This window comes from Lupinus angustifolius, chromosome LG17 (assembly GCF_001865875.1).
Source record: "Lupinus angustifolius cultivar Tanjil chromosome LG17, LupAngTanjil_v1.0, whole genome shotgun sequence".
NCBI lineage: Eukaryota > Viridiplantae > Streptophyta > Magnoliopsida > Fabales > Fabaceae > Lupinus > Lupinus angustifolius.
This window is the reverse complement of record NC_032025.1, coordinates 15,178,276-15,229,130: the sequence shown is the minus strand read 5'-3', so window position 1 is coordinate 15,229,130 and position 50,855 is coordinate 15,178,276. Positions and strand designations below refer to the sequence as shown.

The 50,855-nt window shown below is 34.5% G+C and overlaps 4 protein-coding genes and 1 long non-coding RNA gene across 5 annotated transcripts; 2 read left to right on the top strand and 3 right to left on the bottom strand.

Moving 5' to 3' along the window:
• On the bottom strand, positions 24,534-25,695 carry LOC109331078 (probable dolichyl-diphosphooligosaccharide--protein glycosyltransferase subunit 3B). The gene is made up of 2 exons (XM_019565353.1): positions 25,360-25,695; positions 24,534-24,980 (listed from the first exon to the last, which is right to left on the bottom strand). Exons 1-2 carry the CDS (start codon positions 25,388-25,390, stop codon positions 24,739-24,741), a joined length of 273 nt encoding a protein of 90 aa, XP_019420898.1. The 5' UTR covers positions 25,391-25,695; the 3' UTR covers positions 24,534-24,738.
• On the top strand, positions 27,804-30,032 carry LOC109331568 (29 kDa ribonucleoprotein A, chloroplastic-like). Its single transcript, XM_019566153.1, has 4 exons — positions 27,804-28,291; positions 28,607-28,708; positions 28,950-29,306; positions 29,555-30,032. Exons 1-4 carry the CDS (start codon positions 27,905-27,907, stop codon positions 29,618-29,620), a joined length of 912 nt encoding a protein of 303 aa, XP_019421698.1. The 5' UTR covers positions 27,804-27,904; the 3' UTR covers positions 29,621-30,032.
• On the bottom strand, positions 29,794-30,237 carry LOC109331569. Its single transcript, XR_002105811.1, has 2 exons — positions 30,202-30,237; positions 29,794-30,123 (listed from the first exon to the last, which is right to left on the bottom strand). It is a non-coding gene; the product is annotated as an uncharacterized LOC109331569 (long non-coding RNA).
• Positions 39,691-43,225, top strand: LOC109330720 (protein CNGC15a-like). The gene is made up of 7 exons (XM_019565001.1): positions 39,691-39,880; positions 40,073-40,136; positions 40,560-41,094; positions 41,511-41,723; positions 41,872-42,164; positions 42,530-42,641; positions 42,886-43,225. Exons 2-7 carry the CDS (start codon positions 40,108-40,110, stop codon positions 43,186-43,188), a joined length of 1,485 nt encoding a protein of 494 aa, XP_019420546.1. The 5' UTR covers positions 39,691-39,880; positions 40,073-40,107; the 3' UTR covers positions 43,189-43,225.
• Positions 45,110-48,738, bottom strand: LOC109331812 (ATP-dependent helicase BRM-like). The gene is made up of 8 exons (XM_019566544.1): positions 48,527-48,738; positions 47,027-48,361; positions 46,713-46,825; positions 46,369-46,456; positions 46,189-46,275; positions 45,912-46,004; positions 45,745-45,828; positions 45,110-45,652 (listed from the first exon to the last, which is right to left on the bottom strand). Exons 1-8 carry the CDS (start codon positions 48,710-48,712, stop codon positions 45,191-45,193), a joined length of 2,448 nt encoding a protein of 815 aa, XP_019422089.1. The 5' UTR covers positions 48,713-48,738; the 3' UTR covers positions 45,110-45,190.

The window sequence follows — 50,855 nt, the reverse complement described above, 5'->3', positions numbered from 1 at the left end:
TATAGATTCTCATGACATTAGCCTTAGCCGTATTTCTCGAAACAGGAATAGAATCTGGATTCAAGTAGTTAATTAAGCATCTAATCTTCTTAAACTCAGCAAATTTAAAAGGTAAATCATGTTCAATAATTGTAGAAGATAACATATCACATACCACCATTTGATCAATCTTTCAAGACATCAATTTTCCTTCCTTATCCATAACTATTTGACCAATATCATCATGTCTTATTTTGGTACATCTTCCTTTATGACGACATAAATATGATGTACCATAGTCTTTACCATCACTAATCCCACATCTATATATGGTTTTGCAACCATTGCATTTAGCCCCCTCAATCCCGTCATCTCCAACTCCTATCTTAGTGAAAGATTTCCATACATCGGAAGTTAGAGATTTAGACAATTTGTTACTCTTACTCAATTCAACCAGTTGAGATTCTTGAATATCATCTTCAACGTCTGCCATCTCATCATCAATATTAATAGGATTTGAATTATGACCTTCCATATTAATTGTTGTCCAAAATAACTACAAAACATACAAAATAAAGTTAGCATTATGTGAATATTAATAGGCTACAAAACATACAATTTAGATTCATAATTCATATATATTTTGATTCACACAATGGAGAGTGATATTAAATATAATATTGTTTGTTCTTTTTTTGACACTTGACACTATGATTTTTGTGTAGTAGTATGATGAAAGCAACATGATGGTAACTGTTGTTAAGTGAATTATGTGTTGCAGGTTGAGATTAAATTTATGGGACAAACAGTGGTACCAACACTAAGACTACATAATTTGGCAGAGTTATGGGTTGATACAATTTCCACATCACACAGAATTCCAGCAATCATTGGGTCCTCGGCAAAGGATATTGTAATGGTCTTGGCCTATGCTAGGAAGCTCCCTCGCCCTTCAAATTCACAATTTTAATGCACCTTCAAAATCTCCATATGTCACTATATATGTTGCAAAAAATATATGTGTAAAAAACTCCTCTCTCTCACATTAGTATCATTATACTAACCGATCATTACATCCTCTCTAAAACCAAACTCATTCTCACATATGCTCTTAGGAATTTTAACAAACAGTTAGTGTGCAAGTTTTAGTAAAACAAAAGTATATTATATAAAGAAGTAGATGTCAAACAAAATAGCTTTAACACAGAAACATCGTGAGATAATGGAATTAGGGTGTTAATGGAATAAGAAATGGAGATCAAACAAAACAATTTTAACATAAAATAGAACCTGAGCAGTGGGTAGTGAGCTGAAAAATGGATGCTAAGAGAGCCTGAGATCAGTATGCTAAGAGAGCTGGAAAGTGGAAAATGGATTTGTAGTTTACTGGTTTATGGCTTTTTGCACAATGCAAATGTGAAGTGTGAAGTGGTTTGTGGTTTATGCTAAGAGAGAATTAGTTTAATGGTTTGTGGTTTATGCTAAGAGAGTCTGCCAGTTGCCACGCCCCACGCACAGCACAGTGTCACACACTTTAGTTTTTTTATTTTTTAACAATGGCCCGCCGGGCCAGCCCGATCCGGCCCTCCTTGGCCCGTTTGAAAAACGAGCTACTAAAACGAGCTGAATATGGGTTTTTGGGCTAAAATTCTCAGCTCGGCCTGCTAAAAATAGCTACCCAAACGGGCTGGCCCGTCGAGCCAAGCCCATATTGCCACCCTAGTTTTTATGGGATACCAGCCAAAAATAAGTGAAATAAAAAATAGATAAGTAAATGAGTGCAAATAATAAAATAAAAAGAATTTAAATAAAATAAAAATATAAAAAAAAAGATGAAAATGGTTTGAATTAAAAGAGAGGGGTAACATAAAGTTACCCCCATTTTCACATATATAAGAAAATAGGAAAGACAATCCCTAAATCACCTCTCCTCCATCTTCTTCTTTGGTAGCAATGATTCAAGCATGTGGCCGTCCGTGACGAGCAAGGGTCATCCATGGCCGCAACCAAGCTGGATAAGGAGCATCGACGCGATGTATTCTCTTTCTTCGGCGACGGGATTGATTTAGGTGGGGAGGTTGTCCGTCTCGTCTTCACAGTGCCTCTTGGTGGTGATTTGCGGTTCTGGCTCCAATCCGCAAGGTCAACCCATGGCGGTGAGACCCTATCTTCTCCATGAACCACATAAGGGATAGAAATCTCTATAAACCTTGTTCACCTCTTCTCTCCGAGGATGGTGGCAGCGATCTGAATTCATGGAGGAAGATAGTGGCGAATGGATGAGGTCTTCGATCGAAGACAACCTTGGGGTTGTGATCTAACATTGGCAGAGACAATGAGGTTTGGAAAGGAATCATATCTCTTCTCTGTTTTACTTATCCTTTACTGTTTAAGTTAATTGGTGATATGCATATGAACATGGATTTGGTTACCGATTCATTTGGAAACAAATAAGAATTTTTTTAAGATTGCCAAGATGCATCATTTGCTTTCCTAAATGTATTCAGATTAAATATGATGCATATAGAGCATGAATATGGACTTAGAACTGATGATTAACAATTGAATGAGGAAGCATAAGTTGTTACTGAGGAGAACTTTGTATATAACCTTCCTGTTATGGTCTTCACCTGCTACCGATCCCCTTTTCTCTAGCTTTTGATATCTTGGTCGTTTCTTACTCTTTAATCTTTTTAATTCAGTGCTTATGATATGCATACGTGATGTTGTAGATGTATGTGTAATATGCAGTATGTGTTCTGATTTTTGTATTTGTGTTATGTCACCCTCTATTCTAATATGTGTGTGTTTATGAGTATGAGTATTGAAGAGGGAATAGAAGATAATTCAGGATGAGTGTTGGAAATGTGAAAATATGAAGTTGAGTTTTTTGAAATGATTGGCAATGATATTAATGTTAATCTCTTGTTTCTAGCTTCACGCTTCACTGTTTTTATTATTATTATTTTCTCTTTTTTCTCTGTGTGTACTCCCTTTTTTCTCTGTGATTGCCTGATAGGGTGCGGGAGAGACCACCCATCACTAAGTTGTATTGGAGGAGGCCACGTGGCAAACACTAGTCCATGTGGCAGTGCACGTGGTAGCAGAGCAGAATCTCGGACAACAGAGAATAAACCAGGGCAGTGTAACTGCCATAGGAGTTTAGGAGGAAATCTATAAATGGGAGTGAGGGGGTTAGGGTGAGTAGTTTTGAAGTATTGTGTAGGAGGGGATTTGATTTAGGGAATCAATCTTGTAATGTGTAATTGATTCAGGGAATCAATTAGGATTCTTCATTGTCTTCTTCTAATCTTGTAATCAATAAAGATGTATTAGTATCCAGAATTCAATTGATTTTGAATCGATTTTGTTCAGAACTTCTTCTTTTGTGCATTCTTTTACCGGTGTTATCACTAGTATCAGAGCACCGATTCCGGTACCCTGAAAACTACTGCTGATTCATGTTAATTCATGAAGACTCGAAGCATCTCACGGTCCGGAGAAGATTGAGAACATGAACGTGAAGAGACGCGAATGAGATTAGACTTCGCAAAATCTTTGGTGAAGAAGCACGAGGAGCAAATGGCGGAGATGACAGCGAAGATGGAGCATTACTGCTTCACCGCTGAGGCTGACCATGGCAGCGACACCGCCAGTTCTGTTCATAGCGGAATTTGCCGTGACCGAGGCGAGTTTCGAAACCGAGAACGCCGAGGCCGAGACGATCACAACGGAGAGGATTTCTACGGGAACGACGGTCCGTTTTAGCAAGAGAGGGCTAGTAATAGGAAGTGGAGTTTTGTGAAGAGGATGGCGAATTTCGGCGGAAAAATGGAGAAAATTGGAAATTCCAATTGTTTCCAGCGACGAAGCATTTGGATGGTCTCACCGGTTGGAGAGATACTTCCAACTCAAGGAGCTTACGGAAGGCGAGAAAATGCAAGCCACGGTTATGGCACTTGAAGGGAAGGCTTTGAGTTGGTATCATTGGTGGGAAAAGTGCAACATGCGGCCGAAGTGGTACTTCAAGATCGATGTGGTTTGAAGATTCCAGCCGTTTATGATTCAGAATCCATTTGAGCAGTTATTGACCCTCAAGCAAACCAGTTCTGTGGAAGAGTTCGTGGAGGAGTTTGAGAAGTATGTTGGAGCTTTGAGAACCATTGATCAAGAGTTTGCAAGAGGCATATTCATGAATGGATTGAAAGAGGAGCTTAGAGCCGAGGTAAAATTGTATGAATTACATTCTTTATCCGAAATTATACAAAAGGTGTTATTGATTTAGCAAAAGAATGTGATATTGAGTAAGAGGGGCTCGTATGGTTATGCAAGCCGAAGTGGAGGAAGCAGAGAAGCAATCCTTACTCTAGAACTGTGACCGTGGAATCAAAAACAGCTAGGGAGGGAAGGCAAGACAGTTTCAAGGGAAGTAACACGATTGGGAATTTTGGGCCGAAATCAGGAAGTGAGGGTGTTCGGCCAAGAGGAGGAGAATTCAAACATTTAACCAGTGCTGAGGTTAAAGATCAGTGTGACAAAGGGCTATGTTTTAGATGTGATGAGCCTTACACTAGAGACCACTGATGCAAAAATAGGCAATTCTGAATGCTTATTATGGAGGCAGAGGATGAGGAAGAAGGTGTAGGGGAAGAAGTCGTGGACTTGGTCCAAGATTTGCGGTTATCCCTGTGTTCCATGTCGGGCTTTACCACGACAAGGTCTTGGAAGGTAGAAGGGGTATTGAGGGGAAGAGATATTGTTGTGCTCATTGACTATGGGGCTTCTCATAACTTCATAGCCAATGAGGTGGTGAGAGAGTTAAATCTGGTGGTTCAGGATATTCCTTCTTATACGATGGAGGTAGAAGACGGACATAAGGTGAAGTGTAGGGGGAAATGTGCCCAATTGTCTTTCGAGATACAGAATTTGGAGGTGGTCCAAGATTTTTATCTCTTCACTCTCAAAGGGGTTGATCTATTGTTGGGATTAGATTGGTTATCTGGATTGGGTGAGTGATTAACAATATATTACACACTATTCATAACCTTAATTTAGTATGATTGATGATTCTTGGTGCCTAATTGACTTTGTTTCACATGGTTTACTGTTTTAGACTTTATTGGACTAATATTCCTAAAATGAGTTTATTTGGGATTATTTGGCCTGATTAAATATATTATCATTTTCAGATCACATTTAGCACCAATGGCATTTTGGGCATTATGGAAGTCGAGGATATGTGTTGAAGTGAAGATTGTATTTTTAATTTAGGAGTTTTTTTTATTGTAATTTGGCTTTGGGCCCATTATTTAGGCCCAATTCGGTTTATGTGTGTTGGAGGGGTTAAATTCGGATTCCCCACTCCACACACACACACTTTTACTTTGTCTCACTTTGAAAAACACACATTTCGGTTTTCCCTCTTTTTGCCCTGCTAGGGTTTCACTCTTCTTCATTTTCTCATTTTCGGTTTGCTTTTCCATTGACATGGAAGGCTAAATTTCTGGACTAAGTTCCTTTGGTAATGTATCACAACTCTTGAGGTTCTGTTATTAATGCATTTTTTATTTCTTTATTGTTGATTTCTTCTATCTTTTCTGAATATGGTTTGCTTAATGTCATTGCTTAGAAACTGGTTGGTTGAGTTTATCTTCACTTAGTTGATTTACTCTCCCTAGTGCATGAATGCTTAGTTCGTGTGAATTTGTTAATCGTTTCATACTTTTACTGATTTCACTTAGTTTGATGTTTAAGTTCTGGAACTTCGAATTGATTATCACTTAGTTAATTGATTCTCAACAAATTCGGAAGTTAATGGTTGGAATCTGAAAAATAATCTTATGAAACCGAGGATTGAGTTGTGAACAAACGAACCAAAGGGACTTAGCCATTTTATTACATTGTTTAACTACTATTTCTGAATTTGATTTATGTTCATACTATCCAACAACAAAACCCCCATTGTGTGTGTGTGTGAGTATAAGGTGTTTGAAGCTTTGCTTGAAAGATAATCCTTGGGAAACGACCTAGGAGTCACTTCCTAGTACTGAAGTTTTAATTGTTATATTATTTGTATCGGGTACGGCCTCGATCAGTGAGGTCCAAGCTAATTTTGGTAAACTGGAGCTCACGGTCAGACAAGGGCAGAATTTGATCCGCATCACCGGTAATATAGCCTTGGCTAAAACTTAACTTTCATATGGAGCATTGTTACAGGTACTGCGGGCCGAAGGTGAGGGGTTAATCATTTAGTGTGAATCATCAGGTCAAAAGGGGGAGGGGTTTGAGAGCACTCCGGTCCGAATGTTGCAATTGCTCGAAGACTTTGATGAGTTATTCACGGATCCTACCGGCTTGCCACCAGTCCGAATGCAAGATCATGCCATACATCTGATTGAGGGGGTAGCCATCCCCAATGTTAGACCGTACATATATCCACACTATCAGAAAACAGAAATCGAAGGCATGACTAGGGAAATGTTAGAGTCTGGGGTTATTCAGCATAACGTCAGTCCTTATTCCAGTCTTTTCATTTTGGTGAAGAAAAAGGATGGGGGATGGAGGTTCTGTGTGGATTATAGAGCCTTAAACAAGGTGACCATACCGAACAAATTCCCTATTCCAATTATTGATGAGTTGTTGGATGAGACTGGAGGAGCCACCGTCTTCACCAAATTGGACTTGAAATCGGAGTATCATCTGATTCGGATGCGAAGTGAAGATGTGGAGAAGACTGCTTTCCGAACCCATGAAGGTCATTATGAGTTTGTTGTGATGCATTTTGGTCTCACTAATGCACCTTCGACCATCCAGGCCCTCATGAATGAGGTGTTACGGCCCTACTTGTGACGATTTGCATTGGTCTTCTTCGATGATATTTTGGTTTACAGTCCGGATCAGGAGTCTCATGAGAAACAGTTGAGGGAGGTTTTGACCACTTTGCAAGTCAATTCGCCGAAGGTCAACAAGAGAAAATGCAATTTTCCTAAGCCCAGTTTAGAATATTGGGGCCACATTATCTCTCTTTCTGGAGTGGTGGCGGATGAGTCTAAAGTGGCCACTATGAGTTCTTGGCCTATACCCCGTGATTTAAAGAGTTTAAGGGAATTTCTGGGCCTAATAGGTTATTACCGTAGGTTTGTGCAAGGATATGGGAGAAATGTCAAGCCTCTCACGGATTTAGTGAAAAAGGATAACTTCGTGTGGACCGAAGATGCCACTAAGGCCTTTCAGACCCTCAAGGCAGCCATCATCAGTTTACCGATGTTGGCAGTGCCAAACTTCACGAAGACCTTTGTATTGGAAACTGATGCTTTCAGTAAGGGGATTGGGGCGATGTTGATGCAAGAAGGTCGCCCTTTAGCTTTTTGGAGTAAAGGATTGTCAGCGAGATCCCAGTTGAAGTTAGTTTATGAGCGAGAATTGATGGCGTTGGTTCAGGTCGTGCAGAAGTGGAAGCATTACTTTATGGGCCACCATTTTGTCATTAGAACATACCAAAGGAGCTTGAAATTTCTTACAGATTAGAGGCTCTTTAGTGAGGAATAGTTTAAATGGACAGTAAAGGTCATTGGTTTGGATTTCGAGATTCAGTTCAAACCAGGAAAGGAGAATTCTGTGGTCGATGCATTATCAAAGAAGGCCTATTACTCGGCACTCTCCATGATTAATGTTTGGGATGCCGAAGGTTGGTTCCAAGAGGTTCATCAAGAACCTTAGTGGAGGAGGGTAATCCAGGATTTGTCAGAAAATCCAGATTCTCATCCAGAGTTCTAGTTTCAGGTCGGGCGTTTGTTGTATAAGGGGAGATTAGCGTTGCCCAAGACGTCTGACAAGTTGCCTCTGATTTTAGCTGAGTGTCGTGATAGTGTAGCTGGTGGTCACTCTGGGTTCTTCCACACTTACAAACAAGTTTCTAGTTTCTTTTATTGGGACGGCATGTGTGGTTATGGGAAGCAGTATGTTGAGGCGTGTGATGTGTGTCAATGCCAAAAGTATTCCACTTTAACACATGGAAGGGTTTTGCAGCCACTACCTATTCCTACTCAGGTATGACAGGACATCTCGATGGATTTCATATCCGGATTGTCGCGGTCTAATGGCAAGGATACCATTTTGGTAGTGGTGGACCAACTCACAAAGAATGACCACTTTTATACTCTTGGTCATCCCTATTCGGCTAAGGATGTAGCTTTCGTGTTTGTTAGAGAAGTGGTGAAGCTACATGCGTTTCCATCATCAATATTTTTTTATCGTGATCAGGTCGTTTTGAGCCATTTCTGGAAGAAGTTGTTCCGATTGGCAGGTACTCGTTTGAAGTACAGCACAACTTACCATCCTCAAATGGATGGGCAAACAGAGGTGGTGAATCGCAGTTTGGAAACATATCTCCGATGCTTTGTGGGGCCTAAGCCGAAGAAATGGGTAGAATGGCTTTCGTGGGCCGAGTTTTGGTTTAACACTACTTACAATGTTTCTGCAGGTATGACTCCTTTTAAAGCTTTATATGGGAGAGATCCTCCGATTTTGATTAAGGGGTGTACATTCACGTCTAAGGTAGAGGAAGTAAATCAACTCTTGATGGCCTGTGATGAGGTTATTCAAGAGTTGACGCAGAATTTGTTACGTGCCCAAGATTTGATGAAATTTCGGGCAGATAAACATAAACGGAAGGTGGAATTTGAGGTTGGAGATTGGGTGTTCTTGAAACTGCAACCGTACAGGTTGAAGACTCTAGCTTTAAGACCTTCGGCCAAGTTGTCGGCTAAGTTCTATGGCCCTTATCAGGTTTTGGAGCGCATTGGACCAATAGCTTACAGATTGGCATTACCTGATCATACACGGGTCCACCCCGTGTTCCATGTTTCTTTGTTGAAAAAGGCTTTAAAATCGGCTCAACATTCTCAACCTTTCCTGATGATGTTATCCGAGGAGTGGGAGTTGAAGGTGCAACCGGAGGACATCTTACAACGCCGTGTAGATCAAAATGGAAATGTTGAGGTGTTGGTACAGTGGGAGGGTTTGCCCGAATGTGAGAATTCATGGGAGTTGGCGGCGGAAATGCAAGAAGTTTTTCCTCAATTTGCCCTTGAGGACAAGTTGAGTCTTTTGGGAGGGGGTATTGATAGGATGCGGGAGAGACCACCCATCACTAAGGTCTATCGGAGGAGGCGACATGGCAACCACTAGTCCATGTGGTAGCAAAGCAGAATCTCGGGCAGTAGAGAATAAACCAGGGCAGTGTAACTGCCGTAGGAGTTTAGGGGGAAATCTATAAATGGGAGTGAGGGGGTTAGGGTGAGTAGTTTTGAAGTATTGTATAAGAGGGAATTTAATTCAGGGAATCAATCTTGTAATGTGTAATTGATTCATGGAATCAATTAGGGTTCTTCATTGTCTTCTTCTAATCTTGCAATCAATAAAGAGGTATTAGTATCTGGAATTCAATTGATTCTGGATTGATTTTGTTCAGAACTTCTTCTTTTGTGCATTCTTTTACCGGTGTTATCATTGCCTCCTTTTATAGTTGATTATGGTTTCTCGTTGATAACATGATATCAGAGCATAATTATTCTTTTGATAGCTTCCGCTTATGGTTTCATCATTCCAAGCTTCTTTGTTGCCTCAATGCCATTTATGGTAGGCATATCCTTGTCCATGAGAATCATGTCAAAAATTTGAACAGAGCAGTGAATGTCTAGTGCTTCTTTGCCATTTTTCCGCTGCATGATTTTTTACTCCAACTTTATTCAGCAACCTTTCATGTAGCATTTTGCGTGGAGACAAGGAGATGTTGTTGGTATCCTTTCCTTCAATGGCTTCATATGCTTGTAAAGTTTTGGAATGATATTGTAACTACATTTGTGATAGCGTATGATCATATCATTGCATTTTCAAGATTCTAGCTCTCTCTTTTGCAAGATTTTCTAAAGCATTCTGCTGCTCAAGACAACATTGGTTCCATTTTCTTCCTTGCATGGTTGTTTCATACAAGGCATTGCTTCTCAAGATTTTGGCTTCAAATTTTCATGTCAAATTTCATACCAAACCTCAAGCTCTTCAAAATAGAATTACTATACATATTTTTTTTTCTTATTTTTCATCAATTACCTCCAATTATTTTTTCTTTAATATTCTATTTTCTTTACCCCTCTCTCATTAAACACACAACATTGTTAAAGTGAGTAATTTTTTCTCATTGAAGCAACATATAAGGATCAATGATTTTAATACTGGGAGATGAAGATTCGCTCACCAACAAGAGAATGTTTTAGAGTATATATGGTGTTCATCACAATCATTTCAAGCTTGGAATGCTTGATATATTACAGCTTGCAAGGAATGCTAGAATAGGTGAGATGTTGTAAGAGTTAGTTGATTAACACGTTAGTTAATTGATTAATTATATAAGAGTTAATCGAGTAACACCATAATTAATCAATTAACTGGGTAATTGTTTCAGTTTGTTAGTTATAATATAGTATTTGTTAATCGTTTAACAATATAGTTAGTCGATTAGTTGGTTAGTTGTTAGTTAGGAAATGTCATATATAAAGTGTTATTCCCCTTTTCCTTGTAATTTAATTTAATGAGAAATATTATTCAATCAAATTTTGATTATCATTTTTTCTTCTTTCACCTTCTTTCTTATTTATGCTTTTATTTCTCATTCATGCATGACTCCTACTATTTTAACATAAGAATATATATCTTACTTATGCATTTGCACGGGCTGATTTTGACACATGTTTAAAAATATATGAATATCAATCTTATTATACATAGGTATATACTAATAATATTGTATAATGAGTTGATAAAATAAAATGAAATATAAATACAATTATTGATAAATTGTGTACAGTATAATTAATGAGATAATGTGAAGAACTTAATGGAAATTAATAATCATGCAAATTAATATACAATTTAATGCAAATATTTAGTGTAGGACATAGGTTCTTTATTCTGCGTTAATAAATAATGGGAAAATATAAAAACAATTAATGCAAATATTTAATGTTATTATGAACATAAAGATAACGTCATACTTAGGCTTTATGAGTTTATAGTTGTACGCAAATATTTAGTGCAAATGAAGTTTTTTATTGAAAGTATTAAACCTTATAGAAAATGAAAGGAATCTAAAAGGTGATATTATAGCATCCACAGTGGTGTAACATATTTTTCGTTCTTACTTGAGTCTTACTGATTATTTTACATTTGTTTACATTTCTAAACTTAAGTAACTCAAGTTAAAATCACCTCTAATGGTATTACTCTATTTTTATTTTTAAATGACCTCACAAACATATCTCACATTTATCTTTCTTTTTCTTGTAACAATTTTTTTTCCATTTTTTATTGTTGAATCACAAATTTAAAAACGATATTTATTTAAGTTACTCTTATAAAATAAGAACAATAACAACTTCTCTCTAATCACCATTTAGATGAAGAACGTATTTGTTTCAATCAAAAGATTTTTTGTTGTTGTCATGGGTGCTCTTACACATCTTAACCCAACTTCAAAACAAAGGTTTATTTTATCAAATTCAATTAATGTAGGGAAAAAATAAAGGCTAGAAAAATTGAAATATAATGACTGCAAGTGTATCTAAAAAAGTAATAACGACAACATCGTTTATAAAATTATTATTATTCTCTTGAAAGAAACCACCTCTTCTTCTACCAAAAAATGCATCATCGTGAACCTTCTACTTTGGGTGGGAAATTGATTGATGATTTGTTGACGCGTGCACACATTATTAATGAGCATCACAAATCTACAATCACGTACGAGTACTTGTCAGAGCACACATACCTAGCCGATAGTCCAATTTAATAACATAGTTTTCTCAAGTCTCGCAAGGGCTTTGATATAGCATAGAGATATACAAATTTATCATATATTTCTTTGTCACGCTTCTCATTCTATAAAAGTTATTGAGAAGCCTATGAAAGGCAATATAATACAAACAGTAGTGATGGAACCGTAAAGTAAAGAGTAAATTATACCGAAATTTCCTGAGTTTTAGTGAAATTATATCAATAACTTCTCATTTTCTATACCTACACAAGCCCACTAGATTTTATACCTTCATTACACTGATCACCCCTGCATGAGAAATAAGTGTAATCTTTTAAATAAAAATATGAAAAATACAATTAAGTTAAACAAAACATGATATATTGTGTAGAAAAATACAAATAATATACAAATTAATGTATCTTTATTATTTTTTGTTACAAAATACATCAACAGTTCTAAAGAGATATTTTTTAAATCGCTCTTATATTATATTCTAACGAACCAAAAATAATTAAGAAATATTATCTCATATATTATTTGGACTTCTCTCCACAATATACCATATTTTGTTTAACTTAATTGCATTTATCATAATTTTTGTATAAAATATTACACTTATTTCTAGTGCAAGGGTTGTTAGTGTAATGAATGTATAAAAATAGTGGGTCTGTGTAGGTGTAAAAAATGAATGGTTTATGTAATTTCCCTAAAACTCACTTATACCAATATAATTTACTCAAAAGTAAATAGCATAAATGTTGTTAAAAAGAATATAGACATGCAACAGAGAAAGAAAAAAATGAAGAGAAAAAAATGGAGCAATCATAATGCAAGATCTATCATGAGCTAAACTAAATGATATATCTTGTTTTTTTCCCAGTTTTGGTTAGCATTAGTAGATTATGAAATGTGTGAAAGGATTATTCTCCACCAGGAATATGAGAGAAGACGGTTTTTTAAAATAAAAATAAAAATTCGAACTGTTAAAATTTTAATTTTGCCATATAACACGATCTTAATTATGCATTGTCCTCTCCACTAATCGAGAGGAGTCTGACTCGAAATATATGAATCAAAACTGGGATAAGTAAAGCAATAGTGAAAAATGCAAAAATCAAAATAAAAATCAATGAAGTCATACATGCCAGAGTTAAAAATAGTGATGAAAAATATTTTCAGATGTGTTAACAATAAAGCCTAGATTGAAAGAAGAAGGGCCCACTGTTGAGCCCAATGAAGATAAACAAACACCTTTCCTTTTATAGTAGTTTTTTAATTTTCTATTAATTCAGTTGTTACTAGTTTCCTTTTTAGGCAATTTCTATTTTAGTAGTTAAGTGCTTCTTATAGTATAAATTCAACTCTCCTTCTCTGGGAGAATCACCATTTCTTCTTTACTTTCTTCATTCTTTTCATTAATAAATGTTTCTTATTCAACTTATCATTATGCTTATAGATGGCAATATGGGCCGCCCAACCCGTTTACCCGTGCTCATAAATGCCCGCAAAAATTTAAGCGGGTGCGGACATGCCTATATTGGTTAATGGACAAAATTCAATGCTCTACCCATTTTAAAATGGCCTAACGGGCTTGTGGGCGGCTCGTGGGCATTGTTGAATATTTAAAAAATAAAAAATTCATATAATAAATGAAATGAAATTAATTAAAGTAGTTAAAGATAAAAAATTAACAAAATTTTTGTTATTTTATATGAAGTTTAACAAATCATATTAGATTACAATTTTATTTAGGGATTAAAAATCAGAATACATCATAACTTATTTAAAAATTTCTTATTTTTTTCCTTAAGTTATGTTCATGGGCCGCCCGCATGCCCAATGGAAATGTTCGCGAACTTGGCGGGCAAAACCGGCCGGACGAAATGGGCAAATGGGCAAAATTTGTATGCCCTACCCGCAAAAAAAATGTGGGCTATGCGGGCGCGCCTGCAGGCATTGCCCGTTTTGCCATCTCTAATTATGCTCATACTTTTGGTTTGTCAAATCGTGTTTCTCAAGTTTCAATCCTTGCTTCCATGGAGTTTCAAATTTCACATGATATTAGAGAACCCTTTTGAAGGGTGTGTCTGCTACCGTTGCACCACCGTCCTATCTCCACCTTTATATCAGTGAGTAATTCCCTCATTATATTTTTTTCATCCTTGACAATCCTTCTATTCTTTTTTAGATATGGCAAACCAATTGATAAAGCCCATCATTGATTTGACTGGCCCCTATTATATGAATCTCAATGAAAATTTGGGAACAACTTTGGTTTCCACACTTCTCAATGGTAAAAACTATCACACATGGTCCCGTGCCATATCCATGGCACTTGAAACCAAAAACAAAATGCACTTCATTGATGGAACACTCCTGAGACCATCCCCTCAAGATCAAGCATTCAATGCCTGGAAGAATGCAACAATCTCGTTGTATCTTGGCTAACCCAATCTATTGACCCATACATTGTCCAAAGTGTTCTATGGATGCAAGATGCACAAGAGATTTGGGAGGATCTTCGTGAAAGATACCATTAGGGTGATTTCTTTCGCATTTCTGAGTTGATTGGTGAAATTTACTCAATCAAACAAGGGAATTTAACCACCAGCAAGTTCTTCACAAAGATGAAAGGGTTATGGCAACAACTAGATGATTATATGCCCATCCCCTCATGCCATTGTGAAGTCAGATGCATTTTAATACCAATTATCAAGAATTATAGAGAGAATGATTGTGATTTGCTTCCTAAGGGGCTTGAATGAACAATTTTCTATAGTAAGATCCCAAATCATGGTAATGGACCCTCTTCCTCCAATAAACAAGGTGATTTTAATTCTAATCCATCAAGAAAGACAAGTGATGTTTGAGGATCCAATGATTTTAGCAAACATCTCCAGCACCAACAACTTCAATAACAACAATAACTATGAGCCTAGACAAAGAGGAAGAGGAAGAGGATATAGAGGCACCAACACAAATAGATATGTCTCACTAGGTAGATTTGGTCCTTCTGGCAGAGGAAGAAGTTAGAAATCTTGCAATTTTTGCCAAAGATTTGGAGATACAATAGATACTTGCTACAAAAAGCATGGCTTCCCACTAGGTGACCAAAACAGTTTGAGAAACATCAACAACTATGTTGGACAAAGTAATGAAGTCAGTTCACATCAAGATGAAGACACTATGCATTATGCTCTAAAGGAAGAAAAACCATAAATGGATTTACCCTTCACACCAGCTCAACACACTGCTTTGAGGAACCTAATACAACAATCTATCAATCAAGGTAATCCTGGTGCAAACCAAGTCATTTGCTCCATCTCTGCTTCAACAAACTTACACCAAGAAAGGAACAACTCGGGTAATTTGTATCTCAAAGCTTCCCATAAATCAAAATCCAATTCATGGATTCTTGATACAGGAGCAACATATCATGTTTGTTGCTCCTTGCCTACATACCAAATCTTTAAAAGAATCAAACGTTTTTCCATTACTTTACCAAATGGAAATCAGGTTACTACATGCTATGCAAGAACTGTTATTTTTTCTAATTTTTTGTACCTTACAAATGTACTATATGTGCCTAGCTTTAATTTTAATCTCATATATATTTCAAGACTTACCACCTCCTTGGGCTGCACATTAACCTTTTTCACTAATCATTGCCAAATTCAGGACCCACACTCCTTGAAGATGATTGGTGCAGTTGAGCTAATGGGAGGATTATATGTTTTAAAAGATTCCAGCAAAAACTATCCTAGGTCTCACATTGTAAATTTCTGCATCAGATATAATAATTGTGATCTATGGCATTCTAGACTAGGACATCTGTCCAAAGATAAGATGATTGCTATGAAAACTCAGTTCCCTTTCTTGAAGTACAATAAAGATTTAGGCTTATGTGAAGTTTGCCAATTAGCTAAACAGAAAAGATTACCATACTATGTTAGCAGCACAACATTTATGAATGCTTTTGATTTAATTCATGTAGAAATTTGGGGGCCTATTTATATACCTCAACCTTTAGTTATAGATATTTTTTAACCATTTTTTATGATAAAACAAGATTTACATGGGCATTTTTTATGAAAAACAAATATGAAACAAATCTTCTTTTGAAACATTTTGTCACATACATAGAAACTCAGTTTCACTTAACTATAAAGGCCATTAGAAGTGACAATGGAAAATAACTCCTTATGCCAATTTTTTATCGGTCAAAGGGGATTGGCCATCAAACTTCTTGTGTGGAGACACCACAACAAAATGGTGTAATTGAAAGAAAATACCAACATATACTTGTTATGGCTAGAGCCTTGATTTTTGAATCAAACATACCAAAATGTTTTTGGAACTATGCTATCTCTCATGCTATACATCTAATCAATAGACAACCTAGTATCTTCTTGCATAACAAATCTCCTTTTGAAGAACTTTTCAGAACCCTGCCTAATCTAACTGATTTAAGGGTACTTGGAAGTCTATGCTTTGCATCTACTTTAGTTTCTAATAGAATAAATTTAGATCCTAGGTCTAAGAAATGTGTCGTTTTGGGTTTCAAGCATGGAACAAAAGGGTATATCCTACTTGATTTGAGCACTAATGAAATCTCTGTCTAGAAATGTTTGTTTCTTTGAGCATGTTTTCCTTTTCCACCACAATGATTCAAGCAGAGATGAAGATACTCAAGGAAGCATTCCTATTCTACCCATCAACCATACAAATGTGTTTGATTATTCACCACCTGACTCAAGCACAAACCAACCTGTCTTAGGCATGTATTCACCCATCCACCATGCTTAAGCAGTCACATATAAACCTTGTGACTTTATACTCAGAAGACAATCTCATAGGACCAGAAACCCCCCCCCCCCACCTATTTGAAAGACTATTCTTGGAACCTACCGACCAAAACTAACTCACTTCACCCTTATACAAAATACCCTATCGGCAACATGTTTGGCTATGACATGTTATCAAATAACTTCAAACATTTTTCCCTAGCCATATCCACAACTCATACACCTAGAAATTACTTTGAAGCTATAGCTCATCCTTGCTGGAAAAAATGCCATTCAAACAGAACTCACTCCCCTTGCCAAAAACAACACATGGATCTTGACAAATTTGCCAACAAACAAGAAAACAATTGGCTGCAAATGGGTATTCAAGCTCAAACATAAACCTCGTGGATCCATAGAAAGGTATAAAGCAAGGCTGGTTGCTAAAGGATACAACCAAAAAGAGGATGTAGATTACATGGACACCTTTAGTCCAGTTATGAAGATGGCCACAATTAGAGTCATGTTGTACCTTGCTGCCATGAACAATTGGCATTTGTATCAACTTGACATCAACACTACATTCCTCCATGAAGATCTAAAGGAAGAAATCTACATGAAGATACCACAAGGCCTTGAAATCAACAATCCTAACCTTGTCTGCAAACTTGAAAAATCCATTTATGGATTAAAACAAGCAAGTAGACAATGACATGATAAGCTTACTCACACCCTGAACAAAATTGGTTTTTTAAAATCTTACTCAGATTACTCTCTTTTTGTTAAATCCACTAACAATGGTTTCATTGCTATTTTGGTTTATGTAGATGACTTGGTGCTTGCAGAGAATGACCTTGATGAGATAAGACACACCAAACCTGTCCTTCGCAACAAATTTAGCATCAAAGGTCTTGGAAACTTAAAGTTTTTCTTACGCATGGAAGTTTCCTGGGCAAATCATGGAATAACCTTGCATAAAAGGAAATATGCTCTAGATCTCTTACAAGAATCTGGCCTCCTTGGCTCAAAACCAGCATCTACACTTATGGAACTCCTCTCACTGATTCAACTAGTTACAGGAGATTGATGGGGAAACTCTTGTACCTCACTCACACCAGACCAGACATATGCTTTGTTGTGGTTTGTTTAAGTTAATTCCTTTCTTCACCAACTACGACACACTATCAAGCTGCCATCCGAATTCTTAGGTATCAAAAAGGTTCACTTGGACAAGGCATATTCTTTCCTAGCAGTAATTCAACCACCATAAGGGGATATTCTGACTCTGACTGGGCAGCCAACTTGGATACAAGAAAATCAGTGACAAGGTGGTGTTTCTTTCTTGGAACATTTCTTATTTCATGGAAGAGCAAGAAGCAGGACATTGTTTTGAGGTCTTCATCCGAGGCTTATGCATCTAAAATCCAATCCAGTTACTTTGTTATGCGATAATAAATTAGCCTTGCACATAGCAGCCAACCTATTACTTCACGAAAGAACTAAGCACATCGAGATCGATTTCCATGTTATTAGAGAAAGAGTGCAAAACAGATTTGTTCATCTTCTTCCTATCCATACCTCTTTGTAATTAGCAGACATTTTCACAAAATCTCTTCAACCTTCACCTTTTCAAAAATTTCTTTCCAAGCTTGGCATAATCAATATCCATATGCCAACTTCTTTCAATATGGGATGATGTTAACAATAAAGCCCATATTGAAAGAAGAAGGATCCACTGTTGAGCCCAATGAAGAAAAACAATCACCTTTCCTTTTATAGTAGTTTTTTAATTTTCTGTTAATTCTATTGTTACTAGTTTCCTTAGCACTTTCTATTTTAGTAGTTAAGTGCTTCTTGTAGTATAAATTCAACTCTCCTTCTCAAGGAGAATCACGATTTCTTCTTTAATTTCTTCATTTTTTTCATTAATAAAGGTTTCTTATTCAGTTTATCATTGTGATCATACTTTTGGTTTGCCAAATCGTGTTCCTCAAGTTTCAATCCTTGCTTCCATGGAGTTTCAAATTTCACAAGATGCCTAGTCTAAATCATTCATCTACTTTTAGTTTATGGTTTTGATTGCCTTTATCATAAGACCATTTTCTTATCTACCTAGTCACAATAGCGATTTCAGTATAAACAATATAATGTTTCAGTGGCTTTCCAATCACAAAAGTGGAATGATTATTTTCAAAATACGCACGCCTTAGTGCAAGTGTGAGATACACGAAGATGGCTTCTATAGGCCTAATGATATATACCCAAATGATGTTAGGAGAATATGAGATATAAATCTACTAACATGTATGAGAACCATGAGAAATTTGAAAGCATGGTGTTGACACATAATGCATAGAAAAAATCATGATTAATAAGAAATTAAGGAAACTAAACTTTTTAGAGAACATAAGTTCTTCGGGCAATAAAATTTTTAAAAGGCAAGTGATAAACTAAAGGTAAGAGTAACTAAAATACCAACAAAAATTGAATATTGAGAAATGGACTTTACACATTGTACATGTATTTAATCATTTAAGGGTATGAGAAAAATATTAAATGATATTTTAAGTGACTTATCAATATTGATTGATAATAAATGTATTACTTCGAGAACTTCTTAAAGGATCTTGTTAAATCTCTATGGTGAAAATTAAATATTAAAAGTCATGGAAAGTAACATTAAATGAAAAAATGTCATAGCCATATACACATGCAGAAAAGAAAATGAAAAAAATTGCATTACCTATGCAACAATTAATAAAACATTTAATAAGACATGAAAAATAAAAAAAAATTGAGTGAGAATTAAAACAATAAACTAAATCTTTAAATTGGAATAATAGTAATTAAATCAATAATAGTTTTAATTCAAAAATGGTAATTAAAACAAGTGTTATAAAACTAGGCTCAAACTGGTTGGTCCGACCGGTTCAACCATGAATCGAATATCTAACCGGTCTGAGTTTCTCATCTAACCGATTTTGCAACAAATTGGATTGACTCGGTTAGTTTAAGCCAAAAACTTGTGACTCGGGTGGTCGAACCAGTTGGATCGGCCGAGTCAATTAAAAAAATATTTCTTTAAAAACAATCAAATTGATATTGTTTTTCAATGAAAAATAAGTACTTTTAATTTATTTGTAGTTATGTTTGTCATTTGTTAGTTTACATTATAACAAAATCTTCGTTGTTTAATTAAATTTTAAACTTATTGTATGTTTTTGTTGTAGTTAAAACATAGTTCATATGTTGTTTGATGATGTTATCAACTTACTTGTATCATTTTATGGTAATAAAATGTTTTTTTCTGTTGTTCAATTAGACATGATAATATTTTTAAATTTTGAGTATACGATTATTGAATATTGTTACATAATATTATGATTGTTTTAGAATTTTTAATGCAAACCGAGTTAACCAGTCTAACTATTGACCTATTGGTTGAACCAGTGACTCATTGACCCAGTACCATGACAGATCATTAACCGGTTCGAGTTTAATAACACCTATTAAAACAATAAATGTTTTAATTTATTACTGTCGGAAACATATACATTAGTAAACAAGAATGTTTTAGATGTGAAAATAATGAATTAAGATGTGAAAATTATTTGTTAACAAAATGTCAATCACTCTATTGTTTGGTTGACTAATATATAGAATAAGGATATATGTTGTCCTATCTTAATGTAGGTGTATACTTAAAGAACTTGTTTATTTAGGGATATTAATTTTTGTTAATTCTTAATGTATCTGGTTTATTATTTTTAGGATATTATTTCTTATTAGTTGTTAAGATAATTGATTTATTATTTCTTTTAAAAAAAACAATATATGTAAGCGGACATTGTAATTAATTACTTAGATTTTTTCAAAATAAATGAGACCTTAATTATTTAGAATTACAACTTCGAAAAATAGGAATGTTGTAGTTAAATATTTAGATTTTTTTTTTCAAAATAATGATGCTTTAAATATTTAGGATTATAACTACTAAAATAATATTTTAATAGATAACAATGAAAATGTATGAACAATAATAATAAATGGAAATGTCAATGTTATACAATTCTTATATTTTTTTCTTCAAAATAAAATAGATCTTAATAATTTATGATTACAACTTTGAAAACAATTTATTATTAAATGTTCATGGGCATGAAAATGAGAATAGTGTGATTAATTATTTATAATTTTTAAAAATAAATCATAATTTAATTATTTTCAAAATAAAAAAGGCAGAAAACATGGTGTTTGGCGAAAAAATAATTAATATTTCTATGAAAACCGTGATAATTAATAAATGATGGTACTTGCCAACTTCACAAACAATTTATTAATAAATGAAATCGTAATTACATATCCACTACTAATTAATAAAGAAAAACAAAAGGGAAACATATATTATTATACAACTTAACAAATCTCCAATGAGAGGTCGAGTAAATTTTCATTTTCAATAATGAAAAGTATAGAAAATGTTGAGCAGAAAAATGGATGAGGTTGCGTCGTTTTGAAAATGCAAACAATACTATTCACTTGCTTAAACGTGAAGTATGATTTTGGGCGGGATATTTTATTATTTTAGGTGACAAATAGCAATAGCAGATGTTATGAGCGGAAAAACTTTGATTGTGAATACCACATGTGACAAATGTTGAGATAATTGTTACTGGACATAATTGTTACTGGACCCTCTCCCAATGCTGTGCAGGAGCTTATTAATTCCTTGGCAATCAGATTTTCGTTAAAAGATCTAGGGCCACTGTCATACTTTCTTGGGGTTGAAGTTATCAAACATCCTCATGGGCTGTTTCTTAATCAAAAGAAATACATCAGTGACCTTCTCTCTCGATCCAATATGATTCATGCAAAATCAGTTTCAACTCCAATGATAGTTCATCCTCCACTCACTCTTACTGCTGGTAATACTTTGTCCAATCAATCTGAATATCGAGCCTTGGTGGGAAGCTTGCAATATCTGTCTCTCACTCGTATGGATGTAGCATTTGCTGTCAATAAATTGTCACAATTTATGCACAAGCCAACTAACTTACACTGGGCTGCTCTTAAGAGGTTACTGCGCTATCTCAATGGCACTATTGATCATGGTCTGGTTATTCATCGAAACTCCCCATCTTGTCTTCATGCTTATACTGATGCAGATTGGGCTAGTGATCATGATACATATCTCTCAACCTCTGGTTATATTGTTTATCTTGGTCGTAATCCCTTGTCTTGGAGTTCTAAGAAGCAACAAGGAGTTGCTAGATCATCCACTGAAGCTGAATTTCGTGCGGTTGCCTCCACCACAGCTGAGCTACTTTGGCTACAATCACTGCTCAGTGAACTACGATTCACTTTACCTTCCTTACCAACAATCTATTGTGACAATCTGAGTGCTACTCAATACTCCAGGAACCCGGTCTTTCATTCAAGAATGAAACACTTAGCTCTAGCTTTTCATTTTGTCCGTGAACAAGTTCAACTTGGGAAGCTTCGAATTCAACACATTCCTGGAGATGATCAGTTAGCCGATGCTCTCACAAAGCCCCTTGCCTTATCCAGATTCTCAACGTTACTGTCCAAGATTGGCCTAGTCTCACGACCGTCCATCTTGAGGGGGAATATTAATAGATAAATCCAAACTTCAGTTTTTGTTTTTCTGTTTTAGAATATTATTAGTTTATTCTTAGTTTAAATAGTTGTTAGCATCTCTTGCTCTTATCCTTATAATTGCTTAATCTTAGCTGGTTGTTTGTTAAGTTGTTACAGCAACCTCATTTCCTTCTATAAAAGGAAATCATTCATAATTCAATAAATAAGTTAAATGTTTTATCTTATAATAAGAACAAACCAAAGACCAAAACAACAAAATAAGGTTCTCTACCCTAGGTGTGAAAGGCCTAACCCCTTAAGACAATAATTATGTACTAAAAAAATGTGTGGGAGTTTTTGCTCATGACCTTAACCTAAATTTATTTGCCTGAAACCCCTATAGGATGGGTATTACTTGCCGAGTATAAGTGTTGACTGAAATTTCGTAGAAAAATATAGGAATGGATTGAATTGTGTTTGATTATATATGATCGAAAAGTGCCTTTTTCAGAAATAACTTTTATTACAAGCAATGCAAAACTCTAATTTCTAAAAAACATATTGTTTAAGTGTCAATGTGCAATATTCAAACACTACAACAAATTTTGTATTTAGTGAAAAGTTTTTTTATGCGATTAATAGAGGTTTTTAACCTTCACAATATAACTAGCAGGAGGTTTCAAAAACCTTTAGCAGATGTTTTAGAAAACCTCTGGTATCTATACATTTGTAGCGGTTTATTTGTTAAGGTTTTTAACCTCCACTATTTGTGGAGGTTTTTAACCTCACTATTTGAGGAGATCTTTGTAATGTTTATCATGGAGGCTTTAAACCTCCACTATTTAAGAATGTTAATTGTAGAGATTTTCAACCTCCACAATTCAAAATATGATATAGAGACCGCTCAAAGAGATAACTATTATATGTTTATAGAGGATTTCAACCTCAATTTAATTTTGTAATTTTCACAACTTTAACCTCATTAATTTATAATTATTTAAATATACAATACTAGATACAAATGTTCTTAACAATAATAAAATTTCATTGCAAATAACCAAGGTAGCGTAGCATAATCGAAAGAGTTTAATCCATCCTTCATTATAAATCCAAATATACCATAAAATCTCAAAAAACTAAAAGTAGTCTCATATAACACTTTAAAAACAAAATACATAACAAAAATCCTAAATGTTGTTGGCTCTAGATGATCCTCTTGCATCCAAAAGTGTATCAGACATATTTGCATTATCATTTGGCTGAAATAATAAAATGAAAACATTTAGTTAGAACAATAAAAAATATTAATAATTACCTGGATCATTATATACACTTCATATAACAATTAAAAGATGTATTAATACCTCATCAATTACCTTGAACATATGTGTTCTTTCAAACTTATCTATAGCTAAATTCTTGCAAGAAAAAAAATTCTGATTTTGGCTCCATTACAAGAGAACTAAAAGTAATGTGTAACTTGAATGAGTATGTGATGATGTTCTAGATTTTAGGATGTCCCGAATATTGAAACATGATCTTCACTAGCTAACCTGAGTTTGCGGATAACAATTCCTAGAGTTAGTAAACTATGATTTATGTGGCAACCCTCTTTCAACCTTGTACCGGCTGAATTGGTTTGGGATAGACGCTCACTTCCTGCAAGATCAACAAAATTCTGTACCAAAAAAATCATCAATTGATTTCCCGTAGTTGTCCTTTAACTTAATATATTGTTACACGGAACATTTTCCTATGAAATGATCAAATTAGTCATACCACTGAAGCATCAAGAGAGCTAGACTTGTCATTTCCATGGAATTCAAGTGCCGAACTTTCAATTGTCTGAAGAAACACATTGTTTAGGATATGTAATGGAAAATTTACATTCTCTTCACAGTGTTCATAGTCCTCTAACAAAAATAGTAACATATAATACCAGTATGAGAATCTAATGGGATCTGGAGCTTGTGTCATTCAGTTGTCTCCCCTATCAGTCTTTGAGATGCGAAAATACAATTAATTGACATAAAAATGTGTAGTTGTTTGACAATATTTATACAGAGAGACCAATTTCTGCATTAGTTTTCTCACTCACGGATACACTCTACACATCAAACGATCCAAATCATATGGACAGACGATCTTGGTTCATATTCATCACACACCTGCACAACAATAGAACTCTCTCTCTCTCTCTCTCTCTCTCTATATATATATATATATATATATATACATGTATTGTAACAAAAGACGCATTATAACAATCAATTCAACAACACATTTATATGAATATGCAATGCAACAATATCCAATTGCTACATAACCATAACTAGTCTAAAAGAAATGGACACTCCTGAATAATCAAAAGGCTTGCATTCGATTTTATAACATATATGAACTGTCTAATCCTCAAATTCCAGGTAAAAAGTGCACCACAAAATAGGGGCAATGACAAGTTGTATATAATTCTAGTCAAACTTGTAACATAATGCCTCGTTCCTAAGGTTTAGAATTCTCCATTCAAAGATAGAAACAAAGAAAATAGTAAAATGATGGCAAATCTTAATTCCAACCAGAAGGCCAAAATCCAGGAATCCTATAATCGGTCTTCCAATTATCCAAAATCACAATCTGCTTCACAATCAACAAAGAAACAGCCAACACGATAAGCATAACCAGCGCCTGCACAATAACATTGCTAACTTTCACGAGCCCTTGAGTCAAGAAATCCAACAACACCTCAATTGGTGATACCTTTATCGAATGATTGACGATTCCCAAGACGATATGCATCAAACAGAACCCTGATAAAATAACAAAACCAATAAATAAAATAGTTTAACTTAAAGGAGCGTCTTTTCTCAGATCAAAGGTGAGATTGGATTGAAAGTTTGTTACGTTGATGAGGATCCACCGATAACTGACACTGTCGGTGAAGAGAAAGCAGAGACGGTGCCTAATTAATAGGAGAAGCCACCGGAGAATGCCGGTGATGGAGAGAATAAATAAGAGGAAAAGAATGAAGAAGACGAGAGACCTAAAGAGAAGAATACGAAACCGAAGGAGGAGGCTCCGCCGGAGACTATGGTGGCTGTGGTGGATGCTCTGGTTCCTCCACCGATTGCACATGCTGAGAAGTAGAAACAAAAGGAAAAACATGGCAAAATTCAAAAACGTGCTAACCTGAATGTAAACGATCATGAGCTTCGATCATTGAGCAACAATCATCGAAACCATAGCGCTTACGATCTTATTTATCGAATGCCATTCCTCTACATTCGAGTGGTGAAGGCGAAGCGAGCAAAACCAGAACTGAACTCAATGGTTTACGCGAAGTTTTCGTGTTTGATAAAGGTCTCAATTCAACGTCGTTAGAAGTTCACAACCTCAACTCGATCCTTTCTTTCTCAGATCCACCCTCTCAAAACACCACTCTCTCTTTCTCAAATGATGAAGAAGATTTAGAGTGAAGATTAGTTAGTGGAGGAGGAAGAAGAGGAGAAGAAGAAATGATAATATTTAAACCCTAATCCTATTGGAAAGAATGAATGATTTAGGATTTACGTTTTGTAAGGAAAATGATAATGGAGGTTTTTGAAAACCACTACTGATTAAATAAAGAGAATAATATATTTCCTTGTATAAGGAGATAACTTATCTCCTCTAACAAATAAAAAATGTGACGTGTGTTATTTTGTTTATTTTTTAAAATATTTTTATAGAAAATAGTAAAACATGACACATGTGGCAGGAGGAGATAACTTATCTCCTTATATAAGGAGATACTCCATTCCCTTAAATAAAACCACCACTATCTATTTAATTATTTGCTTGTCTTTAATTTATTTACGGAGATTTCAATAATTTCTACACAAATTTTTTTACAAAATATAAAATTTGGTATAGTAAAATTTTAAAATTAGTAGCAAATCAAATAGTTAATGATTTTAAGAGATAGAAAAATGAACATCAATATTTATATTGGTTCATTCAATCTGAGATACATCTGGTACTTCCAATACCAATTGAGATACGTCTAATGAAACTAAAGTTTAGTTGTTGTGTATTATTTTCCTTTCAACTATATTGTTTTCTATAAGCTTATTTGATTTTTATATAATTTATATATACTTTTCTCCTTTGAGACTCCTTTATGATGTCTGGTTTAAAAAAATGCACCAAACTTTTATATACTCATACACAAGAATTGATTAAAAACACACTTTAGATATGGTTAATATTTATGAGTAATTTATTTACATGATTTGTCACACTTCTCTTAATTAGATTTTAAATTATTTATTTACTTACGTGATTTGTCACACTTCTCTAAAAAGGTTAATATTTTCTATCTTGATTTTTTTAATTAATGAACTAATAACTAAGCATCTTTAACAGTTAGGTGTTGCTTTGTAAATATAAGATTTTTAAGGGTTTTTTTAAAAAAATAATGACTTTTTAAAGGGTTTTTTTTACCACTTTTACTGGTTTGGCTAGTTCGAAAGACAACTTAAAGGTTAAAGGGATTGATACCATAATTAATTCATTTGTTCACTAGTCTAATTGAACAATATGATTTTCTTAATCATAGTATTTCATGGTCGAATGCAATCATAGTAGTTCATTGCTTTATAGGAATCTCAATGGCCTTGTAGATACTTGCACACAATTTTCTATTTATAGATTTACATACGCGATAACTACTCAATTAATATCAATTCTTATATAAAAATTGTGAGAACAATAAATCTGAACTTTATAATCAATCATGAATGATTATAATTAAAAGTTAGTATTGATCACATGATAATCATGTGCATGTATCTTTTAATCTTAATCGTTCAATAAGATCCAATAGTATATATTAAGTGTTATCTTTTAATCTTTTAACGCATTATTCTCATGTGAGCATCTCCCTCCACACCCACCTTTATACTATTAGATATAAAATTATCTATTTTTTAACCATCTCATATTCATCACTCTTTGAACTAAATATGATGTCTCTAGTTCAACTCCTAAATATTATACTATGATTTTCTTAATCATAGTATAATACAAGAGTCTAGCTTTCCCAACCATTAGACCAACTATTGGTTAATGTATTACTGTCATCTAAAGCTACCTCATTCACTTCTTGAAGGAAAAAAGGCTTGTGAAATATATTTCTTGCCGTTTTCAAAAAGAAGAAAAAAGGGAATAAAAACAAATAATTTCAGTAATTCTGAATATGGAAGAGCCAAAAAATCATTTCGCCCACTTGTTGCATACCAAAATTAAGAAATCCAGTCTGACATCTCATCCAATGAAGAAATGAACAAAAATATTTAACACAAATGCCCACATTTTTGGACCATACTACTCCTAAAGCCTTTGGGCCATAACAATATTCCATCATTTCATTGTCCATTTGGTAAAAATATCTCCGCAAGCATTACCCTAAACCCATACATCTACACTTTGCCACGTCACCTACACATTTTGACAAAAAATATCTACACATAAAAAAACACAAAATATCTCCCAAACAGGGACAATTTAGTAAAATCATAAACCCCTATCTTACCTTATCTACATTTCTCACCTTTCCTTTCCACCCCATAAATATCACAACACTAACCCTTGCCTCTCTTCATAAAACCCTCATTGCTTCAATTCCTTTGCACTCTTCTTCTCATCAAAAACCTTATCTCTTAAACCTTATCTTTTAAACCTTAAATCCTTAACCATGTCTACCTCTGCAACTTCTCTAGCACTTCCTTCTCTTTCACTTCGAACCTTAAAACTCCAACAACCTCAATACTTCACTCCACTTTCACTTCTCAACCCTAACTCAAACCCCATTTCAATTTCTTCAACCTTTCTTCGTTCCAATGCTGCGCCGGTTTCGACATTGTTGTCGTCTCGCTTCGTTTCCAACGTTGCTCTCTCCGAGTTCCACCAGGAAGAGGATGTTTTCAGTGAAGGAGACGATGAGCCTCGTTACAACAACAACAACAGCAACAACAGAAGCAGCGATGAATTCAAGGTCTTTGTTGGTAACCTTCCCTTCGGTGTTGACAGTGCCCAACTTGCTGAGATTTTCGAAGGCGCTGGGGAAGTTGAACGTGTTGAGGTATATATGTTTGTTTTGTTGACAAGTTTTTATTTTGGTGTGTTTTTCTGATACCCTTTAAGGAACATTTTATATACGTTTATTTTGTTGACAAGTTTTTATTTTGATGTGTTTTTCTGATACCCTTTAAGGAGCATTATATTGAAATGGTTGAGGTTTATATGTTTGTTTTGTAAAAAAAAATCATTTTGAAGTGTTTTAATTGTATCCTTTACTGGAATTTGGTTGAAATAATGGTTTGAGAAATGGAAGTATAGTGTAAATTGTATATAATCTTGGTTTTTTGTTCTGAATGAAGTTACTGGCTTTTGATAGGTGATTTATGACAAAATGACTGGAAGAAGCAGGGGATTTGGTTTTGTGACTCTGTCTTCAGCTGAGGAAGTTAAAGCAGCTGTTCAGCAATTCAATGGATATGTAAGTCTGTTATAAGTAACTCTCATGTTTCAGTTTTTTCTTACTTTATTTGTTTTAAATATGATATATTAGCCATTGTCTAAGGTAGGTAGAGCAGCATTTAACAATGTTGGACTGTTACTGTTAGCTGTTTGTGATTGAGTTTTATTGTTGTGAAGTTTGAATATATTGTTATTATTGGTTATGTAATGCATGCCTTTGTTTTATGACATCTAACCGAAATTTCGTTGGTAATTGTTAGGAAGTAGATGGAAGGGAGCTGAGAGTGAATTCTGGACCACCTCCTCCTAAGGATGATAACAGATTTGGGAATTCCCGATTTGATGGAAATTCCCGATTTGATGGTGGTTCCCGTTTTGGGAGGAGTCCTCCTAGAGGAGGTGGTTCTGCTGCAGATAATGGAAATCGAGTTCATGTAAGTAATCTTGCATGGGGTGTTGACCAGTCAGCACTTGAGGAATTGTTCGGGGAACAGGGTAAGGTTTTGGAAGCGAAAGTAATATATGATAGGGAAAGTGGAAGATCAAGAGGATTTGGGTTTGTGACCTACAGTTCCACCGAGGAGGTCAACAAAGCTATTCGGTCCTTAGATGGCGCGGTAAGAACACTAATCCTTCTCTTTAGCCAAGTCGAAGTATTTTCTTTGTAATTACCTTATTCTGTCATGTTTTAGAATGTTATGGAATTAATGAAAATGATGTAATACTTTTATATGTTTTCAAAATAATCATTTCACCTAGAATTTGAGATCATACAGGAGTTTAGTTGTTCACAGTTATTTTAGTTCCCCAAGTCTTTGGTTATGTATTTAATTGCCACAATTTGATTATTTGATATCGGTTGCAGGACTTAGATGGCAGATCTATCCGTGTCGCAGTAGCAGATGCTAGGCCCCCGAGACGTGAATTTTAAGGATTTTATCTGTCAATCTATAGGTGATCAAGAGAGGACTAGAATATTATTCTGCACCTACATTATATGGTTTTCGTACTATATAATTCTTTATAAATCTATGCATTGTGCTGAACGTTTCAACTTCGATGCCGTAATTGAGAGCTAAATTGCTGCAACTCATTGACATTTTCCAAAAGTTTGTGAAGAAAAAGCACTTCATGCATTGTTGCTGCATCTACAAAGTAGCAGTTGCAATATATGACACACCTCTTTCTAGAGCACAACTGATAAGTTTGAATGTATGCCTCAAATGTGATGCTTTATGTTGGAACTGATTTTTAGTCTTTTCTCCCATTTTGTTGTAGAAGTAGATGACTTATATTTGTTGGTTGCCCAGACATCACTGTTTTGAAAGATTTTGTTATTGCAAGTGTGTATGGAAAATTATTAACCACAATTGTTTTCTTTGTTTACTATTTCGTTGGGAAGAAGTTGTGTGATGTTTTTGAAGCTGTGATAAACTATTTAGGTTTGTTTTGTGAGTTAGTTTTTGGAGGGATAGATAAAGAAAGGTAAAGAGGTTTGTGAACCTTTGAAACATACTTGAGAGAGGTTGAAGAGCCTTGTGTTCCTTTTTTGGTCATTAATTATTAGTAAATTCAATGTTTTGAATTAATGAGTAGATATAAACCAATAGATTTAGAAAAAAAAATGATGATTAAGATGTGAAATAATTTTTTTGAACTTATAAGTGAAAACTCTTCCCTTAAAAATTATAACATTAAATATGACAATGTTATAGTTTTGATTATTTAATGAGATAATTTTTCTTATGTTAAGGTTGACCGATTATTTCCTTAAAAAACATTGAGCCAATGTTGGTTTGCTTTTATTAAACTGGAAAATATTCCAACTTCAACTCGGTTTCTATTTAGGTCATGTAGGACGCCGTTTGGGCTCATGTAGGGTTCATATACAATAATTTTGGATTTATTGTATTTAGGTCAAACTTTGTTATGATATTGTCACATTATATTTCCATTTCATTTGAGTGGTTATGACACAAAGTCCAACTTTGTCTTTTAATGCTACATCCTTTGCTATTTGCACCAACCGTTAATCCATTTATATATCCACCATTAATTTCATCTCACATTTGGCCTCACTCACGGTTATTATGCCCTAGCCATACATTCATGTCTTCTCAACGCGGGCATCTTATGTGGTTGGCTTCTGAGTTACATATGTAGTTAATAATATCATATGAGCATTGGGATGAAAAGTCAAGGCAGATGTAACCTTGTTCAGTTTAGAATTTACAAAACATTAATTATTATGTTCCAAATTTAGGTTTATTTTATGTTCAACGTAAATGATATATTAAGAAAAAACACAATAAATTTAATGCAATTCAATATAATTATTACTTTTAATAGACATGTTTTTTAATGGGAGATATAAACAGGAAAGTACATTTAGTATATGTTTTTTAAAAGAAATTGTGAAAAAGGAAACAAAATGTAGTGGCAAGGACTGAAAATGAGCCGCAGCCACTCAAACGTGAGCTTAGGTTGATAAGAATTGGCTTTACTAAGAAAATCATCTTGAGTTTAATGAGTTTTATTTAGCTCCAATAGATTTTATTTAAGTTTGGAAATTATACAGTTTGACTTATCGGCTCAAATTTGTTTAGTTCATTAGGAGTTTATGAACTAATTAGGAGTTTACATCCTGTATTTCGTTAGAAGTTTGCAAACTTATTAGTTTATTAGGAGTTCGTGAACTGTTTAATTCAATTCATTTGCTCATTTGATTCGGTTCGTTAACTTGAAAATTGATCACTTATTTAGCATGCATAAAATTTTAAGATTATTTTTATGTGTATATATAATCAAGTTGTCTTATGAATCTAACTAATCAAATAGTACATGACTCAAGTTTAATTCGTTTAATTAACAAGTTCAATTTTTAGTTCAAGTTCAACTTATTTAATTTTATTAATGATCTACATAGCAAGTCAATTTTTGAATGAATGTTGAATTAATTTGAATGATTGTCAAACCTAACATCGACCACTCATCACTCCATAACTAAATTTAAATTGAGTAATTGAGGGGCTTTTGCAAAATATATGGTTTATATTATGTCTTTGGGTGGGGCAATTTTCACAAACAATAAAAATGAAAGTTAAATAATATGACTCCTTGATCAATTAACCCTATTCTTTAAGTTCGAAATCACCATTAAGCGTTATACAATACAAGCCTACAAGGTTTCTACTATGTCTTGGGGAGTTGGGGTTGGGGCAATTTTCACAAACAATCAAAAATTAAATTAAATAACATCACTCCTTGATCAATTAACCCTATTCTTTAAGTTCGAAATTACCATTAATCTTTAGAATTCCCATGATATTTTGTAATAATATTATAAAGAAAGTGCACTCATTACCTGAGATTTGTCTTATCACATCTTTTAATTTTAAAAATTATACCAACCTCTCATATTTTACATTTTGTACTAGATTCATGCTTATTTTGTTTTTTTAGTTTGCAAAAAAGTAACGAAAATTTTATAATATTTATGTGGGTTAAATACGTTTTTGGTTCTCATAAAAAATATGTAGTAATTTATACACATTAATAATATACAAAATAAAAATCATTTCATCCTCTTAGATATTTGAAAGTGATATTTGTTAGAAAGGTACTCTAAAAATGACATAAAAACTAAATTCTATAGTTAATTATGAATGATTTGTGGAGGTTGTATGTGCATGTTTCCAAGTAAGTAAGTTTTGAGTTCGAATTTTGCTTATGAAAAATTCTCGCTTGTAGAGCGACATTATACTATAAATGTTCTCGATTTAGACATAATTAACTGACATGAAGGACACATGTGATTTGATAAAAATATTATAGGCTAAAAATTATTTTTAGAATTGAATTGGATTCCTAAAATACATCAATTTAATATTTTTAATAATGGTTTTTTAATTTCATCCTTCTATTATAATAATTTTTAGGTTTTTATGAGAATACAGCGAATTCTCACCAAAATTCCTTTTCAGCCATCACAAGACTGAGTTTTACAATTGAAAATGATTATTTTGAGTAACTCTTCTCTTTTTCTCTATCTCTATGTTTGCCCCCTCTTATCTTCATATTCAATGCTTCCCAATCCTTATCATCCTCATCACTGTAATACTTTAAATTATAATAAAAACAATGATTAGGGTGACTACAAAGTAATCAACATTAGTTTCGTATACTCTATGAAAGGGTAAAATAGTCTATTAAAAGGATAGAAGATTATATTGACAATTTTTATTGGAGGGAAAAATTAAAACCTAAAAAGGATAAATGATCAAAATACTAATAACAAATTATTATTTATATTTAACAAAGGGAAAATTTTTAGTTAGAAACTTTTCAATTTTCACTACATAATTTCACTTTTGTTTATTCCTTACCAAAAAATTTAAATAAAGAAATGATAATTGTACTAAGATAATTTAAAAATAAAATAAAGTATGCCTTCATATCATGAGATAATTTTTTTCCTTAAATGTATTTGGTGTTTATCATGTGTCATATTTCCATTTCTTTAGGAAGTTTTTATTTTAAAATATATTAAAAAACAATTAAGACAAATGTCAAACACTTAACGAATTTAAGGAAATAAATTATCTCTTTGTACGAGGAGATACTTTATTCTCATTTTTAAATATTCAAATTCTACCACAACTATTTCTCATATATCATATATCGCAAAATTCATATAATATTATATTTATTCTCTAACTTACATCCTTTTATTTCTATAAAATTAAATTTATCATTATCATTCATCAAATATATTAGCCATCTTCTTTTTCTTTCTAATTTTAGCCTATATCACTTTTATTTATGAAAATTTAATTTACAATATTATATTTATTAAAAAATGGAGGGTTGACATATATGGTAATACCTCCCAAAGTGCTATAAATATTAATAGTTAGCTAGCGTACATTTATCATGACTATTTTACCCTTTTAGAATTTGTATTTTCTACTTACATATGACTTAGAAATAGAATATGAGTTTAACTAGTTTGATCTTCTTACATTAATATAATTTTTATAGTAACTACAAAACCTCAATTATATTAGCTATCATTGTTATTTCATAAACTATGTTTATATTTCGGGATGATAAAAAAACTTGATTTGTGTGAAATATTTGTAACGAGTATTAGCAGTAATAACTTATAGGTAAGAACAAGTTTTATGATACCTGCCCCTGCGTACCCGTAAATTTATAGGTTTAGTTTTTAATTAATTTTTTTATATATTTATATTTGGCTTTGATCTTAAATTTATCATATAAATATCATATTATTCATGTAATAATTATTTTTACATATTGATTATTACAAAGTATGTAAATATATAATTAAAATTAAAAACACACTAGGTACCCTCAAATACCCGATACATGCACGAGTACCCGCAAATATTACGGGTTTGGGACGAGAAAATACTACCCGCGCCCATTGTCATCCTTACTCATATTCGTTAATAAGAAGTCGATTCTCTTTTCTTAATTGTTTCAAGTATGTTTTTTTTGACACATCACTTCTTCTAAATTTTAATATAACCTTCACTTGATGAATATTAATTTATAAAATTGATTTTATCAAATTAAAAAGTAAATACCTATTTTGGTTTCTTAGACTTTTTACCTGTACTAATTGATTCCTCGAAAACTGAAAATCCTAAAATGACCCAAAATAACAAAAGTGTGTCAAATATTTATTTTTTTAGGACCAGTTCATACTATGTATTATAAAATATGTTAAAAAGATTAACTTGACCCTTATTTAATATTTTTAGGACCATTTTAAGTTTTTTTAAATTTTTGTGCAAATATTTTGTAGAGCAAAATGTATAGTTACTCTAAATTAAAAATGATTAATGAGAAACACTTCTATTAGATTTTAAATGCTCAACGAGTAGTAGATATATAACATAAATAAAATTTCAAAATTTAAACTATAATTAGTAAAATAATTTAAAACTTATCAAACTTCTAATTTTTCTTGTATTTTCAGTAAGTACAGGAGTATGATTGAGGATTCTCTCCATAGAATCAAAAGCAAAATAAAAAATAGCATGTTAATACACTTTTACCTTTTAATTACAAAAAATACATGTTTAGTATAGGTGAGAATCCTTATGTTAGGGGCATAATTGTAATAGCACTATTATTGTAAGAGTAGAATTGTAATTCAGTTTAGATAGTTAGAAGAGAATTTGGAGGGAAAGTTTGTTTTGTTTGTTAAACTTATATAAGTAACTTGTGAAGCAAGTTACTGAATATTCATTAACATTTGTACTAAAACAATTACTATGTTGTGCACCAGTATTAACATTGCCTGATTTCTCACCAGAATTCATTGTGGAAGTGGATGCCTCAGGTCATGATATAGGTGTTGTGTTAATGCAGGCCCATGATTCCATTGCCTTCATCAGTAGGTTATTGAATCAATAACAACAAACCCTCTCCACTTATGAAAAAGAGCTCATAACAGTAATGTTTGCAGTGCAGAAGTGGAATCAATACTTACTAAATAGACATTTCTTCACTAAGACTGATCATAGGAGTTTGAAGTACATGTTGGATCAAAGGCTTACAACTACTTTCCAACAAAATGGTTGATTAAGTTAATGGAGTTTGATTTTTCCGTCGAATTCAAATAAGGTAAATAAAATGTGGCTAATGATGCACTATCCAGAAGGGAGGAAGTGGAATGCTTGACTTTGGTGGTTCATGATATTCACTCTGATGTATTGGCTAGGATCAAATCAACCTGGACATCTGACCCAAGCCTTGCAAAAATCATATCTCATATGCAATTGGACTCAGCTTCACACAAAAGTTATACTTGGGATGGTGCTGAATTAAGAAGGAAAGGAAAACTAGTGGTTGGATAGGATCTGGCACTAAGACAAGAATTGTTAGAATGGTTCCACAATACTGCTGCAGGGGATCATTCGGGTAGAAATGCTACCACTAAAAGAGTCAAGTCTGTTCTACATTGGAAGGGATTGAACAAGGATATCAAACAATTCATTCAGCAATGCTAGGTATGCCAACAATGCAAGTATGATACATATGTCGCACCTAGTTTGCTGCAACCCTTACCTATTCCTAGTCATGTTTGGTAACACATTACTATGGATTTCATACAAGGCATTCTTAATTCGTAGGGTAAACAAGTTATCTTTGTAGTGGTGGATAGGCTTAGTAAGGCAGCTCATTTCATATCTTTATAACATCCCTATACTGCTGGAATTGTGGCTCAATCCTTTATAGACAATGTTTTCAAACTACATGGTTTTCCTAACTCAATAACAAGTGAAAGGGACACCATTTTTATTAGCCAGTTTTGGCAAGATTTGATGGCATTTCAAGAAGTTCAACTCGATCTATCTATGGCCTACCTTCCTCAAACATATGGACAAACCAATATGATGAATAGATGTCTTGAAACCTACCTAAGGTGAATGTGTACAGATTCTCCACAACAATGGTCAAAATGGTTACCCTTGGCTGAATGATGGTATAATACTACCTTCCATACTTCACTTCAAGCAACTCTTTATGAGGCAGTTTATGGACAACCTCCACTTGCTTACCTTCCTTACTTCTCAGGGGAGTCTAAGGTGCAACTGGTGGACAAAAGTTTAGTTAAAAGAGAGGAGATGCTCAAGGTTTCAAATTCCATCTCATGAGGGCACAACATAGAATGAAGCAGAGGGCTGATAAGCATAGGAGTGAAAAGAAATTTTAGGTGAGAGACATAGTCTATGTTAAACTTCAATCCTACAAGCAGATATCAGTGGCTGCAAGGAGGAATAAAAAACTGTCTCTTAAGTAGTTTAGACCCTTTGTAGTATTAAGCAAAGTAGGAGCTGTAGCCTACAAGTTGCAACTACTAGATCATTTGAGAGTGCACATTGTGTTTCATGTCTCCCTATTAAAGAAGCATGTTGGTCAAGCAGTTGCTTCAGCATCAATTCCTGCAAGCATAATAGAGGGCACCGCTGATAGAGATCCTGAGGCCATTCTGGACAGAATTACAGTGAAGAGAAGGGGTATGGCTATCACAAAGGTCTTAGTTTAATGGAAGCATCAATTACCTGAAGATGCTACATCAGAATTTTATCTTCATATATGTAGACAATTTCCTCACTTCCATTCTTGAGGACAAGAATGCATCTAAGAAGGGGGCAACGTTAGGGGCATTATTGTAAGGGCACTATTATTGTAATGGTAGAATTGTAATTTAGTTTAGATAGTTATGAGATAATTTGGAGGGAAAGTTAGTTTCATTTGTTGAACTTGTATACAAGTTACTGAATATTCATTAACGTTTCTACTAAAAATACATTCTTCTTCTTGTAAATCTTGTAATTCTTGATTCACTCAATAAGATAGTTCAAGTTCTTCTTCATCTTCTTCACAAGAATTTCTACTTCTTATTCTTGGAATTGTCAAATTCTTGATTGGATTCCTCATTTCACTTACAACCATATCACCTTAATCCTAAAAAAATATGTGCCAGAGATGTTTGAAATATGTTATTATATGAAGTCACATATTATTGCCTAGTATTAGAATAGAGTAGAATATCAATGTTATATATTGGACTCAAGTTTCTTGTTGTAATATGCACAAGATGTAAGTACCAAATAGAAATACCCATTGACACTTGGGCCCATGGGTACGCTAGAATTTGTAATCCTTATTCTTTAATAATAACTTGGTAGTCGCTTAGCGCTCCCCAGGGGGTGTGGGCGCAATTGGCCGAACCCCCTTAATAAATTCTATTATATTTATTCTATGCAATTATTTGATTGCTTGTGGCCAGCGCTGCGCAACGATCGCTTCCGCTGCACTAACAATTGGTATCAGAGCCAATTGGTATATGGCTCTTAACCTAAACGTCAGATAATGGCTAAAAATGGTGAAAGCGTGATGGCTAAACAAAGCGCGTTAAAAGTACTAGCAAAGATAGAGTAGATGAGTTGAAGGAGAAGAAAACATGGCAGAACTACGGTGGAAGCGATATATGTTGATCCAGAACCCCTAAAGTTCATGTAGTGGGTTAGGATCAAGGTGGAGATAGAGACTCATGTGTTGAGTTTGACCTAAAGACAGGTGCTGACAATATCTCTGTAGATGATGAGAGAATGTTCTCATTTGAGATGAGAAGTGACATATCTTAATGGCGTGTCTAGGATGTCATAGTGAAAGATGTTAATTAGTTAGCATATCCACAAAAACACATGAACGATGGCTGACTTTGATGTAGTGTGTAACAGGGGCCTTAGCTTTTATGCAAAGTGTAACACATACATTGGTAGAGATGCATTGTGTGACATTGGCATTGGCTTGGATGCAAGGATGTGACACATGCATTGGTTAGCATTAACGGAAGGTGTGTGTTGTGGTATACTCCTTATGGTGGAGTTTGATAGTTCTTTTGAACTAGGATTGTCAGATTAGACAATGGTGGTAGCGGTTGAGGATTTACAAGGAAGCTCTAAGGTTCAGTTTGACTAAATTGTTGGCGAACTTTTGTGTAGAGGTTCCAATATATCGAAAGACTTCCTAGCAATAGGCGGCTAGGCGGCGTGTTCCATTAGATTATAAGTTTGGAGAGCTAGGCTCTTGGTAACATCGTCAAAGATACTCAAAATGTCTATACTGTAGGGAACAATTAAAGATAATTAGATATTGAGCAAGGTGGAGTCATATATTCGCTGAGATGGAGATTCTTTTGTAGATTTCATAAGGAGTGAAATATTCGTCTATTTTAATCGAAGGTGAAGATTGTTGGGGATGTTTGAAATATGTTATTATATGAAGCCTCTCATTGCCTAATAGTAAAATAGAATAGAGTATCAATGTTATATATGGGACTTAAGTTCCTTGTTGTAATGTGCACCAGATATAAGCACCAAATAGAAACATCCATGAGCATTTGAGCCCATGAGTGTGGTAGAGTTTGTAATCATTATTTTCTAATAATATTTTGATAGCTGCTCAATGTTTCCGTTAACAAATTCTCTTGTTTCTTCTCTTCTATTTATTATATGAATATTATTTGTTTGCTTGTGACCAACACTGTACAACAATTACTTCTGCTGCACCAACAATTTTGACACATCTTGTCTAAATTTGTGACCCAAAACCTTAAGATGTTAGGTCTATGAGTTTATCCAATTATATACTATTTAACTCATTTATTTTTGCAAAATATGAAACTTCTTTATTATGTTTGGAATACCCAACAATGTGAACTGGTTGTATTAAAAGAGTAGTTATAATAGTTTACACTTTTTATACTACAAATTGGTTGCAGTTGGGAAGAGAATGGACCTGTAGCAATGTAATCATTTGTGAGGAATAAAAGATCAAAGTTTGCTGCAATGTTAGTTAAGGTTCTCAACGTCCTCAAAATCTCTCCAAAATGTGAAACATTGTTAAAAAAAACAACTTTAAAAACTATTGTTAAGTTGTGGCTGGGAGAATGGAATGGGAAGGAATAGAGTGAGAGTGGATAGATTGAAAAATGGTACAAAATTTTCATAGAGTGTTTGGATATTTAATGGTAGAAATCATAACAGATTTCATGGTAAATGTCAAATACTCAAGGTTGTGTATTGGTGGAAAATTGACTGCAGTTTTTTTCTGGTTAAAGTTCTTCCCTTTATCTTTATCTCTCTCTTATGTGTTATCTTAGTGTTTTAAACAACATGTGCAATCACAACAAGGTGTTCGTCCACAAATATCAAAAGTTCAAGAGTTTGATTCCGGTAAGCAACATTTATTGGGAGGGACAACAATATATCGGGAAAAAACAATTTCCGCAATCGCAATTGTGACATCACGACTACAATTACGGCCGCCTTTCATCTCTATTTGAGGCAATTTAAAACACTCGGTTATTTGATTATTTATTTTCATCTCTCTTTTTTATTGCTGGTCTTCCTCCTTGTACTTCTCTTCTATTTGTTTTTCTTCTCTGCATATTTTTCAGTGATATGTTTAGCCACATGGCCACAGTGCACGTTAAAGTTTTGCATGGCTATATAAAAACTGAAAGATTACATAAAGGCAATTTTGGTGGCTGTGCATGAACAACTTGTATGCTTCACTCATATATGACGTCCAAGGAGCATTGACTTTGAGTCCAACCTAAGCTTTTAGCAGTGCCATATCACAGGTTTTACCTTTATTATTGTACAATGACCACTAATACTTCTCCTACTTTTATGTCACATGATTTCTGGGAAATATGGTATGAATCATTATTTCATTTTTTGTGTGTGGTTGGGATCCTAAATTAGACTCTTTTCTTAGTAGTTAATACTTTATATATACATATGATGTTGTGCTGTCTTATGTCTCCATGCAGGGTGAAACTCACAAGCTGAGCAACAAAACATAACTATGTCTTCTGGTAGATCAAGATCTGTAAGGTATGTCCAATGTTTTAAATTGCGGTTGTGGTTATTATGGTTGTGGTCTTTGTAGCCATTGTAAGGCAAATTGCAGCTACTGTAGTGTGAATTATTTTATGATTAAAAAAATAATTTTTAATTCGACGCAGTCTGATGCGGCCCAAATGCGATCCGGATCGATTTAGTTTCGGCTTGATGCGGCTGCATCATTGTGATTCCAGGTCACACCGCAACTGCAATATTTTGACTGCATCACGTGATGCGGTCCGCAATTGGAATCGCTGGGTATGCCCTCCCATTTCACATTATAGCATCGCGCTTAGAAACTTGGTGTAACTTGAACATATATCAGCCCATGTAATAGGATATAGCTATCATCAATTCATCCTTAACTTTTGATTTTCTTTTGGTACTAAAGTTCATAGCTGCATGTGCATACAGATTTCATGATGATATTGAAATAGATGAGTTAGCAGAATTGGAAAGCGAAGAGAGTGATCACCTATCAATGCTGGCCTATAAGATGAAGGACAGAAAAAAGCTTGGGAAGGATGCAATAGGCAAGTCATTGGCCGGAAGGGAACTTTCAAGGGTCTTTTCTGAGGATTATGATGCTGCAGAGATGTTGGTATTGGATCCTAGGGGGACTAGAGTAAATAGATGGAACAAAATTTTCTTAGTAGCATGTTTGATTTCATTGTTTGTGGATCCCTTGTTCTTTTACTTACCAGTTGCTAAGAAAGACAAGTGCACTGATATGTCTCTTGGTCTCGGAGTGTCACTTACCATAATTCGGTCCATGATTGATGCATTTTACATCATTCAGATTTATGTTCGGTTTCAAACTGCTTATGTCGCTCCTTCCTCTCGTGTTTCTGGTAGAGGAGAGCTTATCATAGATCCCTCTAAGATTGCATCAAATTACCTGCATAAAGACTTCTGGCTTGATTTAGTGGCTGCTCTACCGCTTCCACAGGTATGTTCTTGAATCTTGATATACACTCTGTATTTATTTCTTATCTGCATATTTGATCATAGTTATAATCGTAATCAAACAAATTGAAGAGTTCAGGGGAGATAAAAGAGTGCAGTGGTTTATCTTGGTTAATATTTTCTTCATCACATATCCTTTAAGGTATGAACACCTTTCTAAGCTCATGTCAAACATAATTAACACATGTTAGACACATTAAATGAGCCAATTCAACTCTTCCTATGGATATAGGAATTATTTTACACTAGCTTTCCAGATATGACTTCAAAACAAAATTAATTTATGCTAACCATTATAAAAGTATGAATTTAATTGTTATGCTCTTAAAGTATGGATTTAGTTGCATACATCCTGTTTTATTTGTACTTCCGCAGCTCACGATTTCATATACATGTTAGGTAATGATTTGGGCTGTAATTCCAAATCTAAGGGGGTCACAAATGATTGCATCAAGGCATGTTCTTCGCTTCGTTACCATTTTCCAGTACCTCTTGAGGTTGTATAGTATTTATCCTTTATCATCTGAAATCGTCAAGGTAAATGGAGTGATGATGGAAAAAGCTTGGGCTGGAGCTGCATATAATCTCACACTTTATATGCTTGCAAGTCATGTAAGTCATTGTTCCAAACAATTCTTTATATAACAACTTGTGATGTACTTAGTACTAGTTACCTTTCTAGTTTGTAAAATATCAAGATCTTATATTCCTTTAGCTCTTTCTTTGATTCAGTTCTTAACTTCTCCTCTATTTCAAATAGGTTTTAGGATCCTCTTGGTACCTGTTATCGATTGAACGGCAGGACGAATGTTGGAAGAAAGCTTGTACTCTTCAGTACCCGTACTGCCGATATCACTATCTTGATTGTCATAGCATAGGTGATCCAGATAGGTCTGCTTGGTTCAGATCAAGCAATCTCTCAGGTCTATGTGATCAGAACAGTGATTTCTTTCAGTTTGGCATTTTTGCTGATGCTCTGACTTTGGAAATTACTGCCTCAAAATTCCTCAACAAATACTATTACTGTCTATGGTGGGGACTAAAGAATCTCAGGTAATTAAGTCTTTTGATGTCAAAGTTGGATAGTTCATCAAAGAGCAAACTCCATATTTGTTTTACCTACGGTAATTTGATGGCAGTATGCATAGTATACTCGAGAAGTTGAGAGCATAATCATCACTTTACCGAAGAACATAGATGATGCTGGCTATTATGAGATTCCAATCAACCATATCCTAGTGAATGATAACTTGATGCTAATTTTTTAGCAAGAGAGTTTCCCTTTTTGTTTTACTTAAAGCAAGACCTTTATGTTCTTAAAAAAAATATCATGTTTCGTTTGGTGTGTAAACAATCATTCATTCTTGATCTATTTCTAGTCCGCACATGTGATATTCTAACCTATTCTATATTAACAGCTCTGTAGGGCAAAATCTCTCAACAAGCACACATGTTGCAGAGATAATTTTTGCTGTGATTGTCGCAATTCTTGGGTTGGTGCTTTTTGCATTGCTTATAGGCAATATGCAAGTAAGTTTAGCTATTGGCAGTTTTTAAATGTGCTTCAAAATTCAGAATTTGATTAATATATGAAAAAATAAACTCATTGGTTGTTGGTATATTAGATTCTTTTCATCAGGAATATTTAGTTTATAAGGATAATTTAGAGTTTAATATGAATTCACTGAACTTTGTCAGACAAGTTTTTTACTCATCGAGTAGGATTTATTAACCACATCTAACATTTTCATATAAATTCCTATCTGGTTAACAGACCTACCTTCAATCCACCACTATGAGGCTAGAGGAATGGAGAATAAGAAGGACAGATACAGAAAAATGGATGCATCACAGGCAGCTCCCGCGTTACCTGAAACAAAATGTGCGACGCTATGATCAATTCAAATGGGTTGCTACTCGTGGAGTTGATGAGGAAACTATCCTCAGAAACCTTCCTGTAGATCTTAGACGCGACATTAAACGCCATCTTTGCCTTAATCTTGTTCGACAAGTAAGCCTTTGCTTTCTTTTCTGCTTCTCCTTTCATAGAGAATTCTGTGAATTATGTAAGTTTTAAATTAGCTTCTCACGCAGATTGAATCCCAGTAACATTATATATTTATATATGCAAGAGTTTTTTCTTTTGAATGTGCTTCTTGGGAAACAAACCAAAATTTAAACTACTTGGTGAAAGTAGATGAACTATGTTTACCATGTTTTGAATTTCAGTTTTAACTTGAAAGTTGAATGACAAGTATCAAACATTATAATAATTGGTATAAAAGCTGTTATAGAACGAATGAAAATATCTTTATTACACTCCAAGGTAATGTTTCATAAAAATGTTGAAATGAGACAAAACATAACATTAGTTATGTTCTATAAATAGAACCAACTGATCACGAAGTGCGAGTTAAAAATTAGACATTTTGGTTTCTTAATTCCAACCAAATATCCATATCATAGTAAGCCCCTTGAACCAGATTTTAATGAATAGATGAAACATTGAAAAAAATGAGAAATGTTATAAGTTTACACATATCACATGTGTTATATGCAAAATGTTAGTTGATTTGACTTTTTCTATAGAATTATTACTAGTGTTTTATTTGATTTTGGTTTATTATAATTTGATTATATTTTATTTAGATAATCTAGTTTGATCATGATCATAAAGTAATGACTTATTATATGATTAGACCGATTGTAAATTTCTCACTTGTCCTATGAATAGGACTATCATATTATATATCACAATATCCTATAATAATATGGTTCGTTGGGGCTTATGGGGGTGTTGCCTTCAAATAATAAATCTCATTATTTACAACATTTATTACTGGTTAACGATACCGCTTTGAAAGACACTTGTTATATGATCTGGATGGCTTGCATTTGGTTCCTTTGCAAAGGTCAAAATGATGTCATTTTTAATAAAAAATCGGTGCTTATGGAGGAGCTAGTAGAGGAAATGAAGTTAAGTCTTGGTTATAGATCAAAGGAGACACAAATGTGCACTTATGTCTTGGTTTGAATAAATCTCTAATCCTATTCTATATTTGGATTGTTATTGTTAGGCATTTTTTCCATGTGTCCTATTCATTAGATTTTGGTTGTAATTTTGTTCCATTATAATAAAATTTATCTTATAAAAAACTTATAATAATATAAAAGTCAGGTTTCCCATTTGTTTGTTTATTTGGAATACAGTTTCACTAATTGTGTCACTATATGAACCATAAGTTATAATTGGTCAGAAAAATAACTAATTATTAATTTTTTAACTTAAAAACATTTTTTCAACCAATCATAAGGCTGATGATAGATGTAATGGCACAATTTGTGAAACGACAGTTTGCTCTGGTTTATTTGAGAGCCGAATATAAAAGCAAGGTTGAGCATCTAATTATGCCAATTAGGGGCTTCCCCATAGTTAGCGCCACAGCCCAATGCATGCCCTATTCTCTAACAGTCTATCAAAAAATGTGTCTTAGATTTTAACCTAACCTTTTCTTTTGGGCCTTGAGAAATAATCACTCATATGGAGGTTTAATTGTGGATTTTAACAGGCTGTCCTGCAATTACATGCTTGGATCATGATCTTTACTTATGTTTCTTTGATGCATATGATGTTTGGGTGAATGCTTTTTCCACTCTTTGAATTTAGTTTTATATATTCAATGTTATGTTTATTGTAAAGTTATCAAAGAAATAGAATAAGAAAGGCAGTTACAGAAATTAGAGAGAGAAGAGTAACTAACTTTTATTCAGTTAGTTTAGAACTTTATTATTCTGTTTTTCTTACACAATAAGAGCTCCTCATTTCTATTTATAGAAACTGAGGACTCAGAAAATATAGGCCACGTCATCAAGGCTTAACAGCTTTGACTGATTAAAGGCAAGGCTAACCTATATTCTAATAGAGCAAAATTGGTTTTTCTTTACAAAACTCACTCCTCACACCTTACCCTCATCACTCAAAATGCAAACTTCACATTAAAACCACTCTTACATTGAAATACTATACAACATATCTTGAGATAAAAGTTACGATTTGTACAGGTTCAGATACAAGTAAATTATTTCTCGCCCATCAAGCTGGCAGTATTTTTACAGCCCTCTCCTGTCATGTGCCTCTTTGCAAACAGATATTTGACATGTAAAGGAACATAGGTGAATTTAGTTATAAAGGGAAACACAAGCTGCAGAAGAAAATATAAAAACGCATACTTGAACTGGTCTGATAGCATTTGGTCTATGTGGTACACAGCAGAGACAAATGAAAACTTACAGACACCACTGCTTACAACAACACAATGGATCAAAGACAAGCATACCTGCAATGGTGTTCCAGTCAAAAGCAGGCGTCTTTGACAACGATATTTGTCAAGATCACGGGCAAGAACCGAATCTCTATCCTTCATTCTCTGTGCTTCATCAATTATGATATACTTCCAATCAATTTTTGAAAGCTTTGACCGATCATACATGATGAACTCATAAGTTGTCACAAGGACATTAAATTTCATAGCAGAAACCTCCTGAAAATATAGCAGAAAAGAAATTTTGGCAGTAAATATTAAAATACTCCCAAGTCTCAATACTAAAAGTGAATAAGTTGATCAACACTTACTTGAGAAAATAATTTTGCCCTTTGATCCTTCATTCCAACATAAAAGATGCATGACACAGATGGTAACCAATTATAAAGCTCACTCTGCATAATGAGCAAAAAAAATCATCTTAAGCTCAATCACTAAGAAAAGGATTATCCTTGAAATGAATAAGCTAAATGCTCACCTTCCAGTTAACCAAAACAGCATTTGGGACTATTATAAGATGTGGGCCATAGTTTCCCTTAAACTCCATCAAGTAGGCAATCAATGCCATAACCTGGAGAGAAAAAATAAGTTTATACAAGGTACACACAAGTAAAACAATAACTAATTATGCATAAATATCTAACATAGACATAACAAGCTTAATTATGAAGTGTAAAGTCACTCAGCTGCAAAAGAAATAGACATTCTTCCCATTTCAAGAAACAACAAGTCAACAACAGAAAAATAACACTAACCTGCACAGTTTTGCCAAGACCCATCTCATCCGCCAAAATTCCATTTAACTTGTTGTTATACAAAGAAAGCATCCATTGCAAACCAACCTTAAAAAAATATAATGTGTCAAAGCCTTAAAACTTGCTGAAGTCAAAAACATAACTGAAAGAATGACTCTTTCACATAATGTAGCAACCTACAAGCTGATAGTCTCTCAATGTTCCAGCTCGTAACATTGAAGGTTGCCTAATAACCGTTTCATTCACAGCATGAGCAAGACTGTAGTATCTGGAAAGTATCGAATAAGGGTACCATTAAGCATCAGATACATACTATCATAAAGAACCAATTCTAAAAAGTTCTGCAAACATAGTTAATTAGTTATATGAACAAGAACAGGGCATTTAAATTAGAATTAATGAAGAGGCATAAACACATATTGAGCCAAAACTTTCATCCGAAATACATCTCTTCACAAAGTTTTTTATGGCCAGACTCAAGACGCTGTACAAATTAAAAAATAAATTAACTAACAAATACTGACTTGTTAACTGATGAACTATGTCTAGGAGTATTAATCTCCATAAAATGATTTCTAATCATCATTTCCTCCCCGGCACAAGTTGCAGCTGCTCTGACTTCTTCTTCAGAAAGACCCTTAAATCAAAAACATACAATGGATCAGTGACATATAAATAATCTCCAAGTTCAATTAGTAGATTAGAAACCATCAAATGCAGACTCCTCATAACTAAATCATACAGAAACAAAGGGTACAAACATAAATATTCTCAGAACATGGATATTTTATTTTTTAAAATTATACTTTTAAGGAAAAAGGAAGTTAATGGAGCATGCCTGCAATCGTGCTGCAGCTGCAGCAGCTTTTGCTGCCTCTTCCACTTCCTGTTGATTTTTGGTAGCTGTTATCTTACTTCCTAATTTATGTAGATACTCTTCTGTTTGACTTAAGAAAGATGAAAGAACAGCATATCTCTCTGCAGCATCACCGGGCATGCTAGTCTGCTGCTCCAGCAACATCTCCCTATATCGGTCAACATCATTGTTTTTCAACGCTTCCATCCTTTTGTCCCTGTCATCATCTTTACGTTTTGAGAACTCCCTCAACATCCTCTCATGATATTTGGCCACCCCCCTGTTGCGAGCAGTACGGGCATCACGAATAGCCCAATGTGCCTCAAGAAGCTTCTTACGCCACTGAAATATAGATTTGAGTTGCTTCTCCCTTAAAGCTCTCTGAGATGTCTGCACTTGTCTAGCAAGCTCCATACGCTGACGCTCACAGAGCCTAACAAACTTACGATATGGCCTATCTGGCATTGCCATTATCTCTTGTTGCTGTTGATCAATCTCATTCCTTAAACGTGCCTGTAGATCTAAAAGGCGAAGCTTTTTCTCTTCAATTTGCAGCTTCAAAACAAGATCAGGTCTAATTCTTTTCCTCTCTAAGTTTACTGCTAATAAACCTTCGATCTTCTTCAATTTTTCTGTCCGTTTCTTGGTAAGTACTTCCATGCCTTCCTCAAAAAGAATCTCGTTGACATCATATGCCAGTGACAAATTATTGTTATTGTTTACCATCATCGAGGACCCAAAGGAGTCATGTTTCCTAGTGAAGAAAGGAAAATCAAATAGGGGTCCATGATATTTTCTGGTGGAACCCACATCCTTTGGCTGAGACATAGTGCTTACTTGTTCAGGTTTCTTCATTTGCATTGAGTCAGGCACAGAAGGCTGCGGTGCAATAGCCTTTCCCCTATCTAGTGCTAACTCGCTTCTAATAGGAGTTCTGTTATCTCCATGTTCATTGTCCTGGTCTGACTTAGCAGAGCTTGCAATTGACTTTTGCTGTTCCTTTCCAGCAGATAACATTGGTGCAGATTCCTTTGATGCAGGTGGCACAACAGCTTGCATATGAACTGAAGGCATAATGGATTTCTCATCTCTGCCAAATGATTGCTGCTTTAAAGAACTCTGACCATTAACAGTCGGGATAGATTGTGAATCCTTGGTATTGGACTCGGTGTAACTTGGTTGTTCAGCCACGATACTTCCAGTAGATTTGTCTTGAATTTGTCCTCCAGAAGGATGATTTGGGGGTTGCATCTGCGTCTCAAGAGGAGGTGGAGCAATAGCCCGAAGAAGTTCTTGGGGTAGAGTACCTTCTCCTTTCTGTCAACCAAAAGAAAAATAAAATTAGTGAGAACAATTTTTGTTAAGAATATACACATTACATCTCTCCTAGGTATATAGAAATAGCACAAGCTCACATAATGTAGACAGACTTAGACAGATGCAGACAGACACAGATAGAATGAAAAGGAAGCAGAGATAAACCTTCAGCCGCCTAAATGCTAGTATCTGTGCTTTAAGAACATGAAGCTGTTGTTTGGTAAACTTGCTTTGTTGTTGAGGCATCTGAGCAGGTGAACCTTGAGATCTGGCATAATTTCCTGAACCCCCTTCATTAATTGGACCTCCAGCCTGAGGAGTAGATTGGTTTAACTGCCTGATTTGCTGCATTTGAGGAGGTTCTGGACCAGATGGTGAAATTTAGATTATGAGCCATGGCCACAATGCTTAAGTTGTCACACAAAATCAGGGGAGTTTGATGTTTGAACTGAAGTTCTGAAAATAGGGACTCAATCCAGATAACTTCTTGAGTGGCAAGGGCTAGGCTTCTATACTCTGCTTCTATGCTAGACCTAGAGACAGTTTGTTGTTTCTTAGACCACCAAGTGACAATATTCGGTCCAATGAATACACATGCTCCAGATATGGACTTTCTATCATCAGGATCTGCAGCCCAGTCTGCATCACAACATGCCATAACAGAGAGAGGCATGGAGGAAGTGGCTGACCTAATATGTGGGCCAAAGGAAGTAGAGCCTTGTAGATACCTCAGAATTCTTTTAACTGCAATCCAGTGTTGAATAAGAGGTTGGCTCATGAATTGACAAACTTTGTTGACACTAAAAGTAAGATCTGGCCTAGTAACTGTGGCATACTGTAGGGCACCAACAATGGATCTGTATAAGCTAGGATCTTCAAAAGAATTTGAACCAGACTTGGTTAGTTTACAAGAAGTCCCCATAGGTGTTGTACTTGGTTTAGCAGATAGCATGTTTGCCCTTTGTAGAAGATCCTTGACATACTTGGTTTGAGAGAGAAATAAAGAACCATCAGGAAGATGAGTGACTTCTATGCCAAGGAAATAGTCCAGAGGGCCTAATCTTTTTAGAGCAAAATTGTGACTTAGCTTGTCAATGATATTAATAACTTGAGGTTTAGATGAACCAGTGACAATAATGTCATCAACATACACAAGAACAAACAATTTATATGTTGATTTGATGAGAATAAAGAGAGAATTGTCACACCTACTGATATGAAACCCAAGTTGAATTAGAGTACCTTTAAGCTTTTCAAACCATTGCCTTGGTGCTTGCTTTAGGCCATACAAAGCTTTATGAAGCTTACAAACTACACCTTTGTCCCCATTCTGAAAAGCAGCAGGTTGCACCATGTAAACATCTTCATTTAGTAACCCATTGAGAAACGCATTGTTGACATCCAACTGTTCTAGAGGCCACTGATATGTAACAGCAAGAGTAAGGAGAATTCTGATTGTAATAGGCTTGACCACAGGAGAGAAAGTTTCAGTATAGTCCACACCAGGTTGTTGATGAAACCCTTTAGCTACAAGCCTAGCTTTGTACCTATTTAGTGACCCATCAGCATTCTCTTTTACTCTGAACACCCATTTGCAACCAATAGCACGTTTATTAGGAGGAAGAGAGACCAAAGACCATGTTCCTAACTTGATTAGAGCATCATATTCTTCCTACATTGCCTTTTTCCAAACTGGATCACTAAGATCTTCTTTTACAGTTGTAGGTTCAGTTTGAACCAAGAGAGCTCTGAGAAATTCTCTAGGAACTATGGATTTATCAATTCCTGACTTGGACCTTGTGACCATAGGGTGAGTTGGTACTAAAGCAGTGTTGTTATGTGTGTTGGTATGGTCAGTAGACTCTGGACTAGATGACTCAAGAAGACTTTGAGATGTGAGGGATAATTGACTGAAAGGAGACATTATTTGTGTGTTTGTAGAGTAAGTGGGGACATGAGTATGCAAAGAATTGGACAGAACACGGGATGGTGACACATCTTGAGCAGAGGACAAAGGAGAAATATGGGGAGAGGTGACTCTAGGGATAAACTCATGAGTAATAGATGTGGTTGATTCAGTAAACTCCTTTTTGGAACTGTTTGGTATGTCTGAGTCAGAAGCATAGGGAAAAATATTTTCATTGAAGACAACATCCTTTGAAATATAAAGTCTACCCTCTTTTGACAAACACTTGTAACCCTTGTGCATAGAGGAATATCCCAGGAATGTGCATTGAGATGACCTTAACTGTAATTTGTGGTTGTTGTAGGGTCTTAACAAGGGAAAACATGCACAACCAAAAACCTTTAGAAATGTGTAATCAGGTTTTGTATTGTACAGAAGAAAATAGGGGGATGTATTTTTGAGAGAAGGAGTGGGTAATCTATTTATAAGATATACAGCAGTGGTAAAGGCATACTCCCAGAAGGTTAGAGGTAGATTAGCATGAGTTAATAAAGCTAACCCTGTTTCCACAATATGTCTATGTTTTCT

What these genes read in the sequence shown, in the direction of transcription:
- LOC109331812 (XM_019566544.1), bottom strand. Translation starts at nt 48,712, where the DNA reads ATGCAGCAAATCAGGCAGTTAAACCAATCTACTCCTCAGGCTGGAGGT. An exon ending in CATAGTTCATCAGTTAACAA is followed by an intron (nt 46,457 to 46,712) that starts GTCAGTATTTGT and finishes GATACTTTCCAG; the next exon opens with ATACTACAGTCTTGCTCATG. An exon ending in GTCTTGGCAAAACTGTGCAG is followed by an intron (nt 46,005 to 46,188) that starts GTTAGTGTTATT and finishes TTTTCTCTCCAG; the next exon opens with GTTATGGCATTGATTGCCTA.
- LOC109331078 (XM_019565353.1), bottom strand. Translation starts at nt 25,390, where the DNA reads ATGATCGAAGCTCATGATCGTTTACATTCAG. An exon ending in TCATGATCGTTTACATTCAG is followed by an intron (nt 24,981 to 25,359) that starts GTTAGCACGTTT and finishes TTATTTTATCAG; the next exon opens with GGTTCTGTTTGATGCATATC.
- LOC109331568 (XM_019566153.1), top strand. Translation starts at nt 27,905, where the DNA reads ATGTCTACCTCTGCAACTTCTCTAGCACTTCCTTCTCTTTCACTTCGA. An exon ending in GGGAAGTTGAACGTGTTGAG is followed by an intron (nt 28,292 to 28,606) that starts GTATATATGTTT and finishes GGCTTTTGATAG; the next exon opens with GTGATTTATGACAAAATGAC. An exon ending in TTCGGTCCTTAGATGGCGCG is followed by an intron (nt 29,307 to 29,554) that starts GTAAGAACACTA and finishes TATCGGTTGCAG; the next exon opens with GACTTAGATGGCAGATCTAT.
- LOC109330720 (XM_019565001.1), top strand. Translation starts at nt 40,108, where the DNA reads ATGTCTTCTGGTAGATCAAGATCTGTAAG. An exon ending in CTGCTCTACCGCTTCCACAG is followed by an intron (nt 41,095 to 41,510) that starts GTATGTTCTTGA and finishes TATACATGTTAG; the next exon opens with GTAATGATTTGGGCTGTAAT. An exon ending in TGGGGACTAAAGAATCTCAG is followed by an intron (nt 42,165 to 42,529) that starts GTAATTAAGTCT and finishes CTATATTAACAG; the next exon opens with CTCTGTAGGGCAAAATCTCT.